Source organism: Muntiacus reevesi, chromosome 1 (genome assembly GCF_963930625.1).
Source record: "Muntiacus reevesi chromosome 1, mMunRee1.1, whole genome shotgun sequence".
Lineage (NCBI taxonomy): Eukaryota > Metazoa > Chordata > Mammalia > Artiodactyla > Cervidae > Muntiacus > Muntiacus reevesi.
The window spans coordinates 94,198,175-94,270,263 of NC_089249.1; the positions used below are offsets into that span (position 1 = coordinate 94,198,175).

The 72,089-nt window shown below is 43.5% G+C and overlaps 1 protein-coding gene across 1 annotated transcript; it reads right to left on the minus strand.

The window, feature by feature from the left end:
* Window positions 1–18,228: 18,228 nt before the first annotated feature.
* Window positions 18,229–47,804, minus strand: CHI3L2 (chitinase 3 like 2). The gene is made up of 13 exons (XM_065903277.1): window positions 47,765–47,804; window positions 45,607–45,636; window positions 44,901–45,102; window positions 44,552–44,608; window positions 40,304–40,454; window positions 39,605–39,729; window positions 39,027–39,156; window positions 37,581–37,763; window positions 34,924–35,040; window positions 33,919–34,058; window positions 33,165–33,263; window positions 18,882–19,034; window positions 18,229–18,427 (listed from the first exon to the last, which is right to left on the minus strand). Exons 1-13 carry the CDS (start codon window positions 47,802–47,804, stop codon window positions 18,229–18,231), a joined length of 1,626 nt encoding a protein of 541 aa, XP_065759349.1.
* Between the last annotated feature and the right edge of the window lie 24,285 nt (window positions 47,805–72,089).

A 72,089-nucleotide genomic window follows, 5' to 3' on the forward strand; every position in this document is an offset into this window, starting at 1 on the left:
TGGTTTTGATCACTGCCTCCCATACAATGTAATGAATCTCTGTCCATAATTCTTCAGGCAGTCTGTCTATCAGAGCTAATCCCTTGGATCTATTTGTCACTTTCACCATATAATCATAAGAGATATGATTGAGGTCATATCTGAATGACCTAGTGGTTTTCCCTACTTTCTTCAATTTAAGTCTGAATTTTGCAAAAAGGAGAAAGCCTTTACAGGGTTATTAATGTTCTTTCATTCTGGCCTTTTTTCATCAGTAAAGCCAGCCTATGATTCTAAAGCAGAGTATGATTCTAGAGCAGTCTCAAAGGACTGTAAGGACTAGGACTATAGTGGAGATGGGGGTAGGGTGAGGGAGGAGGCCGAAATGCAGGTACAACCCTTAATCCAAGTACAGAGTATAATGGATGAGAACACATCCTGGATTTGGAATTTGGGAGAAGTCTAGTGCAACCTCTATCACTAACACTGAGGGCTTGAGGAAGTCACTTAATCCTGCTGGCTTCCTAGCTCACGCATTTGTAGCAAACTATCTCAATTGTCCCTCTCAGAAGAAATGACAACCCACTCCAGTATTCTTGCCTGGAGAATTCCATGGACAGAGAGGCTGGTGGGCTAAAATCCATGTGGTTGCAAAGAATGGACACGACTGAAGCAACTAATAGTCCCAGAAGCAGATTAACATGCTTCACTCTGTCTCCCTTCCCCCTGTGCCTTCACTTTTGATGCTAGAATATCTAACAATACTTTTGAATGGAACAAATTCTAGATTCTCAAATTTCCTATGTACTTGCCATTAGAATTCATCTGCCTGAAAATGAAGTTTATAATCTGAAGATTTTCCTTCTTTGCTTCCCCTTTTTCACAATTGCTGTTCTTCTCAATGGAGAAAGAAAACAATATAAAGCATGTGGGTCACAAAGATTGTAGGTTTAGCTCTTTCTCTTCAATGAGGCAGTCAGTAAGAAGATGCAGAGATGCAAATCTTTTTGAGATACTGATGGGGTCTTTGGTCTTGAGGTTGAGCCCAGTGACCATGTCAAAGGTGTCAAAGGAATGTCAAAGGCAAAATTCAAGACAAAGAGGGCATCCCACCTATCCAACAGCTTCCAATTTCCATGGGCGAACAGCTGGAGGGTTTCAATACTCACTCAGACTATAACATCCAGAGAAAATTCACTCTGAACTTGTTCCTTCACCTACCAGGTGGCATTACTTCCACTAGTTAGGCCAGAAATATCACTTTAACAAGGTAATCTGTCCAAGGGCTTCCTCACCTGCACACCTACACTGCCGAATGTCACAAGCTGTACCAACAACCTGCCCCTCAAGAAGAAGGTCCATTACAACCCCTCCTGCTCTGTAGGGAGGTATTCCATTAGCCTTGGGTCTCAACAAAGCTTCCTTTAAGTTGACTGGAGCAGCAAAAAACAAGGATTGCAGATTTAAACTTAACTATAACTTAACTATGGGGCATCCCTGGTGGCGCTAATGGTAAAGCACCCATCTGCCAATGCAGGACACCTAAGACACGTGCGTTTGATCCCTGGGTTGGGAAGATCCCCTGTAGGAGGGCATGGCAACCCACTCCAGTATTCTTGCCTGGAGAATCCCATGGACAGAGGAGCCTGGCTGGCTATAGTCCACAGGGTTGCAAAGAGTTGGCCACGACTAAAGCGACTTAGCAGGCCACACACAAACCTTAACTATATCAGTAATCACAGTGAATGTAAATGGGCTAAATACTCTAGGCATAAGTCAAAGATCGCTCATTTATTTTCTTGTTTTAAAACTGCTTAAAAGTATGCTGCTTATGAGACACATACCACAAATATACAGCAACACTGAAGTATAAGGATGGGAAAAAAATACAATGTAAACACTAGCCAAAGGAAGTTGGTATAGCTATATTGCTATCAGAAAGAGTAGATTTTAAGATAATAAGTAGTCTTTGAGAATAAAGAAGGACATTTTATAATTATTATGAATTATTATATGATATTAATTAGTATAATAATAATAAATATTAGATCTATTATTATAATAATTGATCCAACAAGAAGATATCAAAATTGAAAATCTCTGTCATATATAAAATGACAAAACTGAAAGGAGAAATTGACAGTTCACAATCATACAGTGAGATGTTAAGGCATCTCTCCACTTTAACAGAACATAGAAAAGTCAGTAAGTGTCTCTATCTGAGTGGATTATTAATAAATTTGACCTAATTTGCCTACATAAATCACTGTATCCACAGTTGCACAATCATGCTTTCCAAGTGTACAAGAAGGAATAAGGAGAGTAGCGATAGTTGTTTCCAGAGAGTTCCCATCATTTAAAGTACATCCAAAGAAGAAATATTCTGATAAAGAGACAGAATCTAACATCTACTCACATCTACTCACAGATGTGTACACAGAAATCTGAGAGTGTTGCCATAGGAATGAGCATATGGGAAACCAGTTAAGAGGTATTAAAAGAAGGCATTCTTCCAGTAAAAGGCTAGTCACAAGTTGGAAGAAATAAAGGGAGTAGGTGCAGTTCCCAACCCTTATAACCTTGTAGAGAGACACCCTACTCACAGTGAAAATCATGGGCCTGTACCTGTATCAAACTATTCATTAATGATCATTTATTTATTTAATAATGACCAAACGAATGCCTACCTTGTGCCAGGTACCATGAGGATGCTTGGTTATATAGGTAAACAAGACATAGGGCTCACTGTCACTGGTACAGATAGGTAAATAAGTGGGAAATTATGATCTGGTGAATTAAGTTCTATAAGACAAATTGGTCTGGATTTAATTGGGTCCAACTCTTAGAGCCAAATAAAAGGGAGCCCAGCTTGAGGAGTGGGCAGCTCTGCATCTGGAGTTAAGGATTCCAAAGGAAAGGGACAGAGGTAGATAGAGGGAATCAATAAAATGTATTTGGATAAGATCATCTTGAGAATATCCTGCATTTAGTACTGAGATTCAGGAAAGATGGGGGCAAGGGAAGCTTAACAAAGTGATAATGCAAAACTTCACCACTAAAAAAATTAAATAGCTCTAATCTACAGATGATATGTCTGAGAAAGCAAAAAAAGAAAATGACATACAAAAGAGTGTGTTTCTGTACATATAAACCATAAGAAACAGATAATGATGGATTATTCTGGAAAATGGGACTACAGAACAAGTGTGGACCATTGTGAAAATAGCCACGCTGGTTTATAGCTGTTTGCATCAGGATTTGATTTGGCCTTGCTATTTGCTTTGATTGACAGAAAGCAGCTGGAGGGATAATACTGTTTGAGTTCCTGGTCTAGTTTTGAAGAGGCCATGTGGTTTTTTCTCTCACAATCTTAGAATGCTGAGACTGCCATGTGAGCAGGGCTAGCCTGAGGGAAGACAAGAAACATGTGGCCTGTCACTTTACTGGCCTTAGCTGAGAGCCAGGCAACCCCAACAACGGGCCAGGCTGCTGAGTGTCCGCTGACCATAGAGGCACACGTCAGCCCAGCCAAGACCAGTAGAAGGAATACCCAGCCCATCCTAGCCCAAATCACTGATTCATAGAATTGAGAACTAAATTCATTGTTGCTGGTGTTTTTTTTTAATATAAATTTTTTGAATTGTGGTAGAAAACATGTGCTGTAATATTCACCCTCTTAACCACATTTAAGTGTCCAGTTCAGTAGTGTTTACTATAATCACTTTGTTACATAACAGCTCTCTAGAGCATGTTCATTTCCCCAAGTTGAAACTCCATACCAACTGAACAAAGCTCCCCATTTCCCCCTCCCTACAGTCCCCTGTAACCACAGTCTACTTTCTGTGCCCACGCTTTTGACTACTCTAGATACCTCCTGTAAGGGAAAACAGAGAGTATTTGTCTTTTTGTGATGGGTTTATTTCACTCCACAAAGTTCACCCATGGTGTAGCACGTAAAATGGTCACTATTATAAGCCACTGTATTTGAGGAAGGTTTATCATGCAGTGAAAGTTAACTGATATAAAAAAGGGTAGTCTCTAAGGGTTTCATTCATTAAGTCTGGGATAAAGACTTGAAATCTGGTGAAAATATTGGTTTAGATATTTGTTGGAGGAAATAGCAAGAGAAGAGATGACTTCAGAGTTAAACTACAAGCCACACAAGAGACTTGAGCACCAGGGTAAGTCCTGTGAGACTTATTGTTTAGGCCGGAGTTCCCTCAATGGCCCTTCAGAGTTGTGTCAATGAGTGTTGTGCTCAGGATGAAAAAAGTTCTTTGGTTGAATATGTTGGGGAAATGCTACATATATATTATATATAATTACATCATATTACATATTTTTTTATATTCATTATATATAGAATATACTATAAGTAATATTGCATCTGTCCAATAGAAATATATTGGGGGCCCCACATATAACTCTAAAATTTTTAATAGCCACATTAGAAAAGTAAAAAGAAACAGGTAAAGTTAATTTAATAATATTTTATCTAACTGATCTATAATATCATTTTATCATGGGACTACTCATTTATATCAATTATATAAAAGTCACTCGGATATTTTACTCTTTTTTCCTTTAGTGAATCTTCCAAAGTTGGTGTGTATTTCAGCTTAAATATACATCTCAGTTTGGATGAGCCACGTTTCAAGTGCTGAGTAGTCACCTGTGACTCATGGCTACTAATTTGGACAGCCCATCTCCAGAGAGCCCAGCGGAAAGGCCAGGTTTGGCTCTGATGTTATAGGCTTGCTATTGGTTGTCTCTGATTGATTGGATTTGTGACTTAGGCCCTTCCCTTCTTTTGAGGGATGCTAAACTGAGAGCCAAAAAATTGATGCTTTTGAACTGTGGTGTGGGAGAAGACTCTTGAGAATCCCTTGGACTGCAAGGAGATCCAACCAGTCCATCCTAAAGGAGGTCAGTCCTGGGTGTTCATTGGAAGGACTGATGCTGAAGCTGAAACTCCAATACTTTGGCCACCTGATGCGAAGAGCTGACTCATTGGAAAAGACCCTGATGCTGGGAGGGATTGGCGGCAGGAGGAGAAGGGGACAACAGAGAATGAGATGGTTGGATGGCATCACCGTCTTGATGGACATGGGTTTGAGTAGACTCCAGGAACTGGTGATGGACAGGAAGGCCTGGCGTGCTGCGATTCATGGGGTCACAAAGAGTCAGACACGACTGAGTGACTGAACTGAACTGATAGGAGGCAATCAGAGAAAGCAATGGCAACACACTCCAGTACTCTTGCCTGGAAAAAATCCCATGGACGGAGGAGCCTGGTAGGCTGCAGTTTATGGGGTTGATGAGAGTTGGACACTCTGAGTGACTTCTCTTTCACTTTTCACTTTCATGCACTGGAGAAGGACATGGCAACCCACTCCAGTGTTCTTGCCTGGAGAATCCCAGGGACAGCGGAGCCTGGTGGGCTGCCTTCTGTGGGGTCGCACAGAGTCGGACGCTACTGAAGCAACTTAGCAGCAGCATAGGAGGCAATTGTCTATAAAATAGGCCTTGTGTTTACTGGGAGGATGTTCATCTTCCCGTTATACAGTGTTCTCTTTATGAAAATCCTGGGGAGAAGTCTGTTTTTGTTCTTAGAATCTAAAATAGTTGGACTTGTCTTGGTTTGTTCTGATCTTTGAGACATTATATATTGTGTAACTAATTTCTTTTTCTATTTTTTACTGGCTACTAGAAATGTAGAATCAAATCTGTGGCCTAGACATAGTATGCACATAGGATACATTTCCCCAAATGTGTTCTGTTTATTATCAGTTTGAAACCACTGGTGTTTTTCAGTGCATGTTTTGTGAGATACTGCAGCTGATTGGAACAGCCAACTGTCAGATCCAAATGATAACACTGATACTGATTTAAAAAAAAAACAAAAACAAAAAACTGGTGATGGAGTGAGCAACTAGAGACAGCAGAACAAGAGTGGGGCAGGTGAGCATCCATGGGCAGGAATAATGGGTAAGGTCTGAGCACCTGGTCCAATAGACTTCCTGCCTTCCATCTGGTTTCTCAGAGCTTCTAGCCAGGAGGTTTTTAAAAAACACCTTCCCCGGTGGCTCAGACGGTAAAGCGTCTGCCTGCAATACGGGAGACCGGGGTTCAATCCCTGGGTCGGGAAGAGCCCCTGGAGAAGGAAATGGCAACCCACTCCAGTACTCTTGCCTGGAAAATTCCATGGATAGAGGAGCCTGGTAGGCTACAGTCCATAGGGTTACAAAGAGTCGGACACAACTGAGAAACTCCACTTTCTTTCTTTCTAGCCAGGGTATGGCCCACCTGTTTCTCATTGCTGGAAATGGTGGCAGCTCACTCCGGCTAGTCTGTGGTGGCCCAAATCGACTGGTTGGAAGGGAACCCCAGCAGCCAGAACCAAGCAGCCTTAGGAGTCCAGGGGCTCTGCAGCTGAGAGGGTCCTCACTTCCCTGGTGATTTTCCCAGGGCAGGACCCAGGACAGGACGCTCCCTCCAGCCAAGAATCCACCTTTGGATTCTGACCTTGACAGCTCAAGCCAACACAGGACGCCCTGGGGCGGGAACTGCCAATCTTTAGCACTGGATCACCCAGTCTGTGGCTGCGGATGAAGAGCGCAGGTAGCTGGGAGAATTGTGAAGGGCAGGAGATGTAAATCACTGACACCTCCAACGCCCTGTCACTTGTCTCCTTCTGGGAACAGGGATGGGGATTTCCTCACTGGGCCACCCCCCCACCCTTTGCGTGCAATCCAGGGCAGCCAAGACAGCAAACAGGCTTTCTTTAACCTGTCAGCTACAAATTGGCACTTACCAAGGGCATTGCCAATGACTGAACAACAAAGGCATTTGCCATCTGCCTCTACAAGACTGAACCCCATGCTGCTCTAGCTGTGGACCTTCAACAACCCCTGAGGGAGTGCAGGGTGGAGTGAGGTACTCTGTGCTCCAGGCAATCTGGTGGGGCAGGTCTTTAGATGGAAGCTAGTTGGATGTTTTTAGGAACAGATTTTATGATCTCAATCCTTGTATCTCTTCATATCTAGAAAAGCACTAAATCCCTTCATGGTGACATCAGACCCTCATGACTAACAAAAAACCCTTTGTAAATTGAGTGTTTCATGGTATTGAACTCCCCCTTCACCAAAACCTTATATATTGACTTTCCCCACTGCCGCTTTGGAGCAGTCTCTATCTGAGTTGCTGCCTCCCCAGCTGCAGTCCTCATTTTGCCCCAAATAAAACTTAACTCACAACTCTCACGTTGTACATCTTGTTTTAGTCGACAAACGGAAGAGATTTTGGCCGCTCTGCCCTTTACCTCTGCTCTGCGGGCCTCCACCTACACACCCCTCGGCCTGCGAAAGGGGAGTGAGGGAAGATGTGGGGTGGGACACAGGTAGAAGAAAGGAGAGATCGCCTTGGTGCCTGCAAGTGCGCTCGCCGGGGAAGCCACTTGGGGTCGCTCCGTCTGGGCTCCAGCGCCCAGGGGCCGGGGCGGGGAAGGAAGGGCGGGGGTGAGGGGGAAGAGGGAGCCGCTTTCCCCGCCGGCGCGCGGGGTGCATCTTTCCTTGCAGGAGCGGGTGCTGGTGGTTTGCCGCAATACAGCTCTGGGCAACCGATTGCTCCGCCCGGTAGCCTGGGGCAGCGCAGTTGGATCACCATCTGTTATTTTACTCCAAACCATCCCGGCTCCCGCTTGGCGGTCCTTTCCCCGCCCCAAGGGCGATCAGACAGTCAGGCGCAGCGTGTTGACTTCAGATTCCTGGAAGGGGTGTGCTGAAGTCAGGGGACCAGGTCCTAAAACACCGAGAGCTAACCCCCTGACCGCCCCACTTCGCTTTCCCCCTCAGGTCTGAGTGTGATCCAAAGATTGGAGCCCGGACTGGGATGAAGAGTGGCCTCAGGGTGTGGTTGGGCCAAAGAGCAGAGTGTGGGCTAAGATCACGAACACCTGAGTCTTGCCGCCAGCTTTGAAAAGCATTTTCCAGCCCTTTGACCTTAGGCAACTCTCTCAGCCTCTCTGTGCCGGTTTCCTGTAAAGTGGAAATAATCACCCATGACTACCGCAAGGGGTCCTCGCGGAAATCCAGCGACTTAATGTTTATTAGAGTGCTGAGGACCGGGCCTGTTCATAGAGTGCTATGTAAATATTGGTTAAATAAATAAAGCAGCAGGAAGGGACTTGGAGAAAGTTCTGGGGGGAATACCGAGGGTGACTTCCTTCCTGGCAGAGCCAGAGCAATGAGATAAGGAGCCATGTGGTGTGTGGACTCTCCAGATAAAAACAGCAATCCAGACTCATTACAGAAGGCTAAAGTGCAAGCCACGGGGATCACAGAGGGATGAGAATCTCTGGGCCAGAGGTGCTGTAATGGCTGTGAAATATGTCAGATCCACAAAAAATTAAGTTCAAGTTTTCCCTTTTTAGTTCGTTTACAAAATGACTGGGTCCCCACTCTGTATACAGCTGGGATCTTCTTTTCTGCAAACTCATAAGGACATTCAGTTTACAACGGAATATCTGATCAACAATTCTGAGACCTTTCACACGATTCATCACCCAAACCTAGACATGCTTGACAGTGAAAGGGGCGAAATTGAGAGAGAAAGAAATACATAATTTTTAAAAGCAACTATACTCCAATAAAAATTAATAAAACTCTAATGCCTATTAAAAAAAGAAATATGTAATTTTTGAAACATTTACTTTTGCTTAGTGTTTTGCTATGCAAATGAACTTAAATAGTTCTGTTAAAATTATTCGCAAAGATTTTTTTCCTAAAAAGTGAGTATGGATGCACAGTAAATAAATATTTAAAAATTTAAATAATTATCCTTGCTATATAGTCACAAACATCAATAGATTTCTTAGCCATATTTCTAAGTAAGGTGTTGCTGGCATTTTTCTGAAGAATAAAGATTTTTCAGTATGGTTTTATTATTTTTTATAATGTTGCTTGAAATCTTTAAAATTGCTTTTCATGGTTAATCATTTCAAAGATGTTGATACCTTTGGTGTGAGATTGCTAGGGCTACCACAACAAAATGCCACAGTCTAGATGGCTTATACAATAGAAATTTATTTCCTCATAGTTCTAGAGGCTAGAAGTCTGAGCTCAAGGTATCTGCTGGGTTGGCTTCTGAGGCCTCTCTCTTTGGTTTATAGATGCCCATCTTCTCCACATGTTTTCACATGGTCTTTCCTCTGTTTGTCTCTGTGTGTGTCCTAATCTTTCATAAGGAAACCAGTCATGTTGGATTAGGGGTCACCCTAATGACCTTGTTTTACCTCAATTACCTCTTTAGGGGCCTTATCTCCAAGTACAGTCACAGTCTGAGGTACTTAGGATTAGCACTTCAACATATGCATTTTGGAGTGATACAATTCAGTCCATAATAACTCTACTGATTTTTCTTTGTAGGCCAGAAAATTTTTAATTGAGGAAAACTCTCCTTACAGATGCTCAGAGGAAATTCTGCTAAATGGGTATGTGTGTACTCAGTCACTCAGTTGTGTCCAACTCTGTGATCCCATGGATTATAGCCCAACAGGTGCCTCTGTCCATGGAATTTTTCATCAAAAATATTGGAGTGGGTTTCTATTTCTAAGGGATCCTCCCTACCCAGGGATCAAACCTGTGTCTCTTGCACCTCCTGCATTGGCAGTGAATTCTTTACCCCTGAGCCACCTAGGAAACCTACTAAATGGGGGATGTTCTCAATTCTGTTTTTTTCTATTAAAATGTTTTAATATTATAATGCTAATATTTTCACAGATGCTATCTTTTTGCTTCCATCCATAGAAGATTTCTTCAACAACTATCTTCATGACTCCTTTGAATATTTCCCCAAACTTAGATGCAAGATTGTACACCTCTTCAGTTTCTTTCTAATCTAATTAGTAATAAATATATCCAATTAAAAATCATATTAAAAATAGTAGCTCTATCAAAATGGTCTTCTTTACAAATTGAAATGTTTCAAAATTTTAAAATTTCAAAATTGTACGTTATATAACATTTGAGCACTTCTTGTTTAATTTGTTCAATGCCTCTTTCAGAGTCTTTTTATTTGCAAAATTCTTTTTTGATAATATTAACTTATGAAAACTTCAAACATTAAAATGTTTTAGAACTTCTCCATTAAATACTTTGATAAAACATTTATAACCAATTGGGAATAAAATGCAACCAAAATGTAGAAGACATACAATTTTTTTAAAAATTCAGTACCACTGTGGAACACTTTGAATTAATTAAGTAATTCTTTAATGGTCCAAACATTTCTAAAATCAAACAGAAAATAAGCAGCAAAGAGAGGAAGCTTGTACTGCCACATTGATGTATATTTTCTTGACTCAACATCAGCATTGTCCAAAGTTACAGATCAGTTACTCTTTGCATATAAAAATATTTGAAAATTTTATAACTTTTATCTTGAATGATAGAATGCCATATTTTAAAACACATTAGTGAGAGATTTGTGACTTCAGCTAACTCCCAGGACATTTCTGCTCTGTAGGATTTTTTAAATTTAGAAAGATTTTTTTTTGTGCATAATGTTGTTTTCCACTGACATTTAAATTCATCACCACAAAAATAATTTTTAATGTTGAACTCTTAAACTGAATTTACAATAGCATTTACAATAATGTCAGATGTTTCACCTTTGATGAAATGAACCACAAAAAGCTTTACTTTGATTTCATGAACTAGGTGAAAAAATTCAACTATTATTAGAATTAACTTATCTGATTTTCTATATAATGCATCAGATTACATCAATATAAACTTGGAATTGTGTAAAAGCTGTGAAATTATTCTGCAAACAGTTTCACTTATATAATTGTGTGCACACATACACACATACATACACAGTAGAAAAAGAGAGAAATGAATTTGGTACTTCTGTTCTATAGGAAAAGTGTTCTTATATTTACCTAAATTGACATTTTATGCTTCACCAAGTGATATAAAATACCTTTAGAAATTACCTCTGTTAAGTAGTCAAATTTAAGTAAAATCCTCTTAAACTAATTAGTAATTTAGAAATAGATGGTGATGCTTATTCAGCAGATTTGTGTCCTCTGGTTTTCATGCAATACTCAACAACCCTATGGTAGATAGTTAATGTCAACTAACATCTTACACAAGTTATAAATTCATCTCAACTTTCTTGGAATATGGAAATTCAGTACTTAATTTTTCATTATATAGTCACTTTAATTGTATGTAGCTTATTGCTAACAAAAGCAGTTACTTGAAAAATAGAAAGTGTTGTCAGAGAATAAAATAAGTGGTTGTAGATTTATGCCAGACAACAAATGACAAGCCCTGTAGCAAGAGCATTCACATTACTCTCTACAAGTTCAGTGGTGTGACTGCTTGATTTCTCTTTACCTGTTCATATTCCACGTAATTCTAACCTGCATTTTCCCAAATTTCCCACTGATCCCATGTAGGCGACCTGATGATTTTGTGCATCTTGCAGGCCATGGTTCAGGGCACAGCACAGTAGGCGGCCCACCAAGGAGCGGCAGTATCAAGACCTCCGCCTCTAGCCTGGCTGTTGTTGCTGCTGCTAAGTTGCTTCAGTCGTGTCCGACTCTGTGCGACCCCACAGATGGCAGCCCACCAGGCTCCCCCGTCCCTGGGATTCTCCAGGCAAGAACACTGGAGTGGGTTGCCATTTCCTTCTCCAATGCATGAAAGTGAAAAGTGAAAGTGAAGTCACTCAGTCGTGTCCAACTCTCATCAACCCCATGAACTGCAGCCTGCCAGGCTCCTCCGTCCATGGGATTCTCCAGGCAAGAGTACTGGAGTGGGTTGCCATTGCCTTCTCCACTCTAGCCAGGCAGACCGGAGGAAATAGCTATCCCTAGTTGCTTCCATCCAAGCACACGTTCATTTGTCAGTGAGCATCTGCAAGTGGTCATTGTAAGAGGCTATAGTTTAAGCTTTGTCAGAAAAGAGCAGGCCTTCCCTGGTGGCTCAGATGGTAAAAAATCTGCCTGCAATGTGGGAGACCTGGGTTTGATCCCTGGGTTGGGAGGATCCCCTGGAGGAGGGCATGGCAACCCACTCCAGTATTTTTACCTGGAGAATCCCCATGGACAGAGGAGCCTGAGAGGCTACTGTCCATGGGCTCCCAAAGAGTCGGACATAACAGAGCAACTAATCACAGCACCACCCAGAAAAGAACCAGGAAAAGAGAGATGGGTCAGCACCAGTGATCATTTAGATTTAACCCTGTGTTTTAAAGTAAGAACACTGTGTATAGACCATGGCAGAAATTGAAAGTAGTATAAAGTGGAGGTGTGTCGAATCCATTCCAGATAACTTTGCTATGGCCAGTAGAAAAAAAAAAATTAAGTAAAATTTTAAAACCAGTAAAACTTATTAAATCAACAGGAGGCAAGGACAATAGTTAACAACCAGGACTGTCCCAGACAAACTGAGATAGATAGAAACCCTGCTCATTTTCAGCTGATGAGATGGGAAGGAAAGAAATTAACTTCCAGGGGTTCTGCTTATTGTTTACACTGGTTTTGTCCAAAGAGCACGATGTCCAGAACCACCCTTCCCTGACCCAAAAAATGAGCTGGTTAGTCTGGAAACTCTTCCTGGCTTGGTGAGTTGCTCTCTTCCTCAACTCCTTGGAGCAGGGGCCATGCCACCCTGGAGATGTCAGGAGTGAGATCTCCCACCCCTGCTGTAATGTGTAGTTTCATTTTCTTGGTGCTTTCCCTTAGGGAATTGAAGGCATATTCAGGTGTGGTGGGGCAATGAAGATGATGAACTAATTTTTTTTAAGTGAGCTAATTTCGATATCATGCTGATGAACTTTATTCCTAGGCTCACAGGTGTGGAAGTGGAGTGTGTGGACTGTCCTGCAGTTGGCTATCATGCTCTGTCCTCACACAAGTATGGTTTGATTGGGTTGTATAGCCCTGGAGTCTGAGTAAACCTGGTGAAAGAAGAGTTTCCTGAAGGAGGAGATATAGTCAATTGAGTGTTCTGAGTTCAATCACTTTTCTAGGTCCTTTTGCAAGACCATTTGGAGTCATACTTATGAGAAAGAATATGGATCTGATCTCTCTTTCCTCCTAGACCTTCCCATTTCTACTCCCCTTCTGCCTCAGGAGGGGCCCAGAGCTCCAGAACTTCCCAGAGAGAGGCTCAGAGAGGTCCCAGTCACTACCCCTCCTCTCCCAGCTCCAACCTCTCCAGCCATCTAGGGAGCAGGAAGGCAGGACTTCTCTTTTACATGCAGGAGAGTATCACACAGACTTACAAATCAAAGTAGACATGAGGCATTCTGAGGCAAAACTTCCATTAAACATCATTCTATTCCTAGAGTCCCCAGTGGACCCCACAAGGGGATAGCTTAAACCCAGTTACAGCAAGAGCAGCTTGTGTCAAAGACCAGGCCTGCCTGACAAGCATCCTCATAGGTGTATGTGCATCCACGCAGTTGTAGAAGGCATGCTTGCTGGTGGGGCTGGGATAGAGACTGCCAGACTTTTTGGCACAGAATCCACTGTCATCAGTGCTGCCAGCCTTGCGAGCTTCAGTGTTTGTGGAGGAGCCCACAGTAGCGGGGGGCACCCTGCAACCTGAGAGAGTAAGTAAAGGAACCCATAGGTTCTAGAGTGGTCTCCTTTCCCAGCACAAGTCTTGTGTCTGTAGTGTCACCGGGGGTTCCTCATGTTATCTGAACCAGTGGTTAAATGCTCCGGGCCTGAATCAGTGATACCCGAGTTCATAGCCCAGCTCTGCCATGAGCTCAGTGACCACAAACAAGTCATTAACTTCTCTGAGCCTCAATTCCTCCCTTTACTTGTATTAGAGACACTAATCTGAGAATTACTCTGTGAAGCATTTCCCAGTGTGTATGGTATGTAAAATAGTAAGTACTTAACAATTACTAGTTTTGTTTTTAGTTTATGTTTAAGGGGGAAATAACGCTTATTTATCACCTCCATCCCTTAAATGCTTGCCCAAATACTATGTTCCATGTGTGCTAAGTTGCTTCAGTCATGTCTGACTCTTGCGACCCTGTGGATTGTAGTCTGCCTGGCTCCTCTGTTCATGGAGATTCTCTAGGCAAGAATACTGGAGTGGTTTGCCATGCTCTCCTCCAGGGGAATCTTCCTGATCCAGGGATCTAATGTGGGTCTCTTATACCTCCTGCATTGGCAGGTAGGTTCTTTACCACTAGCACCACCTGGGAAGTCCATACCTCCCCACCAAAATCCTACAGAGTGAAGGAATTTTAAAAATCATTTTATTCATGTCAGCTAAGGTGAACTGAGATTCAAAACCAGTTCTGTCTTCAGTACTGAGCCTGTGCAATGCCAACTACACTAATATCTTTCCTTTTAAACCACTTTATTAGGTATGACTGGCATAAAAAAAAAATGTTAATGCATACAACTTGATGAGATGGAGATAAGTACACATCATGTTTACCACAGTCAATGCCATAAGAGCACGTATCATAAGATCTACCCTTTTAGCAAATTGTAAAGTATACAATAAAGCATTGTTAACAATAGTTACTGTGTTATACAATAGATCTCCAGGATTTATCCATATTGTATAACTAAAACATGCACCCTTTGACTAATACCTCCCTAGTTTTTATATTTAAATAGACTAATTATGCCTGGTCTCCAAGAGCACCTGAGAGGATAATTTGAAAAGCTGGAAGAACTGGCAGACCTGACATGGTCCATCAGTCAGCACTGGCTGTCCTCATGGTTCCCGGCCCCTCCCTTCTGCTTTCTGCAGGTGCCCTGGTCCTTATGTTAGGGGCAAAATTGTAACCTGAGATCAACTGTAACTCTGCTCCTCACTTCAGAAAAAGGGCCAGTTGGACCCCTTCAGAGTTCTCTTTTTTTCATCCCTTTCCTCATCATCTAACTTTGGCATCCCTTCCTTGGTTTGTCTTCTTTATTCTACATAGTTCCTAAAGGCTGGAGCTGGAGAGATGAGAACAGAAACAAGATGTCTGTGGTCCCCTCCCTACCCAGGCTCCCAGATGTTCTCCAGGAGCTCCCAGGACAACTCTACAAGAAGAACACTTGGGAACAGTGATGGACCTTTCATGAGGGCAGCCACCCAAGGGCTACCCCACAGTAGCCATTTGAGTCTTTCTTTCTGAGTCGCAAACACCAGTGCCCATGGACGTGCTAGGACAGGTGGAAGATCTGAAGGGGGCTTCCTTTGAGGCTAGGCTGAGGGGAGCACTGGATAGTCTTTTATTCCTCCTTAACCATGTCCATTTTGTCATCTTGTGGCTGGTGAGAGGTGCTACTCACCAGGAGTGGAGACGCCAAGTGCAGACTTCAGGGCATGCATGAAAGGGTATTTGCCTTGTCCACAGGAAGTGCCTGTGAAGTCATCCAAGCCAATGCTCCAGACCATGGCCACCCCAACCTGTTCTTCAGCAGCCACTCAGCCTGTGGGAGAGAATCAGGGAACTGTAGGGCGGCCTTTGCACAAGTGCAGGGAATGACTCCAGCAGAATGATGGGGAAGACCATGATCCAGTCATGGAGAGGAGGGAATGGAAAATGGCTTTCCACAGGCACTTTGAAGGACTCATGGACATAGCTGTGGACAAGGAGAGATTTTAGGACTACCAAGTCAGGGAGGATGAGTCTCACGCCTGCGCTCTGTATCACCAGCCACCTTCTGCGAAGGCCTGTCTGAGCTGGAGCTTGAGTGGGTTGCAGTGGCAAAAGATACGCAGGGCCCTTCACGTGGCAAGTGTCTGGGCAGAGAGACAGAGCTAGTGATTATGAGGTATCGAGTGAAGGGCTTTGGGACTGATAAACAGTAACCATCCAGATGTGAGCATGTAAAGGCCAGTGGGCAGATGCCCAATGGCCCCATGGATCTCTCATCTCCAGATTTTGGGTTCTTCCTGCATAAAGTTACTGTAAGCAGGAGCAGAGGAGAGGAAGGAACTCGTATCTACACTGTGGTCCTGGGGCAGGAAGAGTGTCAGAGAGCTGGATCAGGAGCAGAGTCATAGAGTTGAGGAGGGCAGGGGGTCAAAGGGGAGAGTCCAGGAAGGGGCATGGGGGCTGGGCATGGGAAGGGGGAGGGGCTGAGGGAAGGGAGGAACCCCTGCAATTGCTGAGGAGCAGAGGGCTGTTCCAACTGCCGGGCTCTGCAGCTGGACCACTGGCTCCCTCAAGACCTCGGAGCCACCTTGGGTTTTGCTTTTCCTCTCTTCGGTATTTTCTTGTGCTAATTCCAATGTACTTGGAGGGGAGGTTCCCTGCCTCTCCCAGGTGTACAGAAGGTAGGGTTTGGAGGGACTTACCTTGATCATGAAGCTCTTGGGGTTGGCATATCCAATCTACTGATTCCCCTGTAGGCACAGGGCACCTCCTGGGGGGCATTCCACACTTCAGTGGCTCCTTTCAGGAGGGGACAAACCTGGGGCAAGAGGAGCAATCACGGCTCAGATGGACTTGGCTCTGCCCGGCTCATGTCTCCTTCTCCCTCTCTTTCTTTTCTGGAATACACTCCCACCCCACCCCTCTTTACTGGAAATAAGAGCGCATGGCTCCCATTTCACCCAGGCTCCTTGCTCTTCCTCCTGTGGGTGGCACCATGGAAAGGGCACTGACTGGGAAGATGAGACCCGAATTCCTGCCATTCCTGGGTGTGCCAACATCCATCTGTGCATAAGGAACAGAGCAGCTTCTTTGTGCCGTGTGCCCCAGTTTCCCTTTGAAACTCACTTGTTTGTCCCTTTATTTGAAAGACTGTTTGTCACAAAAGAGCCAACAAGGGGATGCTAATGCATAATGGTTAGGGTCTGAGATGCTGGAGCTAGACAACCTTAGTTTGAATCTTAGCTCGGCCACTTAGGTTCTGTGACCTTGAGCAGATTTCTTAACCCCTCTGTGCCTCCGTCATCTGTGTAAGATGATAAAATCCATCTCACCATTGTTGAGTGTTAAATAGGATAATATATAAAAATCACTGACCAAAAAAAAAAAAAAAAGAACTCACTGACAACAGAGCTGGCTATCCATTTGGACTTGGTAAATGTTAACCATTACTAGTATTAATCATGCATATTTACTCTAAAAGATTAAAATTTAAGATATTTTATTTATAGTTTACCCTTCCCTCCCCACCACACACACTCAGAGCAGGCAACATGGGGTACCCTGATTAGAAATCAAAGAATAAATTCTTTTTTTGGAAGTATTTTTGACCCTTTAGAACAGAGAGTCAATCTCCTTGGTCTTCCCAGCCCTCTGGGACATTACCTCAAAGTAGACAAGACTCCCTGACTCCTGAGAGTAGGCTCTGGCAGCCCCTGGGCCAGAGGTGGGAGCATCCAGGCCACAGTGATAGGGTTGGTGAGAGTGAAGATACTGGCATAAGCCCAAAAACCCACCATCAGTTTCTCAGCAGGGCATCTTGGTTTTTCCAGTTCATTGCATAATCCTAGAGGAAAGGTAAGGAAGATGTTTACTAAGAAGCAGCTGGGCTTGTGCCCAGAGGCCTGTGGAATAGTCAACATTTTCTACCCAGTTTCCCATCCACTTTAGACATAGCCTGCAGTCAAGACTCTTCCATAACCCAGCCTCATAGAAAGGAAAGGCATACCCTCCCTTCTGGAACTGGGTGTTATAGGCACCCTCGTTAAGATGTACATTGTGTAAGTAGCAAGACTCAATGTCAATTAGGAATGAAATGTCCTATTATCTTTCTTCCCCTCTACTAGACTTGGCATTTGGAATGTAACGAGTTCAGTCATGCATCCTCTCATTTCCCCAACTGGCAAAATACTATATCTCAGAATTGTGTAAGCATAGGGTATTCCCCTGGGAGACTTTCCCATGCCTATTTTAAAATCTCTGGTTGAATTCTGCACTGAAATCACATCTAAACAATTTATACATCTACTAATCATTAAGAAGGTTTATTATATAGTTTCCTATGCCATACAAGTTAGGAAGATCAATCTTAGAGGGAGAAAGTGGATGAAAGTAAGGAAGATTAAGGGCAAGATAGATCATGAAATATGTTCCTAATATCAATGAAAATGATAGCTATATAATGTTTGGGATTATCCCAAACCACAATTCTGCTTCTTTTGGTGTAAAAAATAAATGAGTACAATTAATCATAGGCACAAGGAAGTAGGCAACATGAACTGAGTTAAGAAAGTTCACTATCTTCATCTTGTCCATCAAGCTTCCTCAGCCTTCCTTTTACTCCTTGGCCAGAGATCTCAAGACTTGGTTGAAAATATCCATCAGAGCTGACTGGCCCAAATCCTCACTTACCACACTGAAGTATTTGTAGTCTCCCTTGTCGTTGGGTCCTGAAAACAAGGGGCTGTCCTCTCCTGTGAAACCATCCCAGGAGTCCCTAAGGTCATAGATCATCACATTGATGAGGTCCATGTACCTTGGGTAGTGGGGGGGTAGGATACAACAGAAGAAAAATGACCCAAGGAAAATAATACTCTCCATCCCACTTCCCCTAAAGGTCCTAGTCCCAACTGAATATGGTCTGTAATCATGTCATGAAGGATTATGCTTTAGTATTCTTTACTCCATTCTGTCTCACCTTTATTTGAAAAGTTGATATATAGAAGGGACACAGTCTGTAATCAATAACTCGTTGCACTCAGACCTTCAGGTCTTATAAAAGTTTGAAACTCAACTAACTTTTCCAAGTAGCCTTTTGTCATAAAGAATTTTGACTGGCTTCCCATGTCTCTCTCAGGCTTTGAGATCATCTTATTCTTCTGGGACAGAGCCCTCTCTCTCCAGGTTATCTGAGCATTAGCCAATGTGTGGGGGAGGTCTCAGGGTTAATTAGCTCTGAACTTGGGCCCACAGGCCTGGGGGTTACTTACTTTGACATTTCAGGGATCTGGTAGGCAGTCTCAAAGGTACCTTTGCTAGCTGAGACAGCAGCAGAAATCAGCAACCTGGGCTTGTTGCTCTGGGTGACTTCGTGCTCAAAATCCTCATACATTTCCTCTTGAACAGAGGATGCTGGACTGAAGCTGCAAGGACCATAAGCATCTTACAAGGTCATGATTCTTATAAGGGAAACTAAAAAGTATTCAGCTTAGAGTTCTTTGCTTCAGAAAGTATTGTTGGTCTTTGGGAACAATAGTGAGTTTTTCTTCAAAAAAACCTTGTATTGAGAGAAAATTGGTGACCTTCTAAGAGTCCTTCTATGTAAAAGAGGCCTTTTAAATATTAAAACAACCAGGGCTTCCCTGGTGACTCAAAGGTAAAGAATCTGCCTGCCAATGCAGGAGACACAGGTTCAATCCCTGGTCTGGGAAGATCTCACACATCATGAAGCAACTAAGCCCATGTGCAACAACTACTGAGCCTGTGCTCTAGAGCCCAGGAACCACAGCTACTGGAGCCCCAGCCCTAATGCCTGTGCTCAACAACAAGAGAAGCCACCACAATGAAAAGCCCGTGTGCTGCAACTACAGAGTAGCTCCTGCTCACTGCAGCTAGAGAAAAGCCCATGCAGCAGAAATCAGCAACCTGGAACTGGCTGGGAAGACTCAGCACAACCAATAAATAAATAAAATTATTAAAAAATAAATAACTGAAATGAACAAATAATGTCCAGAGCATAAAAACAAAACTAAAAAGCTTCTATAGGACAAAAAAATGGCTCCTACCTCTACAAACTACATGTAATTAAATGTAGCAATTGGAAAAATCACTCATGAAAGATGAGGAAATAAGAGTATCAAAGCAATCATTGGTGCTCAAACAAGCTGCCCAGGGGAGAAAACACTCTGGCCCAACAACTTTATGTCTGTTCCTGGTGGCAGAAATACCCCCTGGAGGCAACTGCCTCCACTCACCAAAGCAAGGGGCTATTGAGCATCTCAGTCTGTAACTGGCTCATCTTGTCCTATACACTGCCCCTCAGGGAAGGACCTATTTGAGGACTATTTGACTTCCATAGCGATGCTTAGAACATGAATGTTTCAGACTCTTTGGCAGGTTTCTTACTATAAATAAATTACCTTTCATTGTGCTGCCTTACATTAGACTCTATAACTTGGCTCTATGAGTTTTCCCTGAAAGCATGATCTGATCTTGCACTAAAGAAATCAGGCTTAGAGGCAAGCAGGCTGAGAGTCACACTTTCAGCTGTATTCAGAACTCCTCATCATGCAGAGGTCTTCTCCCCCACCTAGATCCTATATTCTTTGGACACAGAGAAATTAAGTCACCTTCAACAGGACAGTGAAGCTTGGTGTCAGCTGGGCTGTCACAGTTGCCAGGATACTCCCAATCAATACCCAGCCCATCGAAGTTGTTCTTCCTCAAAAGCTATATGACTGACTGGATGAAGGTCTGGTGGTTTTCAGCAGTGGCCACCATGTCAGAGAATCTGGAGTCGACAAGTCATTATGATCTTAGTGGCAGTGAGGGGCTTCGACATGGACTTTCTCAAATGCAGAGTTCTCCCATGGAGTACTTGGGGCCAGGGGATGGGGGACATGAAACAAAGGAAGAAGCAATAGTGATCTAAGCTCTTGGATCCTGTCTTGTCACAGCCTCTTATTTGTCCAGACGTGTATTCAATTATTCAGGTGTTCATTTGATGTTTGATAGTGCTGGGATATAGTGAATAAAATAGTTTCTGCCCTGGAGGAGCTTCTTTGGAGAAGGTATAGATAAGTAGACAATCATTTAAACTACAGCCTGGTAAGAGCTATGATCAAGGAGGGAAAGACTTCAAAGAGGACTCTGATGAGAAGGTTAAGGGATATCTAAACTGATACTTGAAATCTAGAGATGACCCATGTCAGAGAATCTTAGAGCACTTGAAGTCTGGATGAGACTGAGTAATCTGGGAGTGATTCTGCCTTGAATACAAAGTCTCACCCCTGGGTCCCAAAGTTCCAGCCTCCAACAGATATCAGGGTTTTCAGTTCTGTATTGCTGGAGATAGAAAGATTCCAGTGTAAATGCAATTCCCCAGGGAAAGTGATGTCATCTGCTGACCACCCTCTTATCCCACACCTGAGCAGCCCCAGGCCTGCCCTATTACCAGTCTATGCTCTTGTGCTGGGAGTAAAGCTCTCTATAAGAGCAAGGTACCCTCTTACTGGGGCTTCCCCAGTGACTGAGCAGTAAAGAATCCACCTGCAATGTAGAAGACACAGGAGACGTGGGTTTGATCCCTGGGTTGGGAAGATCTCCTGGCGGAAGGCATGGCTACCCACTCTCACATTCTTGCCTGGAGAATCCCGTGGACAGAGGAGCCTGGTGGGTTAGAGTCCACAGGATGGCAAAGAGTTTGACACAGCTAAAGTGACTTAGCACACATGCACTCTCTTACTATAGGTACCTCCAGGACACAGTATTAATACTCATTGAACAGGTTCCTGTTCCTGGCCCTGAGAGTGGGCTGATGGATTCTGCTTTGACAGGAAGCTTCAGGGGAAGACAAGGCAGGCCATTCTAGGGAGGATGAAAGAATCTAAAAGCAGTCCCTTAACACAGATGTTAGGTAGGCTGGAGTTGTTCGGATACACAAGACCAGAAAGCTGAAAGTCTGAGTCTTTTAAAGGAAAGAGCAAGGAGTAGGGGCAGTAGAAGTGTCTACAGTTTACTAAATGCTTACCAAATGCCAGGCATATCACATGCATTGCTCCTGTCACACTTACAATCAGGCAGGAACTATTAGTCTCACATTGCCCTCCAGGTAATATTCAGAAAGGTTAAGCAGTTTGTTTCACATCACCCAGTTACCAAGGCTGGCAGAGCAGGATTCAAACATAACTCCTGTATTCCATGGTGACTCCCAACAGGCACCAGGTCCTTTGAGCTTGACCTTAAAACCTACCCACTGATTCCCAACTGGACCAAAGTGTCAATTAACCTATCTGATAAACTGGTCAGGCATTCCTGGATTCTGCCACTTACTAATTGTATGGTTTAAGGAAAGCCTCTCTATGATACAGTGTCTTCAATTTAAAACATCTGTTAAAACTTTGCATCTGTTGTGAGGGTTACATAAACAAAATAAATGAAAAGCACTTAACATAAGGCCTGGCTCACCCAATTCATTGGTAGTCACCCAACAAATATACCAATTGTTTAATTGGCATGAGAGCCATCTTAAGTTAAACTGGTAGCTAGCTCATAGGGTGGTGTGGGACTTTATTGCAATGCAGCAAACTCCAGGGGACTGTACTCACAATGAATCCCTTATAGGTAGTACCTCATAGGACCCATAGAATATGATGCAGAGGGTCTGCTAAGAAAATAATCTAGGCAAATGACAGCAACCTGCCTCCCCTGGGGAGAGTGATGTTAACAACTCTGCCAGTGAGGCATGAGGGTGATTGCAAACAGGACTCAAAGACTAGGCTTTCTGATACTGGTATCTTCAAGGACTTCTGAAAGACTTCCAACTCAGCCCAGAGCCCAAGCACAGAACTCTCTAGTGCTTGAGTCCATTAATGCCAGCATAGAGGGTCTCATCATTCCACTCGATGGATGTGATCTGGTAGTTGGTCATGCCAGCGAAAGCACAGATGATGTGTGTGCAGAGGCAAGGGTCCACATTCTCGGGCATGTATCAGGCAACCTCAGAGCAGTACTGGCTCCAGTTAGTGAAGTAACAGACTATTCTGGTACCTGGAATGGCAGGGAAATAAGAGATGGTCCCTTCCCTGACTAATGTCCCTTGTACCCAGGGACCCCTGGCACTCCCCATCCATGGGGTACTTACCAGCTGCAGCAGGAGGGCCAGCCCGAAAAAGAAGATAAGAGATCTTGGTCAGAGGGTAGCAGGGTCATTATTTCCCTGGCTGGCCTGGGACAGCGCAGAGCAGTAAAGTGGGAAGGGGAGCTGGGGCCTGCTGTAAGTCCTTTCCCAACATGGACCCCTGCATGATGCTTTCAAGGAAGGTGGCTAAGGTAGGCATTCGGTGGGCTACCTGAAAGCTCAGATGATAGTGAGCAGTTCAGGAACTAGGACTGCTATTTACCTGCTATTTATTCAACAAACTCATGTTAAGTACTGGTTTGCTGTTCAGTCTCTAAGTCATGTCTGACACTTTCGAGACCCCATGGACTGTAGCCCACCAGTCTCCTCTGTCCAAGGAATTTCCCAGGCAAGAATACCGAAGTGGGTTGCCATTTCCTTCCCCAGGGGTTCTTGTTAACCAGGGATCAAGCTGGCATCTCCTGAGTCTCCTGCATCGGCAGGCAGATTCTTTAACACTGAGCCACCAGGCAAGCACAAGTATTGGCTACTGAAAACAAAAAGAAAAATTAGGCAAGCTCCTTGCCATCAAAGAACTCAGAACCTGTTGGGAAATCAAACCTATAAGCACAATCAAACCTCAGTGCAATGCAATGACACAAGCAATAAAGTATGCAAACTATTCTAGAAAACAAATCAGGGAAGATTTCTGCAGAGAGATAATATTTGGATAGCTCTCTGTGTTTCCTCTAGGCTTCTTTGGGATTTGTGCTTTCTTCTCCCTGTCATGGGGCTTCCCTGGTGGTTCAGACGGTAAAGAATCTGTCTGCAATGCAAGAGACCAGGGTTTGATCCCTGGGTCGGGAAGATCCCCTGGAGAAGGGAATGGCAACCCACTTCAGTATTCTTGCCTTGGGAATTCCATGGACAGAGGAGTCTGGTGGGCTACAGTCCACAGGGTACACACACACACACACACACACACACACACACACACACACACACACACACTCATACCTATCTCTGCATGTATTACACTGATGGCACTAGTTTATTGGTTTGCCCACTAGACTATGAACTCCCTGAGGGCAAGGCCTGTGCTTACACTGCTGAAACTCCACTACCCAGTCCAGTGCTTGGCACATGATCTACTCTCTATTAACATGTGTTGAATGAACAGACCCAAAAGACAATCCAAAGTGGTGGAGAAGGGTATAAGAGGCAATAAAGGTGGAGAGGGGTGGGCAGGCAGAGGTCACTTCTGGTAGCAAACTCTTCACACTGAGAACTAGAACTCACCTTTTCCAGAACCAGTTTTGCTCTACTTCTCAACTAAAATGATGGTCCTAAATTTTATTTTCATTCAAGCTATTAATACCTAGTCATACCCAGGATGAGCCATTGTGCCTGGCCCAGTGGCCAATCTCATTGGGCTCCTACCCACAGTCTGGGCGTCATCTCTGGGGGTGAGTTAGCCCTGGAGGAATTGCATGAACTCTTTAAGATCTTGTCTGCCTTCCTCCCTAGGACCCTCACACCTGTCCCCAGAGTGTTCATTCAGAAAAACCTCGATCTCACCCATTTTTTTCTGCTAACTGTTCCTGTTAATTAATCTTAGTCCAGTCTATGCACTGAGCTCCCTCTGTGGTTGGCAGAACATGGGGATCAGAATGGCTAGCCCAAGTCTTTCATCATCCTACATGAGAAAATGGCCTTGTTCTGCTGCACCAGAGAGATCCACTTTCTTTCCCCTCTGAAGCTCTTGGGTGCTCACTGGGCCCTTCCGTCCTCCCTCTCTCCCTCTTCCTTCCTTCCCCACTATGTTATGAACCCAAGAAGCTGCCAGAGAGAAAGGGGACAAGGAAGCCTTGGAGTGAAGAGAGCTAGGGTGGAACAGAGTAAACGGAGGAGAGGAAGCTGGTACTCTGAAAGCTCAGCTGGGCCTCCTGGGACAGACTCACCAGCAAGAAGCAGGAATTTGCCATTTTAATGGAAAGTGCTCCATGCACGTTCCAAGGCTGAATGGGCACTCGACAGCTTTTTATAGGTAGCACTGCAGACCTTGCCACTGCACACCTGGCTCCCCTCAGCAAGCAAGCTGGCAGCCCAGAAATAAAGGGATATGAGGGGGCACGTGGCTCCCATTTACCCTCTGAATCTTATCTGTGTTTACCCTCTTAGACAATCAACCCCGAGACACAATGGAGACTTCGTAGGTACAACCTTAAAAGGCTATTGACTGAAGATACATTTAGGAAAATGGCTTATCTGGCACAGGCAGAAGGCAGGCCTTGGGTTCAAGGTCACTGCAGGTCAGAGTGGGCCCCACAGGTCAAAAGGGACCATCTGCACTCTACAGGAGGAGTGTGGACAAGCAAAGTGAGTCTGCATTTGACCAGGGTTTGTCCCTGACTGGACAATGGGAGATGGTCCTGCCCAGCCTCCTGCTCTTTGATTCCATTGTAGCAGTATATGTCAGGTAATGGCTAGAAGTTTGTGGGGTTTCACCAAGTCTGGAATGAGAAAGTATCACTTTCCAAACTTGCTTCTGTTTAATTGAAGGTTGCTTGGTCTACAGAAGAGGGAAGAAATTCGCGGATGGGTGGGGCACACATTTCTAGTTAGGCTTTGATTCAGAAGGAAGAAGCAGCAAGGCCTGGGACAAGGCCCCAGAGAGCCGTAAAAATCAGAGAAAACATAGCTGTAAAAATCCCTGCACACCGCGGCCACCAAAAAAAAAAAAACAAAAACCCTGCAGATCGAGGCTGAGAATCTCAATGTTTTAGGACCTGCCTCCCTTCACTCCACTCCACTCCCAGCCTAACTACCCAGACAGAAGGGGATGCACCTACCGGAAGCCCACCACAAGGTCACATCCCAGGTGTCCAGACTGTGTCTCAGGATCACTCAGCCGCAGAAGGCAATGAGAGGAGCAAAAGTGTGGTTTTACCCTTGGCGCTGACACCAGCCCCAGGACATCCACTTAGTCTGCCTAAAATCCCAGTTGTGGGTGGCATCGCTGGCTGCACTCTGGGTGACACCTCCCACTTAGAGATCTATCAGGTGAGTGTACAAGGTCTTCAGAAAGATGCTGATCAGACTGTCGGGAGCTTCTAATTCAGACTCAATCTGGGTTCACAGAGAATACAGGGACGGAACCTACAGACTTCAATACAAGTACTCCTAGGGCTATTATCCAGTTTCTTCTGACCTTTCCCAGACCTTAGACTCGCTTGGCCTCTGGTCATTGACTGCTAAGAACTTGATGCATTAACTAACTAGAATTGGCCCAGTCCTAAAAATAATAATAACAGCTAACATTTACTCAGCACATGCAATGTGCCAGGTGATTAATTCACTTAATACTAAAACAACAACAACAACAAAACCTTTTGAGGCAGATACTATTATTGCCTTGCCATCCCTTTTACAGACTGGGGAAACTGAGGTTTAAGGGAACTTAAGTAAAATGCCCGCGGTCACACTGAGAAGCTGAGCTCAGATCCAAGCAGACACAGCCTGCCCCTGGGGCCTGGAGTCTCTTACTCCACTCCCCTTCATCCACACCATCCCATGGAACTATCAGCTATAAAGATGTACAACCTGAGAGTTGTGAGTTAAGTTTTATTTGGAAGAAAATGAGGACTGCCGCCCTGGAGACTGTACCTCAGATAGCTCTGAGACATGCTCCAAAGGGGTGGCAGGGAAAGGTCAATATATAAGATTTTGGTGAAGCGGGAGTTCCATGCAATCAAACGCTTACCTTACAAGAGGTTTTCTGTAGTCATGAAGAGCTGATGTCATCAGGAAGGCATTTAGTACTTTCCCAGATGTGAAGAAAAGCTATGTCAAATCTATAGTTAAACCTATGGTTTTTCCAGCAGTCATGTATGGATGTGAGAGTTGGATCATAAAGAAAGCTCAGCACTGAAGAACTGATGCTTTTGAACTGTGGAGTTGGAGAGGACTCTTCAGAGTCTCTTGGACAACAAGGAGATCAAACCAGTTAATCTTAAAAGAAATCAGTCCTGAATATTCATTGGAAGGACTGATGTTGAAGCTGAAACTCCAATACTTTGGCCACCTGATGTGAAGAACTGACTCATTTGAAAAGACCCTGATGTTGGGAAAGATTGAAGGCAAGAGGAGAAGTGGATAATAGAGGATGAGATGGTTGGATGGCATCACCAACTCAATTGACATGAGTCTGAGCAAACTCTGGGAGATGGTGATGGACAGGGAAGCCTAGCATGCTGCAGTCCATGGGGTTGCAAAGAGTCGGACACGACTGAGTGACTAAACTGAACTGAGAGTTAATGAGATAAGATTGGTCACTTAAGAGAAGAGTTATCCACATTAGACTTTTGCAGAATTTATGTTTGTTTCCCTGGAGCACAGAGTGCCTCATCTTCCACCAGCTGCAGCAGCAAAGGCTTAAATGTCTGCAGAGGCAGGTGGCAAATGCCCTTAAAGCATCAATGGTTCCTCTTTGGTAGAGAACACTTAGACTTAAAAGATCTCCTTAAAGGAGTTGTTTTAGGGGTGGGAGAGAGGAGGAGAAGGTTGATCAGGGTTTCTGTCCAATCTCAGCTGAACAAAAGGTCCTAATCTCCTTACCCTCCTCCTGGATATTTGCAAAGCAAATTGTTCTCTCCTCACAGCCAGTATGAGAAAGGAATGCATAGAGTTCAGGGCTTAGAGCTCAAGACACAGACCTTCCGTGGACTCTGGGGTTCCATGAAAGGCCAAGGTTAATATGTTGGGCAGCTGTCCATGATAACCAATGTGACAACAAACACAAGTACCAGCCTTCCTTACCCCTCATGCCTCTGGCAGCAAGCATGCTTATTATTCCCATTTTACAGAGAAAACAGTGGGGCACAGAGAGGGTAAATAACGTGACCAAAGTCACATGGTCAGTGAGTTAGAGCAAAGCCAGGGTGTGCACTCAGGCAGCCTGACTCTCAGTTATCTCACTCCTCTGCTTCTGGAGAATGCAATAATCAGAGGAAGCAAAGGTCTGAGCCAGTGTTAGAAAATCAGAGAAGTGCCCTCAAGCAATGTCTAAGTTAAAAGATCAGAGCTCTCAGGCAGCATTTGGGGGCCCTGGGGACAAAGTTCCCTCGTCTCCAGCTGCGCTGTACACCTCTGTTCCTTCATGTGTACATCTGACATGTTCTCAATCATAAAGGAATAAATCCCCCTTTCAACTTAAAAAACTGCACAATATGAGAGTTTCAAGTTAAGTTTTATTTGGGGCGAAAAGAGGACTATAGCCTAGGAGATAGTACTTCAGATAGCTCTGAGAAACTGAGGTAGAGATAACTAGGCAGTCAGTGTAGAACTCTGAGACCTCCATCTTGTTTTCAGTAAACATCCAGCTCCATTGTCCTGAATTCCTGGAATGTGTGTTTAGTCAGATCCAGGGAAGGGCAATAATTAAATTCTGTTCCATTTGCTTGAGGGTAAAACAAGTGATGAACTTTAATCTTAAACCATACATCTAGTCCATGGTAAAATGGCCAGAGGGCATGAAAAAGGGTGGTGACTTAATCCAAGGATCAAGAGAAGCCATAAAGATATTAAGTATCTCCACCTTTAAATTGATTGGTTAGAAATAATGTGACTTAAGGAAGGATATAAAAACTGATGTAAGACCCACCTTGGGGGAACTTTTTAACCCCTCTCAGTGTCTATACTGAGGGCTTTGTATTTTCCTCCTCTTTAATAAATCCTCTTCTTGCTTCTGTGAGTGTTTGCGTGTTCCTGGATTCCATTCTTCGGCTCCATGGACAAGAACTCGGATTCTCCTCTCAAAACTGCTCCAAAAGAGTAAGGGGAAGGACAGAAGGATTTTGGTGAAGGGGGAATACATGCAATCAAGCACTTATTCTTTTTTTACTGAAGGTTTCTGCTAGTCACGAGGAGCAGCCACCACCACGAAGGAAGGATTTTAGTGCTTTTCTAGATATGAGCAGATACAAGAATTGGGTTCATAAAATTGGCTCCTTAAAATGTCTAACTATCTGAAGACCTGTTCTGCCAGTTTTTAGAGCATGGAGTGCCTCATTTCTGCTCTTCATCTTGAGTTCCTTTCAGGGGGCTTTGAAAATCAGTAACTACAGCAGCACATGATTTAATCCTTTAGAGGGAGATGGCAAGTGCCCATGTCAAGTGCCAATTTATAGCTGACACCCTAGTAATCCTACTCTCTCTCTCCTTCAGATCCTATAGCCATCTCTAAGCACCTCCTCTGCAGAAATTCTGGTCCTGCCACCACTTAGGTATATGACGTTACATTCCCTGAGCCCCAATCAGCTCATCTGAAAATTGGGTTTATACACCACCTTTATAAGCCAAGGGGATTAAGTGTGCACATGAAGTGTTGCTCAAAGTTTAGGGTAAGGGACTTCCCTGTCAGTCCAGTGGTTAAGACTCCACACTTCCTCTGCAGGGGGCATGTGTTGGATCCCTGGTTGGGGAACTAGATGCCATATGCTACGCAACCAAAAATAAACAAGTAGATAGATAGATAAAAGAAAGTTTAGGGTAAAATTCATTTTTTTTAATGAGAGGGAGAGAAGTGGGAGAATGAGGGGAAACACAATTTATCCTGAAATTAGGGTCTGAATTCAAAAACAGCCTTAGACTTCAAGCAGCTTTAGACCCTGCTTTGGGAACTATGCTTTAGAGAAAGAATTGCAAGCTTTTCCATAAAAGGCTAGTTTTCATATTTTAGGCTTTGTAGGCCATCCTGAGGGCTTCCCATGTGGCGCTAGTGGTGAAGAACACACCTGCCAGTGCCGGCAGCATAAGAGATGTGTGTTCAATCCCTGGGTTGGGAAAATCTCCTGGAGGAGGGCATGGCAACCCACTCCAGTATTCTTGCCTGGAGAAACCCATGGACAGAGGAGCCTGGTGGGTTACAATCCATAGGGTTGCAAAGAATCGGACATGACAGAAGTGACTTAGCAAGCACAGACACAGAATCTGTAGCAGCTTCTCAACCCTGCCATTGTGGAGAGAAAGCAGCCATAGACAATATGTAAAAAATTAGGTGGAGCTGTGTTCCTGTAAAAGTTTATTCACAGAAGCAAGCAGTGGTTAGATTTGACCCATCGGCCACAGTTTGCTACTCCCTGCTTTTGGTGTTTCCACTCTGGTCCTCCTCTAGCTACAGCCTTCATCATGAGGTGAGGAGACGGCAGGGCTAAGGGCATATCCTTAGCCCTGGAGCCCACACCCCTGCTCTTTTAAATCCTAATCCAGATACCCAGGGTTCCTGCACTAGTAGACAAACAGCCTGTTCCCGCTTCCAGGTCCTGTGCAGCCCTTTTCCCTGTTCACTCATCCTGAGTGTGGACCACAAGGCTGGTGTGAACACACTTGGCAGAGGATCTGGGTATGCCTGTGTGTGTGTGCGCGTGTGCTGGCGTGGAGTGAAGACAAACTTTGGATGCAAAAGCCAAGATGTCTGTGTTGCAGGAAGAGGGACACCTTCCAGAGCCCAAGAGTGTATTCTTGTCTAACACTCAGAAATGAGTCATCCGAGGAGACACAGGATCTTACAAAGCAAGGGACTTTATTGGAGAAAGGCACCAGGCAGAGGGCAGGAAGGTAAGGGGAACCCAGCAGGGCTGCTCTACCACATGTCCCTCAGTCTCGAGTTTTATGGAGATGGGGTTAGTTTCTGGGTTGTTTCCAGCCACTCCCTCTGAATCAGGGCCACTCCCTCTGAATCAGGGTGCTCCTTGGTGGCACATGCATTGCTCAGCCAAGATGGATTTCAGTGAGGGTTCTGGGAAGTGGTAGGACACATGGAGTCTCCTTTTGAGTTTTCTTGAATTCTTCCAGTTGGTGATGGCTTGTTAGTTCCATGTTCCTTACCAGGACCTCCTGTTGTAAAATAACTCATGCAAATGGTTACTATAGTGCCTGGCAGGGTGGGCAATTTCAGTCATTGTTTCCCCTAACAACTTCCCCTTCCATCAACATCTGCCAGTGTGTATGTGAGGTCCTTGCCCTCTGAATCAGGGCTTTAGATGGGAAGGGAAAGGGGCTACCAGTGGGCTGGGAACCAAGGCCACAAGCTGCTGCATTCTGGCACAGAATTTTGAGGAGTCTGGGAATTCTAAATTCAAACCTGGTCTTTTGGGTCATTGCAAAATCATATTTGTTAAGAGTATAAATCATATTTTATCCCTTGGCTGTTAAATATTTAGACTTATGATATGCAGGCCTACACTTGTACCCATAAATGGTGGGAGAGGACAGCCTTATACCACAAGGTCCAAGATTACACAAAGGAGGCCACACTGGCTGGAACAAAATGCTTTTTCTTTATTGTACCTCAAGGGGACCAGTCAGCAGCTGCAGGAGAACAAAGCCAGACCCAGTCTGAGGTCTGAGAGAAAGTCAAGGGGAGACTTGGAGAAGAGACACCCTGAGGGCCTCATCTAACCTCTAAGAATCCCACACACGAATTCCTGCACCAGGAGTACGCAGCAAGGTCACCTTACCTACTTAGTTATGAGTTAAGCCTGGAAACAAAAGAAAGTATTTCAAAGCCCAATCAGTAACATAAGGCCTCATTCAAGTTACTAAGACATAGATGTTCAGAATTGAAAGGCTGCTGCCCAATCATATAGTTTAGGAAATTTTGCACTCGTCTGGGCCCCTCTCCAGGACAGTATGGCCAGTCCTCTCCAGTTGTCTGTCTGCAGTGATTTCCAGCGTCCCGCTCCTCCACTGAGATGATGTCAGCACACCGGGTTGGTCAGCCACACTCTCAGCTGCACAGGGAGATACAGGATTTGCTTACAGAGCCCGGGACCCAGGGATGGAGCAGCAGCCAAATCACCTGCTGCTAAGGCAATAATGGGCATGGTCATCAATAATGACCATGAGAACTCCTGACTGTCCAGACTAAAACAAGATCTAGAGAATGGACTTGTGGACACAGCGGAGGAAGGAGAGAGTGGAACAAATAGAGAAAGTAACATAGACATGCCGGGAACCGTTATGGCACGTCCCGCCCGTGACGGGGTCATGAAGAAAATACCAGGCAGGCAAGGCTGTCCGGGACCCCATCCATGACGAGGTCACAAGGAAAATACCTGACAGGCAAGGCCGTCTAGGATAAGGGACCCTCCAGGTTGGCCTCGGCCTCTACCCTACCCTATATCCTCCCCCCTTCTTCTGCTGTTGTTCTTATTTGCCCTGCTGCAGATTCTTGTGTTGCCTGTCAAGAGTTCTCCTGCTCCTCTTTCACTGAATAAAGACCAACTTAAAAACTAATTAATAAATCTCCTGGATGCTGGTACCTTATGAAGGGGCCAGGGATGAAGGAAATGCTTCAATTCAAACCCTTTTGCTGGCATTCTGGCTTGTTTGATAAATGTGTGTTCTCATTGCACAAAATGCTCATGATTGTTCTAAACATCCTAAGTACAGTACGCTAACAAAAGAAACTATTAAGTATAGGCCCCTTCGCGGGGTGAGAAAAGCTCCACAAATATTATAGCCACAAATGTGCCTAATAGGAAATAGTTTAGATAGAGATTAGCTGGCGACTTCTTGCAGGTGGTTAACTTTTAGACTAAGAGCCTGTTTTGTGCCGTATCTGCTGTTTTTGCAGTCCTTTGCATTTCTGTTCTGTAAAAATGTAATCCTATCTAGTTCCCATAGAGATGATGCTTATTAGAAAGAAAATAGATTAATTATAAGAAAAACAGGGTCGGCTACTGAAGTTGCTTAAGTCGCACCAGGTGCAAGCCATAAATTGTCAACAGGCCTGAAAGTCAAAAGATATTATACATAGAGATTAACCATTAAAAAGGCCCTAATAGGCACAGAGCCCTTTGGGGGGTGAGGAAGCCTATTAGAAAATACAAAAAATATTGTTTTAAAAGTGGTTATTAGATCAACGTTTGATTGATGTTAATGTGCTGAGGTTGTGCAATGGAAACTATTGTTAATACAGTTGGAGATCTAGTAAAATAAGAGTTTAGCCCTAGTGTAAAAACAATAAGATAATTGTTAATTTTAACCAGGAGTGCTAAACAGGGGCTGCCTCACCAGAGCCACGGAGTCTTTGTGTGTTAAACTTTTTAGACAAATTTAGCTGAGAATTTCTGCAAAAAGACTGACTTTATGTCAACAGGATTGTATTTCTATTATGTTACAACTTGTTGTACCATGAGACTGCCACTTTTCTGTTTTCTGCTAACCTCAAGGCCAGAAGATAATGTAAAAAAAAATCTATGGGAAAAGACTCTCATAAACAAAAAATATACAGAGCACACCTGGTTTCGTGAAGGACAAGCTGATGTAATGCTAAACTAAGTCTGTATGCTTATCTGCCCCTTAGAAGTGTACCAACTTAGGGTATAAAGGCTACAGTGAAAAATAAAGCAACTGCCAGACTCTGCCGCACCTTCCTGGTCTGGTCCCTCTCTCTCTCTTTTTCTTTCTCTCTCTCTCTCTCATTCGCCGACGCCGTTCATCCTGAGGGTTCCCCTGGATCCTGCTGGGGCTAGACCCCGGCATAGACATATGTACACTATCATGTGTAAAATAGATAACTGATGAGAAGCTGCTGAATAACACAGGGAGCCCAGCCAGGCACTCCGTGACAACTTAGAGGAGTGGGCTGGGGTGAGGGGAGGGAGGCCCAAGAGGGAGGTGATGCATGTGTAATTATGGCTGATTTGCATTGTTGTACGGCAGCAACCATCACAACATTTTAAATCAAATTTCCTCCAATTAAAAAAAAACTGTGGATGGGGAGAGGGATAGAGCATTAATAACAACTGAGATTGGATTTCTCAGCAGTCAACTGGGGCTAAAGTCAGATTTATTCTAATTTAGAAAATTAAAACAGGCTGATGATTTTGTAGTGAAGAATTGCGGTGGAGTAAATGTTTATGCCCACTCTACATGAAAAGAAAACCCTTAGCTTAGACTGTGCTCAATAAATGGTAGCCAAATTACTATTGTTATACGTTAGGTCATTGGAAGCTCACCAAAAGAACAGAATCAGACTAATCAATAAGAAAAAGGAGAACACAAGATCCAAAGGAATTTGAGAATTCATCAGTCCAAATATGTGAAAACTACCTCCCCCAGTCTCCTGTGTCCCGCTCTGCCCAGCTCTCTGCCCACTCTCAGTCTGTCCTAAATTCTGTTACCTTTCTAGAGAGCCAAGACTCCTCTTGACAGCTTGAACAAGGGGGTAGGGGCCCTGGCTGCAGAATTTGCCGGTGAAGTCATCCATGTCAATAGACCAGATCATGGCCCCTCCCAGGTTTAGATTCTTTAGAAACTGAACCTGAGGGGAGCACAGAAGGGTATACTGAGGTTAGAGGGGGCCCTTAAAGGCCCAAGACCCGAGTCAGGTTCACAGGAGGCTTTGAGCTTAGAATGTAGCAGTAGATTTACACCTTATGGAGTCATGGATTCCCTGAAGGAAAGGGTTGCTTGGGAAGGCTTATAAAATGAAGAGAGAGCCACCCGCTATTAATCACCTCTCATGGAATAATCACATCCCAGGTCCAAAACCTAGACCTCTAGGATGAGGAGTAGAAACTAGGAAATCACTAGCAAGATTTCAATTACCATGGGGTTGTCAATTACACTGATGCCTTTGTCTTGCTTTGCACCTGGAAAGCAAAATTCTTAGCAACGTCTAAGAACAACCTTGTAGGCTGTAGCCCGCCAGGCTCCTCTGTCCATGGGATTTTCCAGGTAAGAATACTGAAGTGGGTTGCCATTTCCTTCTCCAAAGAACTGGTAGACTCAGAAATCGGAGCCTCGTAATCCATGAGAGAGACTGAAGGGTCTGTCCTGAGATGAACAGCCAGGTGAGTGACCATTCTGTATAGGCACCAATGTCTCCTTTGCTCTTTTCCCCTTCTTCTCCTCCTCCCTTCTCTCCACTCCTTGCTTCTCCCTTTATTCTTAATTCTTTCTTGCATCTTTTCCACCTCTCCTGCATGTACTATAGGTGCTCACAGGTATAACTTAGAATCATGACTAGCTTTGCACCATGGAGGCTTCTCTCCTTCCACACAGAGTACTGTGGCATTTGATCACACACCCTATTCCCAAAGCACAGGAGTGTTCTGCTGTCCCAGAGCCTCTTGCTTGGGGACAACTGTCCCATAGCCTCTTGCTCTCTCAGAACCCAGACATACCTTGGTCTCCACACTCTCCACATCATCATAGCCCACCCACTGGTTCCCTTTGACTGCATAGGGAACTTGCTGATCCTGGAGCCTTGTGATCTTGGCTCCTTGTAGGAACTGGCAGATCTGGTAAGGAAAGGAGGAGCAAGAAGTTCAGTAATGGGCTCTTCTTGAAATTTATTGAGATAAAAGGGGAAGGTAAGGGTCTTGGGGACAATATCAGAATCTTTACTCCAGGAATCAATGAGAGAAACGATCAGATACAACATGCAGAATGGATGGTTCAAGGTGAAACTTTGGAAACTGTTGATGCTAAGGCCTCATCAAGAGGAACCACAAACAGCTAGAGGGCAGAGAGTACTTGAATTCCACATCAGGCCTCAGTATTGATCAGTAAATCTTCCCATGTCTTCATTTGCAAAATGGAAACAATTATAATTATGTATCTTATATACCTACCTTACAATATTGTTAGGATCAACTGAACTAATACATGTTAGGAAAAAGAAGACAACTTTGAAAACAATAAAGTGCTTTACAGACACGTGGCATCACAATGCTCTTCACCATCAGTCCCCACCTTGTAGCTTATCCCCACTTCAGCTCTCCCTCTGTCCCTTCCCCCCTCCACTGTGCCTGTGCTGGGATTCCCCTTCTATCATCAGCTATTTTTCTCGATAGCAGAAGTAAGAGCTACTAAAAAAGATACATCTTCATTGCAAAGCGCATTTTAAAGCCACACAGAAAACTCATTTTGTTTTGCTTACTCTTTTTAGATTATTTACACCCATGTTTGTCTCGATGAGACCCCATGGACTATAACCCGCCAGGCTTCTCTGTCCATGGGTTTCTCCAGGCAAGAATAGTGGAGTGGGTTGCTATTTCCTTCTCTATTGCCTCAATGAGGATGATAAATGGAAAGCTGAATATTTAAAGAAACATCTATTTGTCAAAGTTATAATGATGTAGGGTGATACACTGACAATCAAGTTAAATTTTCCATGCAATAGGGGAGTGTGTATCCAGTGGTATGCTCTAAAATCCTTCCAGCAGATTCTGAGCACTGACCTCTCTTATTCCTTATATTAAGTGATTCAGTGAGGACTCTGATGATGACTCATACCCTTTTCCCCTTGTCAGCTCAACTGATGGTTCTTCTGTCATTCCCCCATGCGAGGTGAGGCGAAAAATTGAGCATTACACTCAGAGTATCTCAGTGGATGCCAAGACCCTCAGTAGCAGTTCATAGCATGCCCATGCCAGTGATGAGGGGATATACTAGGACTCCAAGGGGAAACCAAGATGTAGGATGTTATTCTTTCCTTACCTGATCAAACTCTTTCCTATCCTTCAAGATCCAGCATACACCTCTCCTCTTCTATGGAGCCTTCCAAATCACCCATTTCTGAACTCGTGGCCCTCCACATTGGCCACTTAATCATACCTTGTTTTGCAATACCTACGTAATGTTATTAACTCTGATAGTTTTAAAACTCTTATTTAACTAGTTTCATTTGTATTCTACATTCTTTCCACCTGGACAGTAAGCCCTTTGAGACAAGGATGAAGAGTGAGTTATTTCTAGCTCTCAAAGGACCCAGTCTTTGAGGTATGGGAGCTACCCAAGAGTTTCTGTTGGTTGAATTACTGTTTGACTCTTAGAGCTTCTTATACATTAAAACTTTTTTTCTCCAGATTGAGGAGCAGAAAGGAAAGATGGTCTTAACAGCCAAACACCTTTGATAGTTATCTCTATGATATTAAGTCTGACTGCGGGACAGAATCTGACATATTTGACAGTTCTTCGCTTCTTTTTATTTAATTATTTTTAATCGAAAGTTAATTGCTTTATAGTATTGTGTTGGTTTCTGGCTCCTCTCTTCTTGAAACACCAACTTCTCACTCTATTCTTTGGCAGAGAACACTCTGGGTTCTGCCTGCCTTCTTGTAGATGTTGTCAATTTCATTAAAGTTCTCCTCTTCCTCTGCCTAACCCTTAAGTACAAGAGGTCCTTGGGTTTTGTGTTTCTTGCACTTTGACTTCACCACAGGGAGGCCTGGCATGCTGCGATTCATGGGGTTGCAAAAGAGTCGGACACGACTGAGCGACTGAACTGAACTGAACTGAACCATCTTTCTGCTGATAGTTTTAGAAGCTACATCTCCAGCACAGGCTGGTCTCTTGTGGTCCATAGCCACATACCTAACCACTCACCTTTTATTTATACATCCCACAGGTACTTGGATGTCCCACTTGCTCCTCAAACTCAGCATGTCCAAAACTGATCTTATGATTGGAAAAAATGCTCACTATGCTCCTTCATATCTTCCCCAACTCAGTAAAAATGGCATTACCATCTACTTAGTTGCCCAAGTGAAAAACGTGGAATAGTCTCCCTTTTTCAATCTCCCATACCTGTTTCACCTATCCCCATTCCCCAGTAGTTCCACCTCCTCTCCAGATTTCAGCTAACACCACTTCCTCCAGGAAGCATTCCCTGACCCCCTCCCAAGCCAGGGTGCAGAGCTCCTCTTACGTGTTCCAATAGCACTCCATACTTTCCTTCCCAGCCCTCAGGATGTGTTTCTCTGTTATTGTCAGATTGAAGCTGGAATGCCTATCCAGACACAGGGGGCAGCTGAGGGCACAGGGAGGCTCCAGGTACCTCATAATAAGCCAGAAAGCCTGAAGATTTGGTGATGGGGCCAGCGGCTCCAGGACCGGAGGCAGGGGCCCCCACGGCAGTTTCCGCAGAGGCCAGGGTAAAAGAACGTCCATACGTGGGGATGCCCATGACCACCTTCTCCGCAGGCATCCCCTTCTTTATCCAGTATCCCACAGCATACTCCTAGAAAAGGAAGATAGACTGAGGCCCAGCCTGTATGGGAAAGAAAGCTGTCAGGCCTTACTGAGCCTCCAACCCAAATTCACAGAAGGGCCTCCATGATTCCGTCTCTACATCAGAGATTATGGAGGATCCCAATGGAACCAGAGTGTTTATTCTAATGCCGTTAATGCTCTTCAGCACCAAGTGACCAACTCAGCTTTTTCTAATCATGAAAGAAAACTGAACAATGAATCAGAAAAGAAATCAGGCAAGTGACCTAGAAAACATGAAATCAAGGTTGTCACCATCTATCCTTCCCCTTTGAGTCAACTACTTATGTAATTTGTCTACACTATGACTGGTTGTGTTACCGATGAAGGTGATGGGGGCTGTGGCCATCAGACCCTAGCCTGTGAGGCTTCAGAATGACATCAGGTCCAAGAGGCAAGAGAAGAGGTAAGAGGCTAGTTTGGGCCTTACTGGCTTCCAGAACAGAATAAGGGGTTACAGAAGATGAGGGTATGTCTCCTCATCCTTAAAAATTGTTGAGAGAGAGGAAAGAATGAAGTGGGCTTGGTTTGATGTGACTTGATCATATGGTGTTCTAGAAAACCCCAGACTAGAAATCAGTATACCCAGCTTGGACTGATTCATTTTGTAATTTTAAATATGAAGGCTTGGAAATATACAACCCAGCCATTTCTTCCTGCCCAATTTTAGGAATACATCCACATGTACCATGACAACAACAAAACTGTTTTGTTAATGACTTTTTTTCCTTGTATTTTCCATTTTCTACCACTTTTCAGGATATTCACACCAGCAAGAACTTGAAGAGCCAATTAATTTGCCAGGTTTTCATTTCATCATCTATGAAGTGAAAGTAATGCTTCCTGACCAGCCAATCTCAGATTATTTTGAAGATCAAATTAAATAGGGAATGTGGGCACATACAGGAGAGTACTAAGTTCTGTACCTCCATGTGGGTTTCAGGAAATGTATCGAGGATGGAGAATTAAGAGAAGACTGGTGTGACTGACACCTTGAGTCAGAGAAAAGTTTAGGACATTTCAGTTAAAGTCCTCTGACATTTTCTAGGTGACATTATACTGTGCCTGGTCCAAGCATTTTTCCTGTTCTCACCAGCTTGCAGGGTTATCTGAGTCCCTCTTGGGCAATGCATCTCCCCCTCAGTTTGAGACAGAATTAACTCTAGACGACCTGCACGGTCCTCAGCTTCTCCCACAGCCAGTGTACCCACCACTCTTTCTCCCTAAGACTCACCACATTGTAGTAGGAGCTTGTCTGTCTGTCCAGCTGCCCCTTTCTCAGGGGGCTGTTGTGGCCAGTGACAAGGGGCTTTTCCCAAGACCCATGGAAGTCAAAAGACAAGAGGTTGATGAAATCCAGGTCTCTAGATTGCCAAAAGCAAAAGAAGAGATTCTGTGATGAGCAGAGGTAGAAGCAACTACAGTCGAGCCTTGAACACTGCATGTTTGAGCTGCAAAGTCCACTTTTATACTGCAGAACAGTAAATACTATGGAACCACATGGTCTGGCGTTGGCTGAATCCACAGATGAGGAGGATACAAAGGGCTGACTGTAAATTACACAGTTATTAGCGAGGATTAGCCCTCGCTTTGTTCGAGGGTCAACTGTACACATATTCATGTAGAGCTTTGGATGCTGTTAGAAGGATTGAAATTAGCCATTAAGGAGAAGTTCCTGGCTGGATGATGTGGTTAGGACAGTGACTTCATGCTTTCCCTTCTCCCTTCATCCCTCAGACAATATTGACACGCATCACTTGAGTGGGCCAGGCTGGCAGCAGAGGGATGGAGGGGGTGATCCAGTGTACTTACTTTGCCAATTCCTTGATCTGATAGCTGTTGTCAATCATCTGCCTCCCTGCAGAAACTCCTGCAGTCAAGAGAAGCCTTTCTTTGGTGGATTTTACAAAGTCCTGCTGAAAAGCTTCTGCTAACTTCTGTGAAAAACAGAAAGCCCACAAGAAGTCAGTTCTCCCTCCCAGAGCACAGACCTAAGATTCTTACCTGATTTGAAATTTCTAGAACCACATTAGATGGAAAGATCAAAACTTTTCTCTCCATTCCCACATGGACATGCCTCCTTCCTCAAGCTCAGGAATGTGCACATTATGCAGGAGGACCACCAGTCTCACTGTACTCAAGAACTACCTGGGTTTCCTGCTAGTAGATTCTCTGATCTATGCGATAGAACTTTATGAGACTATTCCAGCGCTCAGGAGAGTCTACGGCTCTATACTCTTTTACATGGATGTTGCTTCGTTTCGGTGTTGTTTATTTTATAAAGAGGCTCTGTTCTTTGATTTATAAAATAAAATTTGATTATAAAATAAAAATTCTTTTATTCTATAAAGAGGCTTTGTCCTTGCACTAAACTAGGTCCAAGGGCTTTTCCTTCATGAATTGGGGCTTCTGGAAGGAAGAGACTATCTTCCAACAAGAGCCAGTATCTTCATTTTTTTCTCCTGGTATGGCCATGGGTTTCACGTAAGTGTAACATGGAGTTTGCCTTACATGAATCAGCACAGTGAAATGAGTGTTGTCTTTTACATTTGGGTAGATCCAACTTATGTCCAGTCCATCAAAGTTATGATTCCTCAGAAATAGGATTACAGAGTTGACAAATTTCAAGGTTGATGAAGAAGATTCAACCATGGGATGGAACCTGGGTAGAAGCAAGACAGATGTTTCTTGGAAAGAAGTAGACATAACACAACACATTTTTTTTCTTTTTTACAGAAATCCTGATATCATCTGCCTTTCCCCAATATTTTCTCACTAGTTTTCTATCCCAACCCCTGCCTCTTTTGGAACAAATGGGGAGAGAACGGATTGCTGGGCCAGAAAATCAGTGGAGTTGGGTAGAGGAAGACTGGGTTTTCTGCAGCCCTTTCTGCAGGATAATGAAGCTGCCTATGGCAGAGACTCTCCTTCACCAAGCTTTAGTCGTTTGGTCGCTAAGTCATGTCCGACTCTTTGCGACTCTGTGGACTGTAGCCCGCCAGGATCCTCTGTCCATAGGATTCTCAGGCAAAAATACTGGGGTGGGTTGCCATTTCCTTCTCCAGGGGATCTTTATGACCTAGGGATCAAACCCGTATCTCCTGCATTAGCAGGTGGATTCTTGACCACAGCCTCCGGGGAAGCCCAAACTTTAGTCCAAGTCCCCTGAATTCTCTTCTCAACTCAGCCTTGACCTTGGGCTTCTGTCCCTATATTTGCAGAATCCTAAATCAGCTTAATGAGAATCCCTCACCCTTGGTATCAGATCACCCTCAATATTATCCTCACCCCCTACCATCCCCCAGGTGATATCTTATCATCCTGACCTACCTTCAGCAAGAGTTCTGTTGAGTCAGTTTCAGGAAGAATCTCCCTAGCCCTAATGTTTCCTCTTAGTAATTTTCCATCCACTGACCCTCACCCACACCCTGCTTCTTGGCTATAAATCCACTTTTGCCTCCGCTGTATCCAGCATTGAGTCCAGTACTATCCTGAGGTCTCCTTTCCCCTATTACAATACTTCCTGAATAAAATCTGTTTTTCCCTCTTTAATTGCTATCCACCTCTGACTTTCTTTAACATTGTACACCATTGAAAAAGCGATTTGCAGTGTGATGCGCTGAGGGTCAAAAGATCTGGATTTGAGTCCCAGGTCAGAGTCCTTTCTAGTGACCTCTTTGTCACCAACTAACTCTCTGGGTTCAGTCTGGCCCATCTTTAAAATAGGACTAAAGACACTGATCCTGCCTCATCTATCTCAAAGTGACCACATTTTGGAAAGCTTCCTTAAAGGAGAGCTGGACTTCATAGGAACTTCTCTTTCCCCACACAAGCAACCCAGTCCTGAATAAGCAACCCAGGTATCCGCAGTCCCTTCTCATGAAAAACCAGGAGGACCCTAAGCCGCAGCAACCCTCAAGGGCTTTCATCTGATCTGGAATTCTTAAGCCAGAAAGTTGACTCTGAGCTGCCCATGCGGGGTACCTGTGCTCCACAACAAGGTTTAAAATCCAAATCTGTAGACAAGATATCAGTATGCTCCAGAGGACGTATCCTTTGACTTGTATCACTTCCCACCTCTCGCAATACCTCCCATCCCAGACAGATTCAGAGTCTTGAATTCATTTGTTTCAATCAATATTAAATTGAAGATTTGCCTGTATGTTATAGCTTATACATAGGATCTAAAAAATTAAACAAACAAATGTATGCATCAGAAGAGAAAGAGACTCACAGATGTAGAGAACAAAATAATGGTTACCAGCGGGGAAAGGGAAGGGTAGAGAGGTTAGATAAGGGTATGGGATTAAGAGACATAAACTACTATGTATAAAATAAATAAAGATATTATTAAATATTAAACAGTACAAGAAAATGTAGCCATTATTTAAATGGAGTATAACCTGTAAAAATATTGACTCGCTATGTTGTATGCCTGAAGCTAATATAATATTGTAACTATACTCCCATACATTTTTTTTTTAAAAATGAGGATTTTATTTCTCTATATATCTCAGCAGCACAGTGGAGGAAATAGCAAAACCAGGCCTATTAGCTGAAAGCCAGTGGTAGAAGTAGGTTTGTAACTTTTCTCTTGTATTTCAAAAGTGTTCACAGTGATTAGAAGAAAAGCAAGAGATACCCCTTTTAGAGAGCAGTTGCATCTGATGCTCCGATCAGAGGTGCTCTGATGCTCTGGGCAGAAGCCTCCAGTTTTAGGAAAGACAGCCATTCAACAGAGAAGCAAGTCTGTGTGGTACAAATCTTTAAGTGCTGCTGCATGGCACCTGGCACAAAGACTGGCATTTATCTAATAATAGTGACAAAGTTAACAAATAACAATAATTATTGCAGCCATGGGCCCTTATCGCACATCAGCACCACCTAAACAGTTTGTTTGTATTGCCCGCCCTCACAACTTCATCTTTAAGTTGATTCTGTTATTTTCTTCATTGTGAATTTTTTTAGAAAATGAAGCATAATGACATTATAAAATTGCCTTTAACAAAAGAGAAGAAATTGCCTAAAGTCAAACAACTTGCACACAGCTTGCATATAGCTAAAGAGAAATCCAAACCAAATTTTTTAATCTCCAGAGTCCTAAACTAAACTAATATACAAGGAGTACTTAACAAATTACTTATTAGAAAATGAATGCATGCATGTAAAAATGAATGAATGAAGATATTTTTAATTGAATCAAGGATAAACAAGTATTATGAATGAGAGAGAATCTGGGAATCAGAAGGATAGTCACCATGAAAACCCATTAAAAGCTGACCGGAGACCATGATGAGGTTAATGTAGAACCAAATAAGTTAGATGGGTTGATCTTTTTTCTGTCTGTGTTTAGAAATTGTGTTGCTAAGTATTTTATAAGTTTTGAACTGGTAAAGACTTTAAAAATTAATTAGGTCAATCCTATTATTTCATAGGTGAATGTATTCAGGATAAAAGAAGAAGGGAAATGAAGGAAAAGTTGGCATTAGTTAATTGAATGATAACTAAGGCAGGCACACGACATACATTACCTCATTCAAAATCTTTGCCCACACCTTATGAAATAGATGTTGTGATATACATTTTACAGATGGGTAAACTGAGCTCAGAGAGGTATGTTAGCTTCCCCTAGGTAACTCATCTACATAGGTCTTCTAATGTTACTTCTTTCCCCTGTTTACTCCCACTAGAGAGAATACTGACCAGCTGCACAAAAAAGATGTCTTATCAGATTTCTTGCAAAAGCTGAAAACCTCTGCTGGCTAAGATTAAGATCTCTCAGCTTTTTAAAATGCTAGCACTTAAAAAAAAAAAATTAAAGCAGAAGGAATTCAAAGTTAGATTAACTGTATTTGAAGATTGCAAAAAGATTCCTTTCTTCTTTACAGATTTGTGTTTATTTAGCTCTTAATGCAAATGGAGTATCATTTTCCTGTGAAGGGAAGTATAATTTGTAATATATGTTTCAAATTAATAGCTATTCTGCTTTTAAGCAAGATGAACCCAATTGTCCCTATGCTCTGCACTTTCAGGCCATCCAGCTACACAGCCATAGCCCAGGAAACCATGGTTCCCTGACAGCTGCTGGTCAAGGACTTGGTTTTAGGAAAGCACTCACCTGACCCCCACTCAATGTGAAAGGCAAGCCCTCAAATCCCTTAAACCCTTAAAAAATTAAATTTCACAACTAAAACCGTCTCCCCATAGTCCATCAGGTGAATTACTCCCAGCTCGGTTTCTTAAGCTCCTGCAGAGTTCCTTCCAAGATGTCTGAAAACATAGGGCTATGCCTCAACTTGTGACAAAATTCAGATCAGTTTTGCCATCTAAGCCAAGGAAAGGCTTTTCTAAAGCCCAATTCAACGTCTGTTTTCAAGAGTAGGAAAAGCAGTGACAATTAGAAATTACCCGTACCATGACTTTCCTGGTGCTCTAGTGGTTAAGAATCTGCCTGCCAAGGCAAGTGATGCTGGTTTGATCCTTGCTCTGAGGAACTAAGATGCCACACGCCATGGGGCAATGAAGCCCGTGTACCACAGCTGCTGAGTCCACGTGCCGCAACTACTGAGCCTGTGTGCCCTGGCCCGTGCTCCACAGAGAGAAGCCACCACAGTGAGAAGCCTAGGCACCCCCGCTCACCACAGTTAGAGAAAGCCTGTGCGTAGCTACAAAGACCCAGGGCACCACCCCCCAAACAAGGAAAACAGAGAAGAAATTACATGTCAGAATGAACAAAAAATAAAGAGACTGTGATCTTACCCTTTGGAACCAAACAGATACCCTCCAATGGACAAGAGAATTTTCACCTTGGGATTCCTGGAATAGAAAAATAAGCTGATCATTTCTTTGCTGGCTGCCAGGGAAAATTTGCCTACAGAGTTAGGGCTAGAATGTGGATAAATGGGCCCTGGCTGCTTAGCAGCTAAGTTTAGTGAAAGGATGAGGCAGAGGGAAGAAGAACAGGAAGGATCGGGGTTATACCCAAGGAAATATACATGAATAAATGCACAAATGAGTGAAAAGAGACGGAAGGCCTTAGGCCCAGTTTAGAGCTATCTTCTCTCCCCCAAAACCCACCCTGGGTGCTCCCCACTCCTCTCCTACTGACTTGGTTTTGAGATTGTTGATGGTCTGGTAAAGCTTCGCCTCATTCTTGTCCTTGATGATGACCTTGTTGTTAGTGATGCTGGCAAATGAGTAAATGAGGTGAGAACACAGGAAGGGGTCAGTGCTCTCAAAGGTGAACTTCCCTGGTTCCTGCCTGTCTTGTGACCAGTTGGTAAAGTAGCAAACCAGTTTGTAGGCAGATCCTGGAGGAGAGGGAAGAGGGACAATGGGGAACCCGGTGTGATGACCTCAGAGCCCAGACTGCCGCAAGTTTCTTCCCCAAGCCATCGCCTGCTTTACTTATTCAGTCAGAACCTCTGAGGGTCATTCAGCCTGGGCCCTCTGGTTTGGAGGCTCTTGAGCATCCAGACTCCAGTTAAGAGACACATTGAGAGACATATATATCATCCACATGGCTTACATTCCCAGAGCACTGAGATTTAGTGTGGATGGACAGATGGATAACACAGTGAAATAAGTAGATAGAGAGATGATACACAATATTGAGGTCAGTGAGAGACAGAGAGACAGATTCAAAGGACAGAAGCAGAGCCATGGATGCAGAAAGAGATACACAGAATAAAAACTCGGAGTCATCAATATGTTAATGTCAGAACCTAGGAGAGTCATAAGAAGAGAAGTAAACCCAACATCAGAAAGGACACAGCCCAGGGGACCCAGGAAGAAGTAACTCACAGACTACTTACCTTCCTGAAGAAGCAACAAGACCACTAAACCTGTAAGAGGTGGACAGGAAGGAAATTTGTTGAGCCCAGTGTGTGGGTGTGCCTACGTGAAACATATAGTTGTGCTTCCTCTGAGCAACCCAACCACAGCTGCTGAGGTCCCTCTATAGCGCTTTGAGGTACCCAGTCCTTGGGTGTCTTGCAGAGTCTACAGCCCTACAGGGAAACATTTTCCAAGCTGGGAATTCATTCACCCATTCATTCATCCAGCAAAAATTTATTGAACCACCTGCTCTGTGCCAAGTGTTACCCTGGAAACTGGAGAAACAAGGATGAAGTCAAGGCCATCCCTGTATTCATGGGGCTCACAGCCTAGTCTGGAAGTGAATATAGTTAAGGTGGCCAAATAGTTTATTGTCCAGTCAGACTCTTTGGAAAATGAAAAGGAGCATTATTAATCATTTCCCTGTGGGCAACAGTGTGGACCAGAACTCTCCTGGGTGAACTGAGATGAATAGTCGCCCTGTGTGCAGACAGCTAACTCTTAAGGTGAATGGAGGAGCGTGAGCTGGCTCTGGTAGTGCTCTAAGCCTTCCTGTTTGAGATCCTGTCCAGCCTCTTCTCCACAGGACACCTCCCCTGGAAGGACTGGTAAGACCGTCATAGCCTTCATTATTCTGCTGAAGGAAAGGAGAGGGCAGGACTCTGGTCCTGGAAACCTCCCCCAAAAGGCAAGAGTCCTTGAACTATGACCCCTTCCCTGGGGACATTGTCTAGAATTACCCACACTAGGACATTTGAAGGGTTTGAAAATGGACGGAAAGACAGTTAACAATGAAACGAATGGTGACAGGAATAGCAATGGGAGAGATAATTGGCAGTGACACGACATTCGGCATATAATATGCCGAATGCTGCTTGGCAAATTATAGTTTAGGGGTAGGTCTTAAAGAACATAAAAAGTTCATAGACAGGACTTCCCTGGTGGTCCAATGGTTAAGAAACTGCCTGCCAATGCAGGGGAGGAGGGTTCAATCCCTGGTCTGGGAAGATCCCGCATACCACCAAGCAACAAAGCCCATGTGCCACAACCACTGAGTCCGCGCGCTAAAGCCTGTGCTCTGCGACAGGAGAAACCACCACGATGAGAAGCCTGTGCACCCCAGCTACAGAGCAACCCCTGGTTACCGCAACTAGAGAAAGCCCACCCACAGCAACGAAGACCCAGCACAGCCAAAATCAATAAATAAACCTTGGGAAAAAATGAGATGAAACTTTGGGTGACAGCTGCTGAAGTGGGTGCCTTCCTCACAGAGCTTGGGTCTGGGGAAGTGAACTCTAGGGTTCTGTCCTGCTGACTCATGTCACTTTTAGGCAGAGCAGGTAGGGATCTGGTCCTCCACATACCCACTAAGCAGGTAGGAGAATGCTCACTGCCTCATCTGCGGTCAGGTTGGCCTCCAGGCCCATTTCAAAAGGCAGGCTCCCTGTGGGCTGCTCCGCCAAGGACTCAAGGCTGAGAACCTCAACAGGAAACTCAAAATGCTCTTGCCATTTCCAAGTGGGTAGGCATGGCTCAAGAGCATAGACAAGCAGGAAGAGGTAAGGACACGATGAAACGGCTCCTTTTCCTCCGTAAGGCACACTCTGTTTCCTCCCGGCACAGTTCTCTTCTTCACCCATAGCCCTATGTATTTAGTCTCATCCCTACCTTTATCCAATTTCCCAGCCACCACCAAAGTCAGAGTTTTGGATCAGAACTTTAGAACTGAAAGACGGTTTTAGAAAGCATCTCCCAATGAATAATTCTGCAGACAAGAAATATGAGGTCTCCATAGTTTTAAAATGTGCAGAAAGTATGGTCCATGAATTATGGGACTCCCAAGACAGTGCTCGCACATCACCATCTGGACAAGAGACACCTCTGTGCAAATGCATACAGGCTGACAACACCCATGATGGGCTGAAGGGCTTTGGCCACTGCTGCTCCCTTGCCCATCTGGGAAAGATCAGATGGTCCCTGATGCAGTTGTCTTGGCTCAATAAGTATTGATAAGGAGGTGAGCAGAGAGACTGGAGTCCCAGAAGAAGACGACCATTTCTTCTATTGGTCTAAGTTATCTAGGTTATACCTTCTCTCCTCATTAACCTCCTGCTACATTATCAGCCCAGAGCTCACCTTCCCAGAAAGACTTCTGATCCATGGCGCTCACTCCCATATCCCTGGTCAGTTTCTCTGGGATGCCCATACTCTGGGCCTTTTATGCCTCTGAGTTTTCGACAACCTCTCTTATGGGAAGGAAGCAAGGAGAAGTCCAGGAGATGCCAGGGACTTCCCCTGGCAAATCTGCCTTGTGAAACTTCCTGGCAATGAGACTCAGGTTTGAGCAATGCCAATTGTCCAAAAAAAATGCTGCACTGGGGACAACCACTGAGAGGTCCTTTTCCTCCAGTCTCACCTGGAAGGTATGTGGTCCCTGGGAAGGAAAGGAGATGGTACTTTGGTTTGCCTCCTTGTACTGCTTTCTGGCTCCCAAATCTTGCTACCCCTTCATCCAGGATCTGTCTCCTTCTTCCTTCCCTCACCTCCCTCCACACTCACATCACCAGTGGCCTACTTATGCTTGGTCATCATCCCAGTTGGTTCTACCCTAGCGGCTCTTCTTCACATGATAGCACCCAGTGATGCCTTCTCTGTGGAGCCCTTCTTGCCCCTCCCTGAGCCCAGGGAAGTTGGCTCCTCTGCTCAGAGTGAAATGTATTTCTTCTCATGTCTCCATACTGTACTGTAATGCACTGGTGTACATGTCTATCTCCCCAGTTTGACTGTGCAGTTCTTAAGTACAAGAATTAAGTGAAACAAGAAAAACAAAAACCTCGACAAGTATTGATTGAGGAACCTCCACTAACTTGTTAGAACTGAATTGCACCCCAGATTCTAAGGTGCAGACTCTCAAGGCCCTATGCCATCTGCTCCCTGCCTTCCTCTCCCACTCCTTGGTTTTCTCTATGGGTGTGTCTGCATCTCCCACCTTTCCTGTCCCTGTTCTCTCACTCTGTCTTAGTCCCAGGAGGCTTCTCTCCAGCCTTGAACCTGTTGCTTTTCCCATATCAGATGTGAGTCACGTGGAAAAGAAAAATGGGCTAGATCCACTTAAAATCTTGCCCAAGGGAGAGCAACAGGACCCCAACAGAGAAAGTCTGCCATTTGGAGGGACATACCTGAAAAGCTGGGGCAGCTGGGAAGCAGCACCTGGAGGAAAATGCACAAATTCTCTGAGTTCAGTTCAATCGCTCAGTCATGTCTGACTCTCAGGAGGGATAAATGTCAGCTTCAAACATCTGCTGGGTCCTGGAGGCATGATGCCCTCTTAAGCCCACTCCAGTTAAGTGATAGCTATCCTATCTCTTGCCACTTTTCTCCCTCCCCTGCCTCTGACTAATGCTGGTTTAGAAATCATAATAGCAAGTTGGAAAAAGACAGGGCAGAAGAGTAGACCAAGAAAAGAGAAAAGGAAGGTGAGTTTAAGCAGCATCCCGTAGCAGGCTGGGCTGGGAATAGGATGAAATTCAGCATTCAGTCAAGTTTGGCATCTTGGTTATTGTCAATTACAAGTTGGAGCTTGCCAAGGGCAGTTGCCAACGACTGAACAACAGCAAGGGTGTTTGCTGTCTGCCTCTGCGGAGACTGAACCCTGTGCCACTGCAGCTGTTGACCTTCAGCACGCCCCGAGGAAGCTCAGGGTGGAGAACGAGGCATTCTGTGCTCCAGGGAAACGGGTAGAACCGGTCTTTTGATAGTTATTCTCAGAAACTGATTTTGTGATCCCAATCCTTGCAACTCCTCACATCTAGAAAAGCACTAAATTCCTTATGGTGATATCAGCTCTTCATGACTACCAGAAAACCTTTTACAAATTAAGCACTTGATTGCATTGAACTCCCCCTTCACTAGAATCATATATATTGACCTTCCCCCACTACATCTTTGGAGCAGTCTCTCAGAGCTATCTGAGGTTCTGTCTCCCAGGCTGCACTCCTCATTTTCCCTCAAATAAAACTTAACTCACAGCTCTCAGGCTGTGCATCTTTTTTTAGGTGACATTACCATCTGAGACTGGCTAGTAAGCTGAACTGGGTTTGGAACTTAGTGACTACAGAACTTTTATCTACAAGTCAGGAGAAAAATCCAGGAAGAGGGCAGAACCATCCCCACGGAGAAGTAAGCTTAAAGGGAACAGGACAAAATGCAAAGTTGCTTTGATGATTCTAGTAAGTCCTGCTAGGTCAGTGTACCAGCCATACTGGTTCACATCTTAAGAAATCTACTGTGTGGGTACGTAAGTTCTCAGTTGTGTCTGACTCTTTGAGACCACACAGACTGTAGCTCAGCAGGCTCCTCTGTTGCTGGGATTTCCCAGGCAAGAATATTGGAGTAGGTTGCTATTTACTCCTCCAGGGGAATCTTCCTGACCAAGGGATCCTTGAACTCACATCTCCAGCATCTTCTGAATTGGCAGGCAGATTTTTTTTTTTTTTTTACCACTGAGCCAAGAAATCTAGAGTTATATCTAAATAGAAGCATAAAATACTCATTTTCTTTACTTTTTTCCTACTTAATATATTTAGATATAGCAAGGAGAGATAATTTCTTATCTTCCTAAGTGAACAATGCAAAGAAATAGAGGAAAACAATAGAATGGGAAAGACTAGAGTTCTCTTCAAGAAAATTAAAGATACCAAGGGAACATTTCATGCAAAAATGGACAGAAATGGTATAGACCTAACAGAAGCAGAAGATATTAAGAAGAGGTGGCAAGAATACACAGAAGAACTATACAAAAAAGGTCTTAATGACCCGGATAACCACAATGGTGTGATCACTCACCTAAAGCCAGACATCCTGGAGACCGAAGTCAAGTGGACCTTAGGAAGCATCACTACAAACAAAGCTAGTGGAGGTGATAGAATTCCAGCTGAACTATTTCAAATCCTAAAAGATGATGCTGTTAAAGTGCTGCACTCAATATGCCAGCAAATTTGGAAAATTCAGCAGTGGCCACAGGACTGGAAAAGATCAGTTTTCATTCCAATCCCAAAGAAAGCCAATGCCAAAGAATATTCAAACCACTACACAACTGCAGTTATTTCACATTCTAGCAAGGTAATGCTCAAAATCCTCTAAGAAAGGCTTCAACAATACGTGAACCATGAACTTTTGGATATACGAGCTGGATTTGAAAAGGCAGAGGAACCAGAGATCAAACTGTCAGCATTCGCTGGGTCATAGAAAAAGCTAGAGAGTTCCAGAAAAACATCTACTTCTGTTTCATTGACTATGCTAAAGCCTTTGACTGTGTGGATCACAACAAACTGTGGTAATTTCTTAAAGAGATGGGAATACCAGACCACCTTACATGCCTCCTGAAAAACCTGTATGCAGGTCAAGAAGCAATAGTTAAAACTGGACATGGAAAAGTGGGCTAGTGCAAAACTGGGAAAGGAGTACATCAAGACTATATATTGTCACCCTGCTTATTTAACTTATATGCAGTGTATATTATGTGAAATGCAGGGCTGGATGAAGCACAAGCTGGAACCAAGATTGCCAGGAGAAACATCAATAGCCTCAGATACGCAGATGACACCACACTTATGGCAGAAAGTGAAGAGGAACCAAAGAGTCTCTTAATAAAGGTGAAAGAGAAGAGTAAAAAAGTTGGCTTAAAATTCAACATTCAGAAAACTAAGATCATGGCATCTGGTCCCATCACTTCATGGAAAATAGATGGGGAAGCAGTGGAAACAGTGACAGGCTTTATTTTGGGGGCTCCAAAATCACTGCAAATGATGACTACAGCTGTGAAATTAAAAGATGCTTGCTCCTTGGAAGAAAAGCTATGACCAACCTAGGCAGCATATTAAAAAGCAGAGACATTACTTTGCGACAGAAGTCCATATAGTCAAAGCTATGGTTTTTCCAGTAGTCATGTATGAATGTGAGAGTTGTCCATAAAGAAGGTTGAGAGACAAAAAATTCATGCTTTGGAACTGTGAGGTTGGAGAAGACTTTTGAGAGTCCCTTGGACTGCAAGGAGATCAAACCAGTCAATCTTAAAGGAAATCAACCCTGAATGTTCATCAGAAGGACTGATGCTGAAGCTGAAACTCCAATACTTTGGCCACCTGATGCGAAGAGCTGACTCATTGGAAAAGACCCTGATGTTGGGAAACACTGAAGGCAGGAGAAGAAGGGGACGACAGAGAATGAGATGATTGGATGGTATCACTGACTTGACGGACACGAATTTGAGCAAGTTCCCGGAGTTGGTGATGGACAAGGAAGCCTGGCGTGCTGCAGTCCATGTCACAGAGTTGGACACAACTGAGCAAGTGAACAATCACAATACACTTAGATACCCTTCCACATCAGCCCCTGTCTAACTCAGTCTTTTTTTTATCAACTTCATTGCATTCCTTTGTGTGACTATACCTTTATTTACTTACTCATTTCCTATTGACAAACATCTAACTTATCTCTAGATATTTTTGTTATTTAAAATAAAGCTAAAATGAGCATCCTTGAAAATGTCTACTCATTATACGTGCAGGAGTCTATCTATAGGAGAAATCCTTAGCAGTAGAATTGACAGGTCAAAGGGTATCTGAATTTTAAAATTTTGAGAACTATTGTAAAACTGCCTTCCAAAGAGTTTCCATATCTCTCAACCTGCTATGTCTGCTGATTTCATAGTTGACAATAGTACCTCATTGTTTTAATTTGCATTCTTTTAAATGAGTATTACTGTTTATATTAGCAATCATTTACATTTCATTATCAGAGCACTGCCTGCATATTTTTTGTCCACTTTTCTATTGGATACTTGTTTATTTGAAAGACCTCCATGCAGTGAATAAATTAACCCTCACTTATATATAAAGTGTATTAGAGTTTTGTCAAATATGTTGTAAACGTATTTTCTCAGTTTTTTGTTTGTGGTGCTTTTCACATAGTATTTTTATTTTTATGTAATTAAAACTAATCTTTTTTTTTTTTTAGTGAGTTCTGGCTTTGGTATCTTGCTTAAGCAAACAAGACTTTTAAACCCAAGATTATATTTTTAAAAGTTACTTATGTTTTCTTCAAACATTCTGTGATTTACTTTTTACATTTTTGATCTATGTGAAGTTAATTCTTTTAATGCATGTAGATCCAGCTTTTTTCCCCCAGAAAGTTAGCTACATGCTTCAATATTATTTATTAAAAATTCTTTTTTTCTTCATTGATTTGAAATACCACTTTCAGGTGGCAAATTGACTAGATAAGTTTCTTTATTCTTTGCCCCTATAATCTGTTCATTGATGAATCTGTGCATTTTAACATGTAGCATATCTCATTACACTTTATTTCTGCTTTTTAAAATATGTTGCATTATATTATGCCATGTACATTTCTTGAGAACATTTTCTTTTACATGAGTGCATATCTAAAAGAGCCCTCCAAATGAGTTAGATATGAAACATAGACCCAAGATAATCAAATAAAATATTAAATGGAGTCATTTTGTGTGGATACCAAATCATAGAATATTAAAAAGCTGACATTCATCAGGCCATGTTGTAGAGGAGGGACGTGTACACCAAAAGCAACAGTTTTAATTCTGGAATTCATTCCTACCTATTCTGATTCTCCATGGCCCCAGAAACCAGCAGAACCTGGTTTAATTTTAAAATCACTCAGCTCAGTCCACTAAGAGGGGGTCAAGAAAATGGTGTGGAAAGCCTTAACTTTCTTCTAGTTTCTTCAGTGGATTTTACAAAATATAGCAGAGAAATATTAATATTGTGTATAATATTAACATTATGCATACAAAAGTGTTCATTCTCTTTGCAAATTAAAATGAGACTTTGGAAAGCATTTTTGTTTGTTCATCTATTGTTTAGGAGAAAGCAGTATGGAGATCTGAGGATTTATATAGAAAACCAGTGTGTTTGTGTTTTGGGTGAATATAGAGCTTTGTACTTTTTGAAACGAGACTAGATCAATGGTTCCAAAATAGTTGTCATTGGACCAGTGATAAACTAGCTACAGTCAGAGTTAGGTAGTTTGGGGAAAGCTAAAAGTTAAATTTATCCTAAGATAATCACATTTGTTTAGTTAGAACTTGGAAAAGTAGCGGACTTACTATAAAAATCAGAATTAGATTTCAGTAGTTTCAGTAGAAAAAGATCTCCTAGGATCTTTTCAGTGGCTTATAATTAGTCAAATAAACTAGAATAGGTGATAAGATTGAAACTGTCTTGGTGTCATTTCGGGGGCTCCAAAGAACTCCAGTACCACAGTCTTTTATGTCTTAATGCAGAAAGAACTGAGTGTGAGCCAAAGTGATAGGTAAGTGATTTATTAGAATGGCTGGAGGGCATCACCAATGCAATGAACATGAACTTGGGCAAACTTTGGGAAATGGTGAGGGACAGAGAGGCCTGCCATGTTGCAGTCCCTGGGGTACCAAAGAGTCAGACATAAGTGGGTAACTGAACAACAACAGTAGAATAGGATGCTTGTTAGGCTTACAAATGGATACTATGCCCTGAGAACTTAATGGGCTACAGTTTTATAATCAAAGAAAAAGTGGGGAAAACTTCTTTGCCTTTCTTGAGTAGATGTCATGCTTTCATCATCATCTCCTTTTCCAGATTAAGCAGGGGAATTTTCTTGTTCCTGAATGGTCAAGTTAGGTTCACAAATTATTGTTTTTTAATGTGTGTAGAGAGCATGTCCTAGGGATCATTAACTTATGGAGCTCACTGGGCAGGATGTGAGGCTCATGTCACTATTGTTTTATTGTTTGGGGTCATGTCTTATGCTTCTATTGCATAGTTTTATTGCTAAGCAAGCTTGCTTGGTTTTGTGGTTAAGCAAACTTGTTTTCTTGAGTAATCACTAACTTACAGGGGTCTCCTATATTTTTCTACTTACAATCTCCTAGCGGGATTAACTATTTAACTACCTACTTTGTCCCTTCACTCGATTCCTGTCAAGATCTTATAAAAATTTTCTAGTACTTATGAAAGGTTTTCAGTCACAGGGTAACCAAGGTATGAAAAATAACTATGTTGTTATTGGATGTTGGTGCCTCCATGTTTCCCAGGCTGAAATCTACAACCAACATAGTATCTGAATTTTTTACTTTGAGCAATTAATTTTATTAGGGTCCTTGAATTGTAGTCCGTCAGAAATGGAGGTGACTCCAAGGATTACATTGTCCAGAAACTCTGACACTGAGCTTCGTGGAGTCTGGAATTCCTTGGATTCCCTCAAAGGCGGCCTGTGTGAACAGATGGGTCCAGGCACCCATTCCAGCTTCAATCAGAATAGTTTCATTTCTATGTTTGTATACATGCAGCTTCCCTAAACTTACATTTTAAGACAGTGTGCTGGATTATTCAAAACAACAACAAAATTTTTTTGAAAACAACTTACAGTTTTAATTTCCTCATTTTGAAGAAGAGAAAATAATGGCCTATAAATGTTTAATTACAGGTCCAAGATTCTACGTCTAATTAAAGACAGAACCTGAAATTAAACCCTTACCCTCTTAACATCAATTTGGTTATTTTTGATATTTACACAAGATCTCATCATTTAATCTAATTTATTTGACTAATAACTTATTTGGTTTGAATGGAGGTCTTCCCATCCTGTGGCAGGATATTTCCTGTCTTTCTAGAAAAGTTAACCTTAATATTTCATGAGTGTATCTGTGAGTTCTACACTGGCTTGTATTTCTTGGCTCATGTTCATCTCAGTTTTTTAATTAGATGGCCAGGTCCACAGACAGTATCTTAAAAAAAGTAATTCAGGATTTATCTCCTCTTTCCTGCAACTATGATTTATTACTAATGTGTTGGGAGAAGAAGAGATATATCTTTTTTCTCTCCCTTTATCTTAATTCTGGAAAATAATAAATTTGTCCCCAAGACCGAAAAAGGGCTTCGCAGGTGGCACTAGTAATAAAGAACATGCCTACCAATGCAGGAGATGTAAGAGAGGTGGGTTTGATCCCTGGGTTGGGAAGATCCCCTGGAGGAGGGCATGGCAGCCCACTCCAGTATTCTTGCCTGGAGAATCCCATGGACAGAGGAGCCTGGTGGGCCACAGTCCAGAGGGTCCCACAGAGTCGAACATGACTAAAGCAGCTTAGCGCACAACACAGACTAAAAAAGGAGACTTAGTCAATCACATTTTGCTTTTCTCTATCAAGGTCATGGCAGTTGTTTGCAGACTTTCTTCTTAAACAAGTCTTCCAGATTCAAGTTGTGGATTTTATTCACAGAAGTCCCACAATAGAGGGACTTCTGCTCCATTGTTACATTGTTCAAAAAGCTTATATTACAGACATTCCTTACTAGATTCATGCTCTCACAACAGGCATTAGTATGTTCTAGACTCAGAGCTACACTGTGGAAAAGAAGAATATGAGTGGAAAAAATGAAGTCTAAGCAGTGAGTAAGGTTTTCAATTACTTAGCAGCCAACAAGTTCAGCAAACTTTATGCAAAGTCTATACTTTGCAATGAATTGCTAGAGGCTTTATAAGGGATGCAAGTCATCTGCCTCAAGGAACTTGTGCTTATGAAGACAAATTTATAAATATAGTTGACGCCTGAACAACACAGGTTTGAACTGCATGCATCCCCTTTTATGTGGATTTTAAAAAATAAACACATACAACAGTGCTATACAATCTGTGGTTGAATTCGCAGATGTGAAACCATGGGCCAACTGTAAAGTTTTATGTGGATTTTTGACTATGGAGAGGGCTGCCATCCCTAACTCCCACATTTTTCAAGAATCAATTCTATGTCTAATGCTAATGTTACAGGAAATGAAGTATAGTGGTCCCTTCTCTTCCATGGTTTTGCTTTCCTTGGTTTCATTTTCCACGGTTCCAGTTACTTGTGGTCAACCAGGATCTGAAAATAATAAACGGAAAATTCCAGAAAAGAACAAGTCATAAGTTTAAAATTGAGAGCTATTCTGAGCAGCATGATAAAACCTTGGGCCATCCCTCTCCAGCACACCTGGTGCGTGAACCATGACTTTATTCAGAGTATCTGTGCTGTATCCACTGCACTTGTTTCGTCACTTAGACGTCTTCTTGGATATCACATCTGTCTGAGCATTGCAGCACTTGTGCTCACATAACCCTTGCTTTAGTTAATAATGGCCCCAGAGTGAAAGAGTAGAGACACAGGCGATTAGGATACTATCCTACTGTGCCTAACTTATAAACTAAACTTTACAATAGGTATGTCCGAATAGAAAAAAACAAAACAAAACATGGTATATATAGGGTTTAGTGCTATATACTGTTTCAGGCATTCACTGGTGGTCTTAGAAATTATACTCAGTTCTAATGAGATGGATGAAACTGGAGCCCATTATACAGAGTGAAGTAAGTCAGAAAGATAAAGACCAATACAGTATACTAACACATATATATGGAATTTAGAAAGACGGTAACGATAACCCTATATGCAAAACAGAAAAAGAGACACAGATGTACAGAACAGACTTTTGGACTCTGTGGGAGAAGGTGAGGGTGGGATGTTTCAAGAGAACAGCATCGAAACATGTATATTATCTAGGGTGAAACAGATCACCAGCCCAGGTGGGATGCATGAGACAAGGGCTCGGGCCTGGTGCACTGGGATGACCCAGAGGGATCGGGTGGAGAGGGAGGTGGGAGGGGGGATTGGGATGGGGAATACGTGTAACTCTATGGCTGATTCGTGTCAATGTATGACAAAAACCATTACAATACTGTAAAGTAATTAGCCTCCAAATAATAAAAATAAATGGGAAAAAAAAAGAAATTATACTCTGTAGGTAAGGGAGGAATGCTAAACAGAACAACAACTTTTAAATTGTGTAAAAGAAAACCAATTCAAAATAGATTAACAGAATGTTTAATTTATGTCATCTACTTTATAAATATTAATATGATATGGTTCCAGCTTTCCAACAACTTATGTTCTTAGTGGTGGAGACAAATGCGTAAACAAATTGTTCTTTTCACTCAGAACTGAAAATTTGGGGGGAAAAAAGAGGTAATTGTAGCAAGTGTACACTGCAACAAAACCCTGAAGTATATGCAAGTAGTCAATAGGTAAGTAAGTATACCAAGCAGAAAATAAAAGTAGCTCATATCCTCTAAAGAAACCACTGTGACTGTTTAATACATATCATACCTAACTCTCCTCTTTCTCTCTCCCTGTCTCTCTCTCTCCAAATACACACACCTGTACTCAACCATTTATGATAAAGCATCCTCACAAGCATCAATCAAGATATGTCAATTTATATGCTTTTTCAACAGCTACAATTTCCCGCTGATGGATATTTTAGTTCCTAAATTTCACAATTACAGTAAATACTTCAATGAGATGAGTTTGTACCAAGAAAACATGCATTTGCTACTTCTGTATTACTCTTCAAAATGCTACTCAGATTATATTCCCTCTAACAATATGTACAATGTGCCCATCACCCCCTTTCTAACAAATAATAGTTATTATCAGGCTTTTATATCTTTTTAATTAAATAGTGATGCCTTATTTTAATTTATATTAAAATTAAATATTGGACAACTATTTTATTTACTTATTGGCCAGTACTATTGGCTGACCATTCTACTGGACTATCCCTTTTTTTTTTTGCTATTGCTTTTTAGAAGTTTTCTCTATATTACATATATTAGCCTTTTCTTTCTTATTTATTTCAATTTTGATCATTTTGTTTACTCTGTATTTTGTTTATATCTTCTTTGTGCAGTTAAAAATTTGTTTTGAAATCTGATCTGTTAATCTTCATTTATATCTTATGCATTTAACCCAAGAAAGAGGACATAGGTGAGGGCTATGTCAGATGCAGGATGAAGGAAGAGAGAATAAAATGCATGCAGCACAGTAGGGCAAATTGAAGACTAACCGGAGAATGGCTGCAGTGCCCTGAGAGGAACAGGGCTGGCTTCCTGCAGAAAGCAAACCTTCAGATAGGTGGAGAGAGAGAGGGCGTGGGCTGTGCTAGGGTGCAGAAGAGTCAGAAACATGCACTGCAGCCAGACCTCAGGCAAGTCTCAGGTGGAACCAAGACAGCTTTCATGAGCATCATAGGAACCGAGAACCACCAGATGGGGCGGGGGAGGGGGAGTGTGAGGATGCCCATTTTGGTTATACGGCCAGATTTCAATGCCAACTCTGGGTCACCTTGATTTACAGGGACCTAGGAAGGCAAAACTAAACTCCAATACTTTGGTCACCTGATGCAAAGAACTGACCCCTTGGAAAAGACCCTGATGCTGGGAAAGATTGAAGGCGGGAGGAGAAGGGGATGACAGAGGATGAGATGGTTGGATGGCATCACCAACTCGATGGACATGAGTTTCAGTGAGCTCCAGGAGTTGGTGATGGACAGGCAAGCCTGGCCTGCTGCAGTCCATGGGGTCACAAAGAGTCAGACACGACTGAGCGACTGAACTGAACTGAGGAAGGCAAAATTCAGCTCTGTTTCAAGCCCCAGGAAGGACCCAAATTCCTAAAGGTGGGGAAAAAAAACTATATTTACTAAATCAAGGTTTGGTCAGAAATACACTTCTTAGGTATTAGCTTGAGGAGGAAATTCAGAACCCCGTTCTGCCAGAAGAGGAAATACACATGAAGGACGACTTTTTATGAGTCAGTGAGGAAAGTGAGGCACCGGCACTGGTTCAAGTAGAATTCTGGGTCCAGCCCCTGCCCTGCGGCTGAACCGTCCCCAGCCTGGACAGGGAGCGTGCCCCGGCAGCAGGAGGTCCGGGGGAGTAGCGCCCTCTGCTGGTAGTTGGTGGGAGGCTCAACTCCTGGGCTTGTGTCCCGAGATGGCACTGTCTCCCCTAAGCCCTCAGTTTCTTCCTGGGATAAAGAATGTCTGAAAAGTTGGGAGGATTAATAGGGAAGGGAATAGGGAGATAAGAGTGAGTCTATGACACCACTCACTGTGGAAATAGGTACAAATCGAAAAAACGGAGGAGGGAGGGTGGAGAAACAGAGGTAGAACACCAGGGAAAGTCAGAGGGAAAAAGGATGAAGAAATGTTCTGTTTTAAACATGGCAAGTGGGGTTTTCTTCTTTGCCCAAACTTGCACACATTCCTGAGGCTTGGCACCTTCCCACTTTGCTATGTGGGACCCGATTCAGGCCTAGGCTTGGTGCAACAGAAGGGGGCTTTTGTTAATGTGTCTCAAGGCAGAGGAAGACACAGGCTCTTTCAGCGCATGTCAGCCTGGGGACACATGGGATGTGTTCTGAGAGAGGCCCTGCTACGGAGCAGGGAGGCTAAATGAGGCCAAGTGCCTATGATGGGGAGGAGCGAGAGCAGGTTCAGAAAGAGGTATTTCCTCCCTGGTGAGAGGAACTGGCCTGTGACACACCCAGAGGACCTAAACAGAAAGACCCATACCCCTCAAAAGAAGTACCCATCTGTCTGAGAACTCCTTTTGCTGTTAAACCTGAACTAAAAATGTCTTCTGGACTTTGTGTATGAGACAGGACTATGGTAAAGTAGTTTCATAATGGACTCTAGCCCTTCTCCCTGGAGAAGGAACTGGCAACCCACTCCAGTATTCTTGCCTGGAAAATCCCATGGACGGAGAAATGTGGTAGGCTAGAGTCCATGGGGTCAGCAAGAGTCAGACATGACTTAGTGACTAAACGATAACAACAACAGCCCTTCTCCTTTCCACTAAGTGGAGTGTGAGGTCAAGACTGTTTCTTACAGAAACAGACTCTCAGACATAGAGAACAGGTCTGTGGTTGCGAAGAGGGAAGGGGGAGGGATGGTGTGGGAGGTTGGGGTTAGCAAATGCAAACTACTATATATAGAATGGATGTGTGTGTGTGTGTGTGTATGTGTAAAACAAGGTCCTACTGTGTAGCACAGGGAATTATATTCAATATCCTGTGATAAATCATAATGGAAAAGAATATAAGGACTTCCCTGGTGGTCCAGTGGTTAAGAATCCACCTTGCAAAGCCAGGGGAACAGGTTTGATCCCTGGTCCAGAAAGATCTCACGTGCTGAGGAGCAGCTAAGCCCGTGTGCCATAACTACTGAGTCAGTGCTCTAGAGTCCAGGGGCTGCAACTACTGAGCCCTCATACTTCAACCACTGAAGCCTGGTCACCTAGAGCCTGTGTTCCACAACAAAACAGTAGATCCTGCTCGCTGCAACTAGAGAAAGCCTGCAAGCAGCAAAAAAAGACCCACTACAGCAAAAAATAAATAAATAAATCTTAAAAAAAAAAAGAATATTAAAAAATGTATACATATGTATAGGGGCTTCCCTGCTGGTTTCATGGTAAAGAATCCACCTGCCAATGCGGAAGATGCAAGAGATGTGGGTTTGATCCCTGGGACAAGAATATCCCCTAGAGCAGAAAATGGCAACCCGCTCCAGTATTCTTGCCTGGAGAATTTCTTGGACAGAGGAGCCTGGCAACTCTAGTCCATGGGGTCACAGAGAGTCAGACATGACTGAGTAGACACACATGCTCATGCATACATATGTATAGCTGAATCACTTGCTGGAGAGCAGAAATTAACACAACATGGCAAATTAACTATACTTCAGTTTAAAATACCGTTTCCTTATGGCTGATTCATATCAATGTATGACAAAACCCACTGGAAAAAAAAAATACCGTTTCTTGCTCTCCCTCCTCCTCCGTAACTTCAAGGCTTTGCTTCAAACAGAATAAGATCTCAGTTAAGTATTTATTAAATAAACAGGGGTAAGAATAAATGAATAAGCTATTCATCTGTGTTCTTCCAGTTGGCTGCTGTCCACAGTATGCCCATTATCAGTAGTGCATCGTTGTTAAACAGATGAATGAGCGAGTGAACTCTTGAGACCCCAAGTTGGTGGTTGCTAAGCTGGTGGGAAGCTGAAAGATGTTGCATAAAGGCTTGCCTAGGTTGAACCACTGGTGGGAACTTGGCTCAAATACAGGATGTGGGCTGAGTGCGTCTTGCCTTCCTATTTTTGAGGGTGGGGGTTGAGCACTGAAAGCGCCTCTGATTTGTTAGTGGGCCCCGTGCAGGGGTTGCTAGATCTGCAGAATTGAAAGTTGAGGGAGGAAGGAGAAAAAGAAGGATGTAAGCACCAGCCAGAGATGAAAAGCAAGCTATTGTGAGGGGTTCATGCCATAGAAGTTGGGGTCAGATTCCTGGAGGGGCCTGAGATAAGCATACATCATTGCCCATGGACCTGCTCCAATTCTTGCAGATGCAGGTCAGAGAAGACCAAAGTTCTTTATACAATAGGGATAATAAGATGACCTCCCCTGTGGGATTGTCTGATGGATTAAATTTGATCATACACGTGACGCATTTAGTATAGTACCTGGATGAGAATGTACACTCAATAAATACGTTATTTTCCAACACCTTCTGGATGTTTGTTTCCATTTTCTGTCACACTGATGAAGAAGGCAGGTAGAGAGCCGTGAGGAGACGAACCTGTAGTCGGGTGACCTTCCTGTGAGGTCATCACCCACTGCCTGACCTTGAGACCCTGGCTGCCGGGAACCTGGACTCCGCGTAGCTGCCCAAGTCCAGCTGTGGTTCCCTGTGTCACAGGTTAGGTTCCCCAGCAACAGGGGTGGAATCAGAGCACAGGTCATTTATCGGGCATCATCACCTGTGAAAGGAAGGGAGCGGGGCAGGACGGGGCAGAGGGAGAAGCTGCCTCATGAGACAGCCCTGACAAAGCTTTGGCCAACCCGGCCAGGAGCTCTAGAACAAGTGGTGTCCAGCTGAGTTGTCCTCCTTCAGACTAAAATGCCTGGGCCTTTCTTCTCCTGCCCAAATTAGCCCCCAAATATGGGCTACCCTGGTAAGGGCATGACCTTGGCAAAGGGAGACATCTATACCTGAAGCAGGCCCTGAAACACCAGCAGCAAGATGTGCTTCCAAACAGAAGTCCCTCGAACTCATGCTTCCGGAGAAAAGAGGCCTTTTATTTGTGACTCTCAGCCCCTCCAGGCCTGATACACAGGGGCAGGTATTTATTAGTCTGCTTATTTTTTGATGAATGGCATTTGCTAACGTGTTACTGTTCACAGTACAGTTTCCTAGACCCGGGCTCATTTTGTTGCATGTTGGCATGAAGGGCCTTTGGGACAGACCTGAAGCAGATGTCCAAGTGGGGAGAACCGCAAAGCTCATCCCACTGCTGCTGATGGACTGAGTCTCAGTGCTTCTCAATGGTCTGTTATGCCTCAGACACAGACACGGGGGAAGATGACCATATGAAGACAGGAGCAGAGAGTAAAGTCACACGCCCCAAGATAGGGATGGCCGGGGGCTGCCAGAGCCGGAAGAGACAAGGAAGGGTCCTTCCTTAGGGGCTCTGGAGGAAGCGTGGCCCAGCCAATATCTTGATTTTGGACTTCTCACCTCCAGAACATTTGGAGAACAGATTTCTTATGTTTCAAACCAAAATAAATAAATAAACGGTCTGTTACATGTGGACCTGAAAGACCTTTCCCAGACAGTCTGAAAGCAGAGTTGGGGAAGCGTTGGAAGGGAGCTGGCTGAAGGAGAGTCAGTATGCCAAGCATTAGAAGACAGGGACCAAGTGGGGGAAAGTGCTCAGAGGCGCTAAGTTGGAAGAAAAAAAAATGATATGGCTGAACATAAAGGACAGCCTGAGAATGAAAACCACCTGGACACGCCTTCTGTTACCAGCAACAGCTTTATCTTAGGCAAATTATCTCCTCGCTCTGAGTTTCAGTTCCTCTACCACGTGCCAGTGTATTTACACTCAGCTCCATATCCTGGTAATTAGTACAGAGGCTGAAATGCACTGTACATTTAAAAAGGGCTTATGACCACTTTCAGTTACGACTGAGTAACCCTCACGCCATAAACTAGAGAACTCGATCAAAACGTGAAACCATTATTTCACATATTTAAATGCAGGCAAACAGTAGGCAGTGCAGGTCTATGAAATCGGAGAGAAGGGAAACAAGTGAGGTGAGCCCAGCTGCTCACCTGGATTTCCGCCTTGGGACCATTCCCTGACTGCACCACAAGGAAGGGTAACCTATTAAGAGAATCGTGATCTCCCTGAGCTGAGAGGGCAAAGATTGGAGCTGAAAGAGGCTGGGAGATACGGAAATTGTGCAACAGAGCCCCAGAGACAAGGGAGCCATATGGAAAAAGAGCTTCAGAAATCTGTGTTTCCCCTGGATCCTTACTGAACGCAAACGGTATGCACAAAGGGTTAAACTCCAGAAGAATGGGTGAAGATTTATCACAGAGGGAAAAGAAATAAAAAACAGCGCTAGAGAGCTGAAAACTAAACAACCACTAGAACTTGCACAGGGCTGGAAGACATTAAGTAAGACTGGCCAGAAGAGAAAGTCTTGGTTGAGCAGTTGGTAAATTAAACTGGGACCTCAGAAGGTTCAATCCTTGATAAAGGACATGCTGGCCCAAAGACAGCTGAAGACATTCTTTAACAAAGCCTGAACACAAGCTTCAAAACACTGAAACCAATCTGCCAGTAAACTAACTGCCTGCCAGCAAAATCTACACATTCAGTGACGTGACAGTTCCCGTGTTCAGCATCCAATAAAAAAATTACTAGATATGCCAAAATACAGGAAATACGACTAACAACCAGGATGAGAATGATATATGTATATAGACATAGAAAATGGAGATTGACACACAAAATCCTTAAAGCAGCTATAATTAGCATGCACAGGGACTAAAAGAAACAGAAATATAACTGGCAACTAAAGCATGCTACCCACCATCTGGCCTTACAGCGACTGAGTCATTAGCTGCTGAAGTCACTGACCTTCAGCATGCCCTGAAAGGAGTTTAGGGCAGAAATCAGGAATGAGGCACTTAGTGCTCTGTGAGAATTGGCAGAGCAGGTCTTCAGACAGATATTTTCAGGAGATAATTTTATGAACCCAATTTATTGCATCTTCCCATGCTTAGAAAGCATTAAAACCATTGGCTAAGATATTCCTGCCTTGTGACTAACAGCAGGCTTGATTGAACGGACCCCCTTCTTCAAAATCACATGTATGCTGTCTCCCCATTCTTCTTCCAAGCAGGCCCTCAGAGCTCTCTGAGACACTGTCTCTATGGTTATAGTCCTCAGTAAGTCCCCAGAAAAAACTGAAACTCATATATCTTTCACATTGTGTTTTTATACCGGTTGAAATAATGAAGAGAGAAATAGAAACCATAAAAAAATGGAACCTCAAGAGCTGAAAAATATAATATTCAAAATGATGAATTCACTCACTGGGTGGGCATAAAAGTAGACTAAATCCTAAAGAAGAAAGTAAACTTGACTCTTTACGGTACAGCAGAGATTGACACAAATTTGTAAATCAATTATGTTTCAAATTAAAGTAAAATTAAAAGAAAAAGTAAACTTGAAGGTGACGTAACAGAAACTGTCTAAAACCAGGAGTGAAACCAGACAGGTCCCCTGTAAGTCGTTCTAAGCACATTGACTTCTACACGAAGTAACGTGGACGCCATTGGATAGTTTCGATGAGAGGAGTGATACCATCTAACTTACATTTATGGAATCATTTTGGTTGCTGTGTTGAGAATAGACTAGAGGCAAAAGGGTAGATGCAGGTGGTCTGTCAAGGGAATACTACATTATTCTGAGTGAGAGAGAATGGTGGCTTAAACCAGGTTAGTAGCGACAGGGGCAACCAGTTCAGTTCAGTCGCTCAGTCGTGTCCGACTCTTTGTGACCCCATGAATCGCAGCACACCAGGCCACCCTGTCCATCACCAACTCCCAAAGTCCACCCAAACCCATATCCATCACAGACGGCATGTTTTTCATGCACTGAATTTGGAATCAAGATTGATGTCAAGGTGTATAATATACACTGAGCCATTAACTTCTTCTGGAGAGCAAGAACTATACATCAGAAAGATATATATGACAGGAAACCTAAGTACCTAAACAAATAGAGGCTTATTTGTTTCACATAACTGGTTAGACCAAGGATGTTCAACTACTCAAGGTTACCATTAGTATCCCAGCCTTTTGCTGTCTTTCCCTTAAACCATACTTATCAGACTGTATCTTTGTCCTTTTTCTTGTGTCTCATGGTCTCAAGATAGCTGCTGTACTTCCAGGCATGATGTTGATATTTCAGGAAAGAAGCAATGGCAAAAGGGCAAAAGGGGCTCTGGCAGTTGAATTTGTCCCTTTTAACCCACGAAAGCAAAAACTTTTTTGGAACCCCCATCCAGCAAACTTCCCCTAATATCTCATTGGGTCAAGTAGCCAAACTTAGGAGAATAGATTGCTACGTGTGGTCTAGGAACATTGCAATTCAGTCCTTATGATCGGAGTAAGACGTCTTCTCTCCCCAAATTCAGAAGACTTCTGATAGCTGAACACATGGAGGTTTTTTAGCAGAGTAGAAGGGGCAAGCTGTAGGAAGAGTGTTAGGTTGGTGACAGACAATTTCTATCATAGATTGCTTTTTGCAGTTTGGTTACAAACCCTGCCCAGTGTTCGGCAGATGTACATAATAAACATGTACTGCTGTGATGCTGGCGTGAAGGCAGTGATTTTGGAAGACTTCATAAACAAGCTAACTGAAAGACAGAGGAGGGAGATGGAGGGAAGAAGGATTGGCATGATTGGTTTCAGTTTGTTTAAGAAAAAAATGACCTGTGATGGGAGCAATGCTCTGGGAACTTGGATGAATATATCTTCCCTGCCAGATGTTTGAAGCATTGAAGATTTGTCATTTTAAATTTCTAAATGTACAGATGTCTAAAGATCTTCAGTGAGTTTCAAAGCCATGCATGATCCTCAGGGCAGAGTCTGTAGAGATGGCAGGATAGGTTGGCCCTCTCATTCATTTTAGGTTACCTTGAGGAATGGGGGAGGTAGGGAAGTGTAGAGTGAAGAATCAATACAGTAGCCATGGGGGGGTAGGTGGATTTTATATTAAAACTGGAGGCAGAATTCCTTCTGGAGAAGAATTTTATTGTTGCTAGCAAAACACTTGCAGAGTCACTCAATTTTGGAAAGTTAGGTCTCAGAATCTGGTTTAGAGAGCAAAATGTGAAACAAAGAAAATAAAACTTCTTTGCAAAATAAAATAAGAAACATTTTGAGTTCTGGCTGGCTGAAAAGGAAAAGAGATAAGGGAACCTGGGAACTGGGAAGGAAAGGGGGAATATTAAAATGAATGGGAGGCAGTTATGTAACCTGCCTAGCCAGTTGGCTTTACACCCTTCTCCTCAACCCAGCTTTCAAACAGCACAGCCAGGAATCCAAAAGCCTGGTGCTCCTTCTACCTCCAGCCTTCCCCAGTCAGCACGAAAGAAAGAGCTCAAGTCTGAGCTGGGAGGCCGTTGGTTGGTCATTCACAAACCCTCCCATCTCCATCTATGGAAAGATTTTGAGGTGAAGGCGCACCTCAGTCGTGAACTGAAACATCAGGTGCTCTGGCAGGAAGCGAATAATGACCCTGGGGAACAGTTTCCTCTGGTTAGTGTTGTGGGTGAGGGTTCCACCTACTTCCCCAGAACAAGCTGGTAAACAACCATCCCCCCTTCTTAGCCGCCCCCAACTCCCCCCCACAGGTCTCTTTCAACCTGGACTCTGTTGTTAGGGCAACCGACACTTTCCATTTCCTGATGAGCAGGGGACTCTGGGCCCCTATAGAATAAGTAACAATTTGCATTTGGTTTCCTTTGTATATTACAAAAGGGAAAAAAAAAAAAAAGGAAAGAAAGAAAGCAACAACAACAAAAAGCATTCACCATGGGACTCTGCTCAGGGTTTCTCACCTACTTGAAACTTGATTGCTGCTCAGACCTCACAACCCTCCTGTGGTCTGTGACGGTGCTGAGTACTGTTACCTTCTGCTTCCTCTCGGCTACAAGGACACTCATGAACTCTGCATACGGCAGTAATATCAGCCTGGATAATCCAGTTACTCAAAGCGTGTTCATAACTAAAATTTCCCTTGGTCCTCGCAAGAAGCCTGCAATTTACATCGGTGGGAACTCCTCTGAACACTGGAGAGGGTGTCTCCTCGGAGCCAGGTTCAGGTTTGTGGGGTTCCATTACAACACACAGCAGCGTGCCTGGGACACAGGAGACGCTCAGGAAATGACAACTGCGTGAGGAAGTGTTAGAGTGAGATGTGAAGTGAGGAGAGAAGGGGAGAAATGAGGATGTAGGCTGCAACGCTTTTCAGCTCTTAGAAAAGTCTGATATAGGCATCCACTGGGACGGAGGCAGGTCCCTATCCTTGAGTCTGTATGTCATCCCAAGAGTGCCAGCTCCCTGAGGGCACTGGATTTGTGGCTCCATTCAGCAGAGTGCAGTGTGGGGACACGTGTCAGTTTGGTGTGTATAGCTAAATAGCCATGAGGCACCTGTGTGAGCCTGTGTATGTGTGCACGCGCATACACATACCTTTGTGTATCCATCTCTTTAAATATGACCAAGACATAATACAAAATAACATTGTCTGCAGGAGTCCAGGGGTAGGACAGGAGAGCAGTCTCGGAGACCCAAGTGTGCAGCCTCGATTGTGAGGGAGATGCCAGCCCTGCCCCCAGCCTCTCCATCCAACCTCCTTTCTCTCTTCCCTGCCCCTTGTGACCTTCTGCCTTTTTGCACTTACTTGTCTTTCAAAGTCTTTCATCATTTCCTTAGCTTCCCCTACACATTGGCCATGGTCAAGGTTGTTCAGCACAGCTCCTTTCTGAGCCGGGCTGGGGTGAGGGGAGAAGAAGAGACTCGTGGGTGTGTGTTGGGGGCTCTGATGTTAGGGTGAATGTGGACAACTGGAGGTCAATGTCATTCATCAGTCAGTGAACAAGTATTTATTGATCTCTGTGTTCTAGGGCTGCGCTGAGTGCTCACTGCTTTTTGTGGTATCTGCTCATTAAGGGAGAAAAGGGGAAAAATTGAAGACAGTTATCTATCAGACCCCTTCACTGGGCTAGAGACAAGGGCTCCTGAAAGCCACTGTCTAGCTGTGTGATGACAAGGCTGCACACGCGCGCGCACACACACACACACACAGACGGAGGCCACAGACTGGCAGGGATTTTCCTACGGCTGAGACTGTACCTGCAGAGGTGGCAGCCCTTGAGAGGGCTGGCTTGGGCCGTAGGAATGCCTCTGAACCTGTTCCTTCTGACTGGACATTCTACAAGCCTGGGTTCTTTCTATCAATAAACGGCCAGAATATGGTGAATGAGACAAATGAGATAGAGAAACAAAGAGATTTCACTGCAGGCAATAAAGGTCTTTCATTGCAATTTTGACAAGTAGAAGAGAAGTTAAAATCAGTGAATTAAAATGTACTGAGATGAAAGGACTTCCCTGGTGGTCCAGTGGTTAAGACTCTGTATTTCCACTGCAGGGGGCCCAGATTCCACCCCTCGTCCTGGAACTAAAATCATGCACGCCATATAGTGCGCCCAAAAGAAAATTTACTGAGATGAAGACATCTCAGTAAAAGTGTTATAAAAGATTACTGTCCAAAATAACAAAAAGGTGATAGATGTACTATGTTGTAAGAAAAGCTATAGGATTGAGAAGACTTCATAAGAATAGTTCAGTTTATTCATCTGTGGCTCATCTAGAATGATCTTAGATTATTATGTAAGCTTTGCTTAGTCATCCAGAGTCTCAGACCAAACTCTGATTCTGAAATGTCAGTTACTACAGTCATGAGACTGAGGGTTTTTTTTCCCTTGGTTGGATGAGAAAAATATGTAGTTTTAAGAAAATGTACAAATAAACCAGGAGACAATAAAGAGATAACTGTGGGGTCAGTACTTTTGGTAAATTGTGTTCATTCAGGTAAAGTGATTTATCTTCATGGTGCTGCTCTGGTTGGGCTTCCCCAGTGGCTCAGCAGTAAAGGACCCTCTTGCAATGCAGGAGACACAGGAAACTCGAGTATGATCCCTGGGTCGGGAAGATCCCCTGGAGAAGGAAATGGCAACCCACTCCTGTATTCTTGCCTGAAAAATCCCATGGGCAGAGGAGCCTGGTGGGATAGAGTTCATGGGGTCACAGAGTCAGACATGGCTGAGCACACACACACACACACACACACACACACGCTGCTTTGGTTTTGTTCTATCTGCTTGCCAAATTTAGCAGGTGGATCTGTCTGATTTGCAAGACTCATTCACATGTTTAGAAGATTCACTTGTTGGATTAATATATCTTCTCTTCCAGAAGTCTGAAGCGTTGGACAACTGGTCATTAAAAATTTTTAATGTAGAAATGTCTAAGGATCTTTAGGAATTACAGAGCCACACATGATCTTCAGAGCACCTTCTTTACCTCTACAATGGTGAATGGTGGAGTTTTTCCCCTACCATTTTAGAAGAACTGTCTACCTTATCTCTAGGGGGTCATTTATATCTCTGAGGACTTTTAGTAGCTGGGACACTGAGTATGGTAAGTCTCTGTCCCATATAGAGAATAGCAACAACAACAAAACCGACATAGACTTTGGGGAATTCCTTCATGGGGAAGGAGGGGCATTTTAGGAGCACCGAGCAGACTGGCCTGACTGTAATCATACAGTGTATCTATCTGTGGTCATCAGGGGAGGCTTTGAGGACCAGACCACTTACTTGTCAGCTCCAGAAACTGCTGGTGGGCTCACCCACAATGCCTCAAGAACCTGGAGGTAATGTTCCCATCTCAGAGTGAATGAAAGTTTCACTCTATCTCACTGTGTGACCTTGGGCAAGTTTCTTAACATCTCTGAACTTGTTTCTTCATCTGTAATGCAGATATTGTAACACCTAGCTGGAAGGATTATTAGTAATGCTGATTTGAAATAATATTTGTAAAATGCTTAGCATAGTTCCTGGAACATATAAAGAGCTCAAACCATGAGAACTATCTGTTCCTGTTAAGTAAATAGCCAAGGAGAATTGGAAAGCTCCTAAGTTAAAATCAAGGTTTAGGACTATAGTTCAGCTCAACAAATATCTACTAACCATGTGCTAATGTTGTAGTCATAGCACTGGAGATTAATTCATATTTGTTCAATAAATATTTATTAAGCAAAGGTCCGTCTAGTCAAGGCTATGGTTTTTCCAGTGGTCATGTATGGATGTGAGAGTTGGACTATAAAGAAAACTGAGCGTCAAAGAATTGATGATTTTGAACTGTGATGTTGGAGAAGACTCTTGGGAGTCCCTTGTACTGCAAGGAGATCCAACCAGTCCATCCTAAAGGAGATCAGTCCAGGTGTTCATTGGAAGGACTGATGCTGAAGCTGAAACTCCAATACTTTGGCCACCTGATGAGAAGAGCTGACTCATTGGAAAAGACCCTGATGCTGGGAGGGATTGAGGGCAGGAGGAGAAGGGGATGACAGAGGATGAGATGGCTGGATGGCATCTCCGACTCGATGGACATGAGTTTGAGTAAACTCTGGGAGTTGGTGATGGACAGGGAGGCCTGGTGTGCTGTGATTCATGGGGTCGCAAAGAGTCGGACACGACTGAGTTCCTGAACTGAACTGAACTGAAGCAGCTGCTTGTCAAGGACATTGGTTATGCCTATTGGTCACTCAGAGCCCTGAATAGTGTGGAAAGACACTGTCAAGTTCTTACTGTTTTTTTCTTTTTATTTGGAATGTATTTTGCATTCAGAAAAGTTTTTTAAAAGGTAAGTAGATACTATTAAGTAAAAGAGGCCAATCTGACAATGTACATGCTACATGATTCCAATTCTATCACATTCTGGAAAAGCCAAAACTATGGAAATAGTAAAGGAACCACTGGTTGCCAGGGATTACAGGGAGGCAAGGAGGCAAGAATAGGTTGGAACACGGGAGATTTTAAGGCAGTGAAACTACTCCATATGTTATTGTAATGATGGAGACACATCATTACACATTGTCAAAACTGGCAGAATTTATGAGACCAAGAGTGAATCCTAATATAAACTATGGAATTTAGTTAATAATAGTGTATCAAAATTGACTCATCAGTTGTAACCAATGGAGTACATTGATGCAAGATACTAATAATAGGGAAAACTGGGTTTGAGGGTGGGAGTGAAAGATATGTATAGGAATTCTCCACACTTTCCATTCAGTTTTTCTATAAACCTAAAATTGCTCTATTAGCTTTCATTCCACAGCTAGAATACATGTTTCTCCTTGGTGTTTTCGGACTGTTCTGTATTTCTCTTAATCTCAGCATCTCTATGCTACAGTGTCTTTCCCGCAAGAATGCAGACTTTGTGAGGACAGGGACCATGGCTTATTTACCACTGTGAGAGCATGTCAATCTTCTGTTCAGACTTCCCAATTTCTTCCCTTTCCCAGTGTTTTGGGTAGATTAACTCGTTTAATCCTTAAAGCAGCGCTGTGGGGTAGGTCGGTCTTATCCTCAT

Bases quoted from the DNA above. Each gene is read 5' to 3' on its own strand.
- CHI3L2 (XM_065903277.1), bottom strand. From the start codon at position 47,804: ATGGGAGTGAGCGCCATGGATCAGAAGTCTTTCTGGGAAG. The intron at 37,764-39,026 runs GTGAGTCTTAGG...TTCCTTTTCTAG, and splicing joins CAAGCTCCTACTACAATGTG to GAGTATGCTGTGGGATACTG. The intron at 35,041-37,580 runs GTACCTGGAGCC...TTTCCTTACCAG, and splicing joins GCTTTCTGGCTTATTATGAG to ATCTGCCAGTTCCTACAAGG.